This window comes from Chlorocebus sabaeus, chromosome 4 (genome assembly GCF_047675955.1).
Source record: "Chlorocebus sabaeus isolate Y175 chromosome 4, mChlSab1.0.hap1, whole genome shotgun sequence".
NCBI classification, from domain to species: Eukaryota; Metazoa; Chordata; class Mammalia; order Primates; family Cercopithecidae; genus Chlorocebus; species Chlorocebus sabaeus.
This window is the reverse complement of record NC_132907.1, coordinates 87,883,386-87,955,474: the sequence shown is the minus strand read 5'-3', so window position 1 is coordinate 87,955,474 and position 72,089 is coordinate 87,883,386. Positions and strand designations below refer to the sequence as shown.

Genomic DNA, 72,089 nt, shown 5'->3' with positions numbered 1-72,089 from the left:
GCTGTAGGGTGGCATCTGGAGAATCCCCCAAACTCACTATGAGTCTGAAGTTCATAACTAAAAACTCTATCCTTTTATGTTAAATCAGTGATTCTCAGCCAGGGGAGTTTTGCCCCCACAGGAATGCTAGGCAATGTCTGGAGACACCTGGCATAGGGGTTGCTCCTGGTATCCAGATGGAAGAAGCCAGGGATGCTGCTCAACATCCTAGGATGTGCTGGGCAACCCCCACCACCAAGACCCACTCGGCCCAAAATGTTGGTAGTGCCAAAGTCGAAAATCCCCTGATTGAATCATGATGCTGTAGACACTTGAGATGAAAATAAAGCTGAAGGGAACCGTTACTGATGTCTTTCAGATCACAGATATCTGAGTGACTCCTACGAGCTAGGAATTCTGGAAATGTTACATCTAATCTAGCAGTCAGTATGAGAAAGGACTATCCTCATTTTATCGAAGGGAACACAAATTTCACAGAAGTTAAATAACTTGCTCCCAATTAAGTAATTCTGTTGGTGGTGCCCAGAAAATGAACCCAACAGAGACCACTCACCAAAATCTCTACTGCAACAAAACAGCTTCGCCAGAGCATGAGAGATGCAAGCCTAAGGCCAAAGGAAGAGCAGCCCCACTGTTGTGAGCAAACCTGTGGAACTCCATACTCAACAAAAGTCAATGCAAGCTAAGAATACATTTCAGCCACAAGATGCTGCGTGAGTTCATGAACAATACTTCCATGCCATTCTCATGGGAAAGTAGGCTGTCTGGAGCACATTTATGCAACTGCCACCCGAAAGGACAATCGCATCTTTCTGGAAACCCTCTTGAGACTAGGCCTAATATTGTGTCTCATCTTCAATCATCCATCGACAATTGCTTGTCCACGTAGTCTGAAAGATCTTGGTGCGGTGGTCAAAGACAAAAGTTGGTTGAGCAGGTCATGAATTTTCCCAGGCTTGACCATTTCTGCATTCAGATGTTCTTGTCTGAGAAGAAAGAGAGAAAAACAGAGAAAGAAAGGGAGGAGGAGAGAGGGAGAGAGGGAGGAAGATTGAACTGATATCAGATGAGTTCAGTTTAGGAGACAGTAGGACGTTGGGGAGTTGCACTTCAGAATAAATCAACGAGTCTCACCCACCATTTCAGGGAGCTTTCCTTAAGACAGGGTAATACTTTCAGGCTTGTTTTCAAGACTTTCCTTATTTATGCATTTTTAACAATTGTACGTGTTTATGGGTCCTAGGGTTTGCTGAATTTCATAAAATTGTGTTTCAGTATATCTAATGTATAGTAATCACATCAGGGTGATCAGCGGACCCAGCCTCACAAACATTTAGCACGTTTTTGTGTTGGGAACATTCCATATTCTCCTTCTAGCTGTTTGAAACTATATATTATTGTTAACCACAGTCATCCCACAGTGGCATAGAACAGGGTGCCCAGTCCCCAGGCCATGGATCAGCACCCTGGCCTGTTAGGAACTGGTTGCACAGCAGGAGGTGAGTGGCAAGCCAGCGAGCATTGCTGCGTGGGCTCCACCTGCTATCAGATCTGCAGCAGCATTAGATTCTCAAAGGAGTGTGAACCCTATTGTGAACTGCACATGCCAGGGATCTAGGTTGAACACTCCTTATGAGAATCTAATGCCTGATGATCTGAGATGGAACAGTTTCATCCAGAAACTGTCCCCCACCCCCTACCTTGGCCTATGAAAAAAATTGTTTTACACAAAACCAGTTCCTGCTGCCAAAAAGTTTGGGGACTGCTGGTCTAGAACACTAGGACTTATTCCTCCTGTCTATCTAACCTGTAACTTTGTATCCTTTAACAAATCTCTCCCTAGCTGCCCTCCCCTCCCAACCTCTGGTATCCTCTGTTCTACTTTTCAATTCTATGAGATCAGCTTTTTTAAGTTTCCACATATGAGGGAGAACAGGCGATGTTTAACTTTGTGTTCCTGGTTTATTTCACTTAACATAACATTTTCCGGTCCCATCCATGTTGCCACAAATGACAGAATTTCGTTCTTTTTTATTTAGACAAAATCCTGCTCTGTCCCTCAGGCTGCAGTGCACTGGAGTGCTCTCGGCTCACTGCAAGCTCCACCTCCAAGGTTCAAGCAATTCTCCTGCCTCAGCCTCCCTAGTAGCTAGGATTACAGGCACCCGCCACCACGCCTGGCTAATTTTTTGTATTTTTAGTAGAAATGGGGTTTCATCATGTTTCCCAGGCTGGTCTCAAACTCCTGGCCTCAGGTGATCCGCCCGCCTCAACCTCCCAATTTCATTCTTTTTGAGAGCTGAATAGTAGTCCATGGTGTATATATACCACATTTTCTTTATCCATGCACTTCTTGTTGGACATCTAGGTAGATTCTATATCTTAGCAAGTGTGAAAAGTGCTGCAGTAAACATGAGGGTGTGATGTCTCTTGGATATACTAATGTCCTTTCCTTTGGGCAAATGCCCACTAGTGGGGTTGCTGGATCATGTAATATTCCTATTTGCAGTGTTTTCAGGAGCCTCCATACTGTTCCCCAAAGTGGCTGTGCTAGTTTACATTCCCATACCCCGTGTGGGAATTCCCTCTCCTTGGCAGCCTTGTCAGCGTTTGTTCACTTTTGCCTTTTTGATAATAACTGTTCTAACTGGCACGAGATGAGACCTCACTGTGGCTTTGATTTGCATTTCTCATCCTTAGTGATATTAGGCAATTTGTCATATACTTGTATTTCTAATTTGACACTATTTTCAAATGTGGATATTTTAATAAACTATTCTCAAATTTGAATATTTCCAAATTTTATTATGGCATAAAACTCAGCAGATCCTAGACCTTGAGGAAACATTCCTTTCATATGTCATCATGACCTCAGACTCTGTGACGTTTGAAAGTCGTCACAAGATGGGTCACATTTCCTGTTTGTACACAGACTCGTTCTATGTCACAGACTCGGCTTCTGTATATGACTTTTAAAAATAGCCCTTTCTGGTTCCCAGCCTGAGCTAGTTCATCACTGCTCTGTCTTCTTTTAGAGAAGTTCCCGGGCCTGGGGCCGGTGGGGACACATAGGAGCTGGAGAACCGCCCAAGCAGAAGGGCCCCAGGCTTCGGAGCCCGCCGGGACCCAGAAGTCTTTGGATCTGCTTTTGCTGCTGCCTGTGAAGTCTTTCTGTGACAGTGTTGCCACTTAGGAGCCTGTCCCTGAATCCAGGGATGGACTAGATGCGTTCTGAGGCTCTTCCAGCTAGGAGATTGGGGAGCAAAGCTGACTCTCCATGCTGGCAGGTGGCCGGCCACAGCCCAGGGCTGCTCCCTTCCTGAGTTTGTCCTCCTTTCTTGCTCTCCTCTCCCAGAGCCCTTGGGGCCTGACCCTTCCACCATCAATAAGACAGAGGGGAGGAAAGGGGAGAGAAGACCTTTCTATCTCCCCAAGTGCAATTCCCCAAGGCCCATCTGGGAGGGGAAGGACAGGGAAGGGAAGGGGAGGCCAGCCCCCTCCCATCGGGTCCCTGACATCCTCCTCCACTGAGACCACAGCCTTCTCCATCCGCACAATCTCAGAGGTCATTTTCAAGCACCTACAGGTGCCAGGCTTTGCTGGCCATTGAGGGGTGCAGAAGAGGAGAAGGTGACAACCCTATTTACAGGCTGTTCATAACCTACTTGGCAGGAAAGAGTAAGCAAAGCCAGCTATTACATGAAAGTCTTCAAATACAGGAATGGAGAAAGACTTTAAGGATCCCCCTCCCACACCATCCCAGATCCCAGCACCTTGTGCTGGATGAGCCCAGGAAAAGCTCCAGTGGTACCAGCAAAACAGAAAGTAATGTAGCCTTCTGTGGGTGGGGACTACGTCTGTCTGTCTGATGGCTTGTAAGAGAGGACATAGACCAGCCAGGAAATAATTCTATATATTAGGATTTTAAAAGCCACTGTGTAGTGGTTTGGGGACCTAATCGCTGTGTATAATAGTGTTTTTAGGACAAATACGGTTTGTTTTCTAACAGACTTAAAAGTGAGCCTTGGGGACACAGCCCTTCCCAAAGTCAGGGTCTGCCTGTGTCTTACACCATCAACTACAACTAGCTTACGGAGGGAGGTTGAAAATAGAAGCAACTGCCATCTAGACTTGGCAAGGAAGCTTTGCTCAAAGACATCTCCCCTCTGTGTTGTGTGAAATGCCACTTGGGTTAACAGATTCCTGGCGCGGGGGTGTGTTCGTCTGCTATGGTTGCCATAACAAAGTACCAAAGACTGGGGGCTTCAACTACAGAAATGGATTGTCTCACCATTCTGAAAGCTGAAAGTCCAAGATCAAGGTGTTGGCAGGGTTGGCTTTTCCTGAGGCCTCTCTCCTTAGCGTCCTGCTATGTCCTCCTAATTACCTCTTACGATAAGGACACCAGTCACACTGGGTTAGGGTCCACCCCAATGACCTTGTTTAACCTTAATCACTTCTTTAAAGGCCTTATTTCCAAGTGCAGTCATCTTCTGAAGCACTGGAGGTTCAGGCGTCAACATATGAATTTAGAGGAGACACAATTCAGTCCTGAACAGGGGACATTCTGTGTGTGTGTCTTGGGGGGACACAGCATTTTCCTCACCCCCAGCCCATGCTCATTTAAACCCAGTTGAATGATCCAAATAGTCCACACTCCTGGAAGACCACAGGTAACTGAGGAAGGGGAGGCAAGGGCATCTCAGGGATAAGAAAGGCTCTCGACTGGTAGCATGAGAGTGACCATGTCCCAGATCAGAGTATATAAGTGATCCGGGGACAGGCAGAACCGAATGTGGAGGAGCCCTGCAGGAGGGAGGGACACTGGGGACCACAGGGCAGCCTTGTCAGTGGGTCCCACCCACATCTCATGCAGCCAGGAGCTGGCCTCGGGGTTGAGAGTCAGCAGCTAGTTCGGCACGCACCCTTGACAAGAGTGACGTGAGTGATATCAATCACAAAGGACCTGGCTCTCAGCTTACTGAAGTAGCTCCTCCACCTCTTGAAACCCTTCAGAAAATATATATATCTTTGCAAATGCTCTGCCCTGCCAGACAACCTTCTACATTCTAAATTCCTCTTGCTGAAAACCAAAGGACTGTTTACATAATGAGTTTGAAAATAAAAGGAAAATATTAGAAGGCATTCCTCATGAATTCTGATAAGGATATTATTCTGTTCGGAGGCATCCTAATTATAAAACTACACAATAAACCTCAATTCCAACAGTTATTCTTCTCTATCGGGCAGATGGTAATTGCTTTTAAAATATATATATGTACAACTTGTGTCTTATCTGTTTTGAGAAAGTAATATCTATCCTTTTAAATTGCCTAATTTTTTATTCTGCAGAGGCTAACTCTGAATAAATATATCTTCAAAAAAATTGCCAGCCTAGGCAAAAAGGCAGCACTAAAAAAATAGAATATTTTCTCAGAAAAGATGAGATTGCGAAGTGATAAGACTCAGAGAGAAGTATTATAAGCTTTTCTGCAGCTACTTGTGAATGCAAAGCGCAAAATAAAGTTTTCAGGCTGTTCTGCCCACACAGGCACACAGGGTGGGTTAGGACTGGGTGAGCTCCAGGCTGACTCACACCCCAGTGGGCAAGGAGCGGCAGGCTTCAAACGGTTTAGGAATAACTGAGGGTGATGACTCCGAAGTCGTACTAGGTCCACTCCCTTTCTTTAAAAGATGGCTTCATCTTGAGTGTTCCTGTCATAGCCCAGAATACCGCTTTCCTACCTATCAAAGCTTTCGGTGAAACAAAAATTTTGTGGTGTGTGGAGGGAGAGAAGGTTCTATTTTATCAGTAGAAGATGATATAGAGTAGAATTTTAACACTACAAACCAAAGCCTATTAGAAAGAAGTGAAATCAGTTTAGCTTTTTTTTTTTTTTTTTTTTTTTTTTTTTTTTTGAGATGGAGTCTAGCTCTGTCGCCCAGGCTGGAGTGCAGTGGTACCATCTTGGCTCACTGCAACCTCTGCCTCCAGGGTTCCAGAGATTCTCCTGCCTCAGCCTCCCAAGTAGCTGGGATTACAGGCATGCATCACCACGCCTGGCTAATTTTTGTGTTTTTAGTAGAGACGAGGTTTCACCATGTTGGCCAGGCTGGTCACAAATTCCTGACCTCAAGTGATCCACCTGCCTTGGCCTCCCAAAATGCTGGGATTACAGGCATAAGCCACTGTGCCCGGCTGAATTTAGCATTTTCTAAAAAATGAAATACTAGAATACCCTAGACTGAATTAGATGGGAAAAATGAGAAAATATCCCAATGCTATGCACATAGGAAGGGTAAATATCGTGTAAACCTTGAACTCTTTCAAGGTCAAAGAGCAGTTACTCTGTCGTTCACTCACCCATCACCCACCCTCTTGACAGAAAGGGTTAATGCTGCCCTGGTGGCATTTTATGCTAAGAGAGAACACACAGGGAAGATCTGGAGAGTGACTCACATGAGCAAGTGTGACATCCCAGGGAGGACTGGGAAGCTCTATGGGATGGCAGGACCGTGATCAGGTGGTAAAACCACAGTATCTCTGCTTGGGTGCCCAGACAGCAACAAACAGACCAATCTAGTTGCTTGTTGTATCATGAGCTGATCTTAATAAAGATGCAACCGGTGACAAAGAGGAAAGGAACATCACAGTATAGATGTGCACTGAAGCACCACCTTTTCCAATGTGAAAATCGGACGTTTTAGACATTTTCAAATACAGTTGATTTACTTCTAGTAAAGTACTATGGATTTTTCTTGTGATCGTGTCTCTGTGTGTGAAAGCCCACCCACGTATCTCATGCCTCCAAAACACATCACTTTTTGCAAAAATAGTTATAATCAAAATGTACATTTTAAACAAAAGACAAAGTGAAACACAAATATGGGTATAGAGGTATAGAGACAACACAGACCAAAATATCACTGACCCTAAAATAAATATCTGGAGTCCCTAATCAGCGGTGTCTCCCATCCCCTATACCTAGCTTTCTTTCAGCTAAATTAATACTCTTGCACTTCAGAATGGTATCAGATCCTAAAGCCATGATGGCATGGGGAGAGCACACACCTTAGTTATTACTCTGCATTCCACTGAAATCACTATCATGTTTGACATATTAAGTTTTTCCTATCTTTTTTTTTCCCCCAGTAAACAACATAAATTAAGCTAAAATATCATATATTCTTTTCTAACCCCAGCCTGTTCCTTGCATTTGAAAGAAGTCTGTGCCGGGGCGCTTCTGTGGATGAATGTATCTCACATGCTAATGATAAAACCCTTCCCTGAGCCCCATGTCAGGGATTCTGAGCTCAGGGCAGATGCGTCGTCGTCATGGTCTTTGCTGCAGTCACGACTCATTTCACCGTGGGGACCAATCAGTGGTGGTTTCTTTTCCACGTATTGACTGACTGTCTGTGCAGTCATATCTCTCAAAGCAATGTGGGACTTTGCCAGAGCCAGCTGCCTGAAATGTTCTTCCTCCCTATCTGTAGCACCTGGATCCGCACGAGAAAAGCTGCACAAATATGTTTCTGGAAAGGCGGTATCACCAGTGGGGATTGCTTTGATTAGGGCACAAGCTTTTCCATCTAAATATCCATTCCTGGACTAATTTATTTATGCACATATTCTATCATTCAGTAAGAATGAATTCAGAAATCTATGCACTAAGAGAGACTACATTTATCTCATATCTCTCTTGAAGATAGTCATTGTATATATTTGTCTGTCTGTCTGTCTCTCTCTCTCTCTCTCTCTCTCATTCTTTTAACTTTGTTTCCTCAGGTGTTAATTCTTTGCTTAAGGTTGCTTTTCATCAGATGTTTGATTGAGAATGAGATGCACACTTCCAGAAGGAAGGAACTGGTATTTGTCATCAAGTAGACCAGCTCCCAGCTCATCCTGTGGGGTCCCTTGGATGCATGCAGCTTTTGCTTTGAGCCCGGATGCTACTCCCAGTGCCACCTCCTGCTGGCACAGCCAGATTCACTATGATGAGGATCTGTGGTCCGTGCCCTCCTCTTCATTCCTGCTTCCTCTGGAATAGCTCCAAGTTCTGTGGCAGGACACACCTGCTGTGGATATTCCGGGCTACCCTGTCTGCCCATCTGCTTCTATCTACCGTTGTCTTTCAGGGATTTCTCCCAATTCCAGGTCCACTGGTGGTTCTTTTTCTCATTTTCTAAATTTTACAGGTGGGAATGTAAAATGATGCAGCCAGCTTAGGAAAGAGTTGGGGAGTTTCTTATAGATTTAAACATATACCTAGCCTTTGATGCAGTAAGTCCACTCCTTGGCATTTACCCAAGACAGATGAAAATAAGTGTCTACAAAGACTTGCACACAAGTGTTCATTGTTCATCTATTTACACAATGGTCAGAAGCAAAGCAACCCAAATGCTTTCCAAAAGGAGGATGGATAAACAGATGGTGGAATATCCATACAATAAACACTACTAGCCAATAAAAACAAACTACTGACCTATGCAACAGCATGGGCCAATCTCCCCATGAGATTATATATGGATTAATGGAAGCCAGATATAAGAGTATGTACTGTATCATTCCATTCATGCAAAGTTCAGAAATAAGCAAAACTAGTTTTTGATGAGACAAATCAAAACAGAGGGTGTCTCTGGTGGAGGGGTGGGGTGAGCATGACCAGAAAGGAACATGGGGGAACTTTCTAGAGTGATGGAAATATCCCATGCCTTAATTGGGGTAAATTACACAGGTGAGAACCATTTTTCAAAACCCACTGAGTTGTACAACTAGATGTGTGCACTTCACTGTATGTAAATTAACTCTCTATTTAAAATAGTTTTAAAATCAGATACTATCTTGTTTTCTTTTTGAGATGGAGTCTCACTCTGTTGCCCATGCTGGAGTGCAGTGATGCAATCTCAATTTACTGCAACCTCCACCTACCATGTTCAAGCAATTCTCTTGCCTCAGCCTCCCAAGTAACTGCGACTATGGGTGTATGCCACCATGCCTGGCTAATTTTTTGTATTTTTAGTAGAGATGGGGTTTCATCATGTTGGCCAGGCTGGTCTTGAACTGGCCTCAAGTGATCTGCCTGCCTTGGCCTCCCAAAGTGCTGGGATTGCAGGCATGAGCCACTGCACCCAGCCTAATTGTATTTTTCTAGGTTGACATGGGTGCAAGAAGGCTTTTACTGTCATAAACTGCTGGCAAAAAGATTCAAAAGATTTCATTACATTCTAATGCTTTAAAAATGCTTACTATAAATATAATACATGTTCTCAATTTCGACTAATTATACTATTTCACTCACCACCCCACAGCCATGTCAGGAAGCAGAATTGACTTTTTCTTTCTCAGAATACTATATTTGGACCTATATTTAGATCTAATATTTAAGGTAGCATTGAATAGAGACGCTACCTTGACATGCAATATCAGCTGTCATTTTATACTTCCACACAACCGGAAAGTAACTGCCTTTGCCTCAAGCAAAGATGAAAGGGACAGGAAAAATTAGATTATTATCTCTGGAAATCTCTTTAGGACCAAGCAGTTTCTTCTTCAGAAAGGAATGCATGACTCATTTCACCACTCAAGAATTCCTTCAACTGCCAGAGAAAATCTATACTCCAGAATTACAAAAGCCATCTCAGGTTCCTTCTCTGCTGCAAAAGCTACGTACACTATAGGCCAAGAGGAACCGTTCAGAGATGTTCACGAAGACGGTTCCAGGCAGTCTACAAACCCAGTGTGTTGCATTTGAACAGTGGACATTTGGAGGTCATAAATGCACAAACGAGTTATGATGCTCCGCCAGCTCCTAGCAGCTGCTGCCATGACCGTGGAGGTGAAGCCACTGTGGATTTGAGCAGTCCATGTTGACAACACCTCTGCAGACACGCTAGCACCAAAGCAGCACAACTCCAGGGGTAGGCTCATGCTCCAAAGCCTTAGACTAATGCCTCATTTCTCCTTCTGTTCCTTGAACATTTCCACATCTTTATAACCAATTATCTGAATTAAATGTTTTCTATTAGCTGAGCATGGTCATGGCTTGAGGCTGTAGTTCCAGCTATTCAGGAGGCTGAGGCAGGAGGATTGCTTGAGCCCAGGCGGTAATGAGCTATGATGGCACTACTGCACTCCAGCCTGGGCAAGAAAGCAAGACCTTGTTTCTCATTTTTTCAAAAAAAAAATTTTTTTGAAATTAAAAAGTGTGAGAACAGGTGAAACTCACTGTCACCCAGGCTGGAGTGCAATGGTGCGATCTCGGCTCACTGCAACCTCCGCCTCCTGGGTTCAAGCAATTCTCCTACCTCAGCCTCCCTAGTAGCTGAGATTACAGGCTTGCGCCACCACGCCCGGCTAATTTTTTTACTTTTTCTTTTAGTAGAAATGGGGTTTCACCATGTTGGCCATGCTGGTCTCAAACTCCTGACCTCAAATGATCCACCCGCCTCGGCCTTCCAAAGTGATGGGATTACGGGCATGAGCCACTGCGCCCAGCCAACCCTGTCTCTTAAAAACAACAACAACAACAACCCTTCCATTGAAACACTTAGCATATTGACTTAGGGCTCTGTGCCAGAAGTGGGTTTAAAGATCGAGGTTATTAATCGACTTTGACCCTGAACTCAGTAATGGGATTGGGGTCAGTGGAAAATGGGAAAACCAGTAGTTAGTGTAAAGTCATAGCATGACACTTCCACAATCATCACTGGCTGTGGTTGCCTGAGGCAAAGGACACAGGGAAAGGAAAGCCCTGGGGAAGTAAGTCGCTACTGAACTTGACCATTATGGTAGCAAGGATGAGCCGGGACTGGGCTGCTTCTGACTGCCATGAAAAGGACGAGCTCCGAGGTTGAAAACCTCAACAAGAGTCAGAGGAATTATTTTTCTTTGCCAATTTTTAAAAAATTATTTATTTTTTAAAAGGTACACGGGAAGAACAGCTGTAATTGTTGATGTATGGAAGCCATCTTGCAACCATAAGAGAGCCAATAAATAATTAAAAAGAGTCAGAACAGGTGAAACACTCCATGAAAGCCCTAAACGATTACCAGAGCTCTTCTAGCTGAAGGACTGATACTGCTGAAAATCAGTCCAAAAATTTGGCTGACGAGGTTGCAGAATTACAAGATGTGTTGAATTCGCAGTTGTGCCAAACCTCCCATGTGAGAATCAGAGCACGGACTGGAAATAAATCTGACCCTGAAAACCGAAATGAGTCCATTTGAGTTGACTCAGAAACCTTTGAGAACCTACACCCCTCACACGCTTTGCCTCCCTCACCCATAGAAGTCATTTCTCTTGACCTGGCTGGGAGACTGGCCTCCCTTTGCCTGAAGCCCTCATGCTCCTCTTACCTGGAAGCTGCCTTGCAAGGGAACACTGTTTCTCCTCAGCACTCACCCAGTACCTCTCATGCCCACCAGACCAGAGCCCAGCACACCCTAAGGGGACAAACGCCATGTCTAACCCAAGAGAAAATAGCGTATACCCCCAAAGAATTGCAAGATGGTGTTAATTTATATGGGCGGGAACCTGTGTCCCAATCAGAAGGGCAGAGTGGAAGATTACCCAGGTTCAGGCTAGAGGAAAAGTCTAATAAAGATCACATGCATCCATGCAGTATCTGAAATCTTTGACTTTATAGTTTCACTCTCCAGAATTGAGCTGTTATGATCCACTTAGGAAAGTGTATGTAGTAAAGACTCCTAACTGGTCCCCAGTGTCCATATGTCCCTGTTTATTTCTAGTGGATCTAATCTGGACACACACTATCTAGCTGAAGACCACATTTCCCGGGCCCCTTGGAACTACTGTGGAATAGGATATGAGTAAAGGTGGTGTGTGTAACTTCCAGGCCATTCAGTTACAGTCACTTCCAGAATCTGGAAAAGGCAGCAGCTGGAGCCACCATGGAAGCCATGAGTTAATTGCATGGCATATTCCACAGAAGAGAAACTTCTGACTTGATCCTCCGGATGGCTTTCTGTTAAAGAACCAGTGTTCTAACTCATACAAGGTGTATTGTTTTAAAATATAAACACTCCTAGGGAACTACATGTTATTTAAATTTTTATGTGAATTAGTTTCATCAAATTATTTTGTCCCAGACTCCTTGAAGTTAAGTCAAAGACAGCAAGGTATTCCAAACGCCAAATCCCGCCCCTGCACTTAGAGCAGACATTCTTCATCGATGACCACACTCCCCTCTAAGCCAACACCAATTCTTAACACAGTGTTTCTCTACTGGCAGCTTCCACTAATTGACCCAATTTGGTGAAGAGATAAAATCTACTTGCCATCCTGAGTTAGGTCTGTGTGGAAAACAGCAAGCCGGGATGGTCACTGAAGTGCAGACTTTGAGACAGTAAGAGGAGCAGGAAGGTCCATGAGTTAGGGCACACTGAACAGTAAATAGCAACAACAACACAAAAAATGTCTGGAGTGTGAACTCTGTGTCAGGCACTATTTCCAGCAAGGGCAGTCTAAACTGGCTTGTAGGTGTGTAAGTCAGAGTCCTTGCTTACAAACAACAGAGTTCAACCCAGCGCGACCAAAAGGAATGTAGAGATGTCACTTGAAGAACCTCTAGGAGGGTCAAGAATTTAACTAGGAAGCTACACAGCCTAGAACGACACTCCTAAAATCTAAGTGGTATAATTAAGATTATAACACTGAACCACCCCAGGGAAGACACCAGCTTTAGCCACGTACAAGCACTCTAGACAGAAGCAGTGACGCAGGGCTCGAAAGTCCCATGGGAACCTTAGCTGCTGTTGTCTCCGGAAGCTGGCTGGCTCCCCACCTACTCACAAGAAGGATCTCTCCTTGGGCTTCCCTTTTCCAGCCTATAGTTCTGTTCAGGGGTGTCTGATGGACTGAGACCAGGTCACACGCCTGTGTCTGGCTGCAAGTGAGTCTGAGAAAGCAAGTTTCTGGCTTCAAGGAAGCAAGGATTATGATAAGCTGTGTTGGTTACCTATTGCTGTATTGCAGATTACCCCAAAATATAACGGCCTAAATCAGCAGTATATTTTTTAAATTTTTTTAACTTTTATTTCTGGTTCAGGGGAACATGTTCAGGTTTGTTATATAGGTAAACTTGTGTCACAGGGATTTGTTGTACAGATTATTTCATCATCCAGGTACTAAGCTGTATTAGTCCATTTACACGCTGCTGATAAAGACATACCCGAGATTGGGGAGAAAAACAGGTTTAATTGGACTTATAGTTCCACATGGCTGGGGAGGTCTCAGAATCACTGTGGGAGGTGAAAGGCACTTCTTACGTGGAAAGGCACTTCTTACGTGGTGCCAGCAAGAGAAAAATTAGGAAGAAGCAAAAGCAGAAAGCCCTGATAAACCCATCAGATCTGGTGAGACTTAATCACTATCACAAGAATAGCACAGAAAAGACTGACCCCCATGATTCAATTATCTCCCCTGGGTTCCTCCACAACACATGGGAATTCTGAGAGGTACAATTTAAGTTGAGATTTGAGTGGGGAAACAGCCAAACAGTAACATAAGCCTAGTACCCTATAGTTACCCTATAGTTATTTTTTATGATCCTCTCCCTCCTCCCACCCTCCACCCTCCAATAGGCCCCAGTGACTGTTGTTCCCTTCTTTGTGTCCATCTGTTCTCACCCTTTAGCTCCCACTTAAAAGTGAGAACATGTGGTATTTGGTTTTCTGTTCCTGTGTTAGTTTACTCAGGATAATGGCCTCCAGCTCCATCCATGTTCCTGCAAAAGACATGATCTCATTCTTTGTTACAGCTGCATAGTATTCCTTGGTGTATATGTACATTTTCTTCATCCAATCTGTCATAGATGGGCATCTTAGGTTGATTCTATGTCTTCGCTATTGTGAATAGTGCTGCAATGAACATTTGCATGCATGTCTTTATGGTAGAATTATTTATATTCCTCTGGATATATATCCAGTCATGGGATTGTTGGGTCGAATGGTAGTTCTGTTTTTTGCTCTTTGAGGAATCACCATACTGCTTTCCACAATGGTTGAACTAATTTACACTCCCACCAGTAGTGTATAAGTGTTCCTTTTTCTCCACAACCTAGCCAACATCTGTTATTTTTTGACTTTTTAATAATAGCCATTCTTACTGGTGTGAGATGGTATCTGATTGTGGTTGTGATTTGCAGTTCGGTAATGATCAGTGATGTTGAGCTTCTCATATGCCTGTTGGCTGCATCTATGTTTTCTTTTGAAAAGTGTTCATTCATATATTTTGCCCACTTTTTAATGAGGTTGTTTAGCTCTTGTGGATTTGTTTAAGTTCCTTATTGATGCTGAATATTAGACCTTTGTTAGAGAAACAGTTTGCATATATTTTCTCCCATTCTGTAGGTTGTCTATTTACTCTGTTGATAGTTTCTTTTGTTCTGCAGAAGTTCTTAATTTTCGTATGTCCAGAATGGCATTGCCTAGGTTAAGTTCCAAGGTTTTTATAGTTTTGGTTTTACATTTAAGTCTTTAAGCCATCTTGAGTTAACTTTTGTATATGCTGTAAGAAAAGGGTACAGTTGCAATCTTCTGAATGTGGCTAGCCTGTTATCCCAGCACCATTTATTAAATAGGGAGTCATTTCCCCATGGCTTGTTTTTGTCAGCTTTGTTGAAGATCCTATGGCCATAGGTGTACAGCCATATGTGTGGACTCTCAATTCTGTTCCATTGGTCTATGTGTCCGTTTTTTGTACCAGTACCATACTGTAGCCCTGTAGTATAGTTTGAAGTCAGGTAATGTGATACTTCCACTTTTGTTCGTTTTGCTTAGGATTGCCTTGGCTATTCAGGCTCTTTTTTGGTTCCATACGAATATTAAAATAGTTTTTTTCTAGTTCTGTAAAGAACGTCATTGGTAGTTTGATACGAATAGCATTGAATCTGTAAATTGCTTTGAGCAGTATGACCATTTTAATGATATTGGTTCTTCCTATCCATGAACATGGGATTTTCTTCATTTGTTTGTGTTATCTTTGATTTCTTTGAGCAGTGTTTTGTAATTCTCATTGTAGAGATCTTTCACTTCTTGGTTAGCTATATTCTTAGGCATTTCATTCTTTTTGTGGTAATTGTGAATGGGATTGCATTCCTGATTTGGCACTTGGCTTGATGGTGGTTGGTGTATAGGAATGCTAGTGATTTTTGTACATTGATTTTGTATCCTGAAACTTTGCTGAAGTTGTTTAATCAGCTGAAGGAGATTTTCGGCCAAGATTATGGGGTTTTCCAGATATAGAATCATGTCATCTGCAAACAGGGATAGTTTGACTTCCTCTCTTCCTATTTGTGTGCTCTTTATTTCTTTCTCTTGCCTAATCTAAATCTGCAATATTCTTTTGATCTCTCACAGTATCTGCAGGTGAGGAATTCAGTCAGGGCACAGTGAGAACAAATAGTTTAGGCTCTATAATGACTGGGATCTCAGATGTGAGACTCAAAGACTGGGGTCCAGAATCATCAGAAGACCCACTCACTCACATGTCTGGTGGGTGCTGCTGGCTGTCTGCAAAGACCTCAACTGGGCTGCTGACTGGAAAACCCACACATACAGCCACTCCATGTGGTTTGGGCTTCCTCTCAACATGGTGTCTGGGTCTCCCTGGAAACATCCTGAGAGAAAGCTGAGGAAAGCAGTATCCTATGATGACCTAGTCTTGGAAGTCACATGGCTTCTGTGTGTCCCCACACTGGTCAGAGCAGTCTGAGCCACTACTCAGATTCAATGCCACAGAACGTAGAGCCCAACCTTCCATGAGAAGAGTGCAATCAAAGTCAGCGTGGCCATCTTTGGAAAATACAATCTGTCTCAGGAGAGAAATTCTGCAAGCACAGGAAGGGTGTGCCAACGGTGCCAGAGGATGACAAGCATGACAGAAGTCCTCACCACCCATGTCAGGTTGCAGCACTTGCCTGACCTCCTGCCCTGCCACCCTTTCCCCTTTTCAGGCCCGCTTCACCTTCCTCTCTTCCTTCCCTTCTGCCCTTCCCCCCATAGAGGCCCAGCAGCCTGTGCACTGTGGCCATGAGAATAACCTTGGAGAAGGTATCAGGACCAGGGAGCCAGCTTCCTCTCTCACAACCTCCTGCGTGACTCTGCGCAAGACTCACTGCTGGGACCTCAGACGTCTGTGCTTTCAAATAAAGATTGGGTTGGGTTTTCAATTCAACAACAAAAATGTGTGTGTGCCCATCGTGTGTCTTGAGCAAATGCAGAGGTAAGCCTGAGGCATTCCTTGACATCTCCAAGCTCTTTCCTTCAGCATCTGGAGCCATTTGCTGCAGAGTGATTAGAGGATGAGAAAGGCATCCTCCCTAGCACCCCAGCTGCAGGAGGCTAGGATGTCTTCATTGCTGTCTCTACAGCGACTGCATGCAGTGAGTGCTCTTGGAGCAGTGGCTACAAGCTCTGTCTGGAGCCAAAGTTGGGTCTGAATCCGGGTTCCACTGACTGTTCACTGCATTATTTTGAGCAAGTTGCTTAATTTCTCCCTGCTTCAGTTTACTCATCTATAAAGTAAGGATAAGCACAGTACCTACTTAATAGGGCTGTCACAAAGATTTAATGGGTCCACATATGTAAAGTGCTCGGGATGGCGCTCAAGATTTGTAAGTGCCATTTAAGTGCCAGGCTTGGTGATGGGAAGTGAAGGGCATAAAAGGACACGTGAGCTGTAATATCACAGACTTACACTATGCTCCCTTGCAGTGAATTATTTTAGCAGAAAGTGTTGTTTTTTTTTTTTTTTTAATTTTGGCAGTGATCTTAACACCTTAGTTTAGGAGAGTAAATAACCTGTACACATTTAGGGAAGGTATTTTGAGGCAATGTCTTGGTGACTTTAGGAGATTGGGGCTCATGAGGAAATAGGACCAACTGAAAAATTGGAAGGCAGTTTTTGAGACAGGTAATAAATGGGCAAACCACAGCTCTTCATGTCTTCAGAAAAGCTGCAACTGGAGACAGCGGCACCTGGAACCACTGGGTGAATGCTCATGGAGGAGTCATTGGCAGATAGGACTCATTCCCTGATGATGGGCCTCTCGTGATGACCAGCATCCCTCTCTCCCTTCCTTTCTTCCCTTCATGCTAGACTGGTGTAGGCTGTCTGCAGATTCCCCAACCACTCCCCTTCCCCACCCCTCAATACTCGAGAACAGAGCAGGAGCTAGATACCTACAGTTGTCCTTAGAAATTATTTTATTTAACTATGATACATGCACTTAATTCAACTGTCTCAATATTAGAAGTCTAATCTTCAATAAAATGACAACATTCGGTAACAATTTTTTTTTCATTTTTACTGGTACACATTCCATTTTAGGATATGTGAAAATCAAAATGGAATAACTACAACACAATGTAAGCTCTACACACTGCTGGGCTAGGTAAATATCCGTTCATGCCAGGGTAAAGCAGAACTTTCTAGAATCTTCTGGGATGGGAGAAGGAGGGGGGTTTACAAACCACACAGGCCCTTCTGCCCACCCCTGACCTGACCATCCTGCCACTGAAGGAAATGTTTGGATCCATGGGCTGGAGAACTGAGGAAGGACTAAACTGAGATGTTCTACCTGTACTAATGAGACAATAGTGATAACACCATTCAAAATTTCTCCTTCTAGTCTTTTTTTCTGTGCATAGTTCTATGTAGTTGTAGCTGCCGTGTGGATATAATTTTACACTCTACTTTCTCACTTCAAATTATTATGTAGATCATGAATATTTCCATTTTGCGATATAATCTTGATAACTTTAACGTTCTTGCTGCAAAATATATTCTAAGTTGATTCAGTGTGATTTACTTAACACTTCCCCTCTTTTGTAAATTTAGGTTGTTTCCAATCTTTAACGTTTGGCTTCAGCCTTTTTTTTTTTTTGAGACGGAGTCTAGCTCTGTTGCCCAGGCTGGAGTGCAGTGGCCGGATCTCAGCTCACTGCAAGTTCTGCCTCCCGGGTTCACGCCATTCTCCTGCCTCAGCCTCCTGAGCAGCTGGGACTACAGGCGCCCGCCACCTCGCCCGGCTAGTTTTTTTGTATTTTTTTAGTAGAGACGGGGTTTCACCGGGTTAGCAAGGATGGTTTCGATCTCCTGACCTCGTGATCCGCCCGTCTCGGCCTCCCAAAGTGCTGGGATTACAGGCTTGAGCCACCGCGCCCGGCCCAGCCTCTTTTTTTTGAGACGGAGTCTCGCTCTGTCGCCCAGGCTGGGGTGCAATGGCCTGATCTCAGCTCACTGCAAGCTCCGCCTCCTGGGTTCACGCCATTCTCCTGCCTCAGCCTCCCGAGTAGCTGGGACTACAGGCGCCCGCCACCGCGCCCGGCTAGTTTTTTTGTATTTTTAGTAGAGACGGGGTTTCACCGTGTTAGCCAGGATGGTTTCGATCTCCTGACCTCGTGATCCACCCGTCTCGGCCTCCCAAAGTGCTGGGATTACAGGCTTGAGCCACCGCGCCTGGCCCGGCTTCAGCCTTTTTAAGAGTTGATCCAAGGTGCCCTAAGTGTGAGGGACAGGAACAAGGGAGGTGATGACCATCTCCATGCCACTCTGTTCTGGCTTGTCCTCTTGTCTCAGCAAAAGTTTCTCCTTTTTTTTGAGACAGGATCTTGCTCTGTCACCCAGGCTGGAGTGCAGTGGCCCAATCTCAGCTCACTGCAGCCTCCACCTCCTGGGTTCAAGTGATTCTCCTGCCTCAGCCCCCCACGTAGCTGGGATTACAGGTGTGTACCGCCACACTTGGGTAATTTTCGTAATTTTTGGTAGAGATGGGGTTTCACCATGTTGGCCAGGCTGGTCTCAAACTCCTGACTTCAAGCCATCTGTCCACCTTGGCCTCCCAAAGTGCTAGGATTACAGGCGCGATCCCAGACCCAGCATTAGTATTAATTTTGATCCTTCCACTTTCAAAAAATATCTACAACCAGACAGTAAGGTATTTGATCTCCCTAGCAGTAACTCCATCTAGAAACAGAGGCCTCACATAGAGCCACCCTCAATTTCAGCTAAACCATTCCCAAACCACATCTGATGACGTCTCTGCTTTAAGTGGGATCTGTTGCTGTCACTGCTACAAAGAGTTGCTGAAGCCTTGGCCCAGGTCAGCGGGTTTCCGTACAATCACGCCCAGGAGACGCTTTCTCACCTCCTGGGGCAGGGCGGAGACCGCACCTGCATCTGAGACCCAGCAATGCAGCCGGCGTGGGGCATCAGGTAGGGAAGCACGGAGCTGGCGCAGGGGGTCCCCGCTGGGTGTGGACCCCCGCTGGGCCTCCCAGCACGTGGCTGAGCTGGGGAAGTGGCTGGGCCTCCCTGAGACTCCGTTTCTACACCAATGAAAGGGGTCAGATGAAACCTGAGAGGGCCTCTGTGGAAGTTAAATAAAACATATAGCGCCTGGCGTCCTGCCCCGTCCCTCATGTCAGATGAGCTCACAAAACTTTACAGAGAGACACTGTCATCCTCCTTCTCGCCTTATCTCAAAAATAAATAAATAAAACAAACAAAAACACACACACACAAACAAACAAACAAAAACAGGGCTGGATAGAGCAGGGTCTCAAAACAAAACAAAAAAAAACCAACCATAAAACCAGGGCAAATAGGCCCTCCCGTCGCAGCTGCGATTCCCACAGCCACGGCACCCACCTGAGAGCACAGGCCTCCAGGCCTCCACAGACACACACGTCTGCCAGTCGCCTCTCAGGGACCCAGGCGTGCAGGCACCCCTGCTCTTTTAGCTCACGCTGTCAACTGCAGACAACCCCAAATCACCCCACCCCAGATCCTTCAGGCCTGAAACTGTCTCCACAGTGGCCAGAAGAATTATTTTTCAGTGAAAATTTCTAATAATTTAGAAAAGGTAAAAATGTTGAAAGAAGTTAAAAACAAGAAGTCACCATGACGGCGCCCAGAATGAAAGGCTTTCCTGGAGAACTCGGACGCTCCTCAAGTTCAAAGTCAAACCAGCAGCAGCAGCAGCGAGGTTTACAATCCTAAACCCTGTAAGCTTCCAGGGTCATCTCTTCTGTACTTCACCATCACTGCAGCCTCACCACTGGGCAGCTCAGCCGCACACACACACCACACACACTCACACACACCACACACTCACACACACTACACACACCACACACTCACACAACACACACACATCCCACACACACCACACACACCTCACACACACCACACAGTCACACACACCACACACACCACACACACACCACACACACATCCCACACACACCACACACACCTCACACACACCACACAGTCACACACACCACACACACCACACACACATCCCACACACACACCACATACCTCACACACACCAGTCACACACACCACACACACTACATATCCCCCACACACACACCACACACATCCCACACACACACCACATACACACACCACACGCATCACACACACACATCACACACACACCACACACACACCACACACACACACCACACACACCACACACACACTACACACAACACACACACACAACACACACACTGCACACACCACACACTCGCACTACACACACCACACACGCACACCACACACACATCACACACACACACCACACACATATTACACACTCACACACCACACACATCACAGTCACACGCACCACACACACATATCACACAGACACCACACACAAGCACACACATGCACACACACACACCACACACACACCACATACTCATATACCATGCTCACACACCCCACACACATCACACACATATGAAACATTCACAGACGATACACTCATACACCATGCTCACACACACCATGCAAATACCACACACCACACACCACACTCAGACACCACACACCATTCACACATACCACACACCATGCTCACACGACCACACACACCACACACACTATACACCACAATTACACACAATACACTCACACATACACCACACACTACTCTCACACACCACCCTCACACACACACACCACTCACACACATCACACCACACTCATACATACCACACATATACACACACCACACTTACACACCCCACACGACAAGCACACACACCACACTCGCACACACACACCACACAGTGCAGAGCAGGATCTTCCTGCAAACGTGGAAGCTTCGGGGTTCCCAGTCCTCCAGTTCCTGGGGATCTAAACTTGGTTTTTGCTTGAAATTTCGCCAGAGGGAGAGAGAGTTTAATGGGTTCAAGAAGGGAAGGGCGGCGGGGATGCCAGCATCCCAGTGGAAGGCGGACTGATCCCGTGCCGCCGGCACTCCGGGATCCGCAGAGGGGGTGCCCTGCCCCTGAGCCCCGACTGCCCGCTCTGGGCGCGCTTCTCCGCAGCCTTCAGAAACGAGTCACTAGGCAGCGCTCCGCGGGCCCTTCCTCCCGGGACCCCTCTTGGGAATGCGGAGGCCTTCGGCGCGGCGGGCTGAAGGGGAGCAGGGTCGGCGAGGAGGGGTGAACCGGCGAAACAAAGTCGTGACTCAGGGTGCTTCTCTTCGGGGATCGCGGCGGGCACGCTCCGGACATCACACTCCCCGGCCCCCCAACTCCCCGGCCCCGATTCTTGGATCGGTCCTTAAGAAAGTGGCCCCCGCCGGCCCCGAGCTGTGCCGAAACCCCAGGCTCCTTCCGACCCGAAGGCATCTATAGGCTGCCTCCCACCCTTCCCCAGATCGCGCTAACGGGGTTAAATGGGGTCTGAAGCTTGGGCTGGGGGCCGCGGCTACCCGAGATCCCGGCAGGAGGGTCCCGTGCCGGAGACCCCCGCGAGAGCGCCAGGCTCACACCCCGCGCCCAGCCCCCGCCCGGCTCCCCCGGCCCGGCCTGCGCCCCCCGCAGCCCCTAGCCCGGCCGGCCCGGCGCGCACCGCGGTCTCCCCCCAGCGGCCGCGCGCGTGTCGCCGCGGGAGCGGGCGGCGGGGGCGGCTCGGCACAGGCAAGCCGGCGGCTCCGCCCCGCTCCCCCCCTCCCGGCCAGCAGGGCCGCCCCCTCCGCGCCGCGCTCTGCTCAGACGGAGCAGCAGCCTCTGCAATGTCAGCAGCCGCAGCGGCGGCGGCGACGCGAGCGGCAGCAGCCCGGGCCCCGCGGTAGCCGCCAGCGCGGCACGGCCCGCAGGAGCGCCAGGCGCGAGCCCGCGGCCACTAGCTACCTCCCGGGCACTGCGGGCGGCTTTGCGCGCTCCGGCGCGGCGTTCGGACTCGGGGCCAGCGCGGCCACCGCCGCGCACAAAGGACAGCAGACGCCGGGACTCGGGGGGCTGTGCCCAGGGACCGGCCCGGGGACCCCCGCCCGCGCCGCGTCCCCTCCACGCCTCCCCTCCCCGGGTGGCCGGAGAGCGAGCCGGAGCGGGCCCCGTCATATGACAGCGGCGACGCCGCAACCGGCGAGCGCGCGTGCTGCCTGCTCCGCTGCGCCACGGCCGCCGGCGCTTGGGGTGGCCCTTGCCTCGCCCCGCTGAGCGGTCGCCCGCCGCGGCCGCCCCGCGCCCCCAGCGCCCGGGCTCGCCGGCTCCGGGGGAGGAGCCGACGAGAGCCCCCAGCCGGCGCCGAGCCTAAAATGGCCACGCTGCTGCGGAAGATCGGGCTTATCCGCCTGCATAACCGGGACACCGAGGACCCCAAGCACCACCACAACCACCGCGGCGGCGGCCAGCAGAGCGCGTCTCTGCGCGGCAAGGGCGGCGCCAAGAGCGGCGGGCACAAGCAACAGCAGCAGCAGCAGCCCCAGCAGCAGCAGCACCCCGGGGGCGCGGGCGACGCCAGCCCGGGGCCCGGCAAGGGCAAGGGCAAGCGCGCGGCGGAGCTGGCCCCGCGCGACAAGGCGCCAGCGGCTGCGGCAGCAGCGGCGGCGGCGGGGGCCGGGGGCCCCCGCGAGAGGGCGGCGGGCGCCAGGGCGGGGCCGGGCCCGGCGGTGGCGGCGGCGGCGGGCGGCAGCCTGGTCCCTGCGGCGCGCCAGCAGCACTGCACGCAGGTGCGCAGCCGGCGGCTCATGAAGGAGCTGCAGGACATCGCGCGCCTTAGCGACCGCTTCATCTCCGTGGAGCTGGTGGACGAGAGCCTGTTCGACTGGAACGTGAAGCTGCACCAGGTGGACAAGGACTCGGTGCTGTGGCAGGACATGAAGGAAACCAACACCGAGTTCATTCTGCTCAATCTCACCTTCCCCGACAACTTCCCCTTCTCGCCGCCCTTCATGCGGGTGCTCAGCCCGCGCCTGGAGAACGGCTACGTGTTGGACGGCGGCGCCATCTGCATGGAGCTGCTCACGCCGCGCGGCTGGTCCAGCGCCTACACCGTGGAGGCCGTCATGCGCCAGTTCGCAGCTAGCTTGGTCAAGGGCCAGGTAAGGCGCGCGCGCCAGAGCGGCGGGGCTGGGGGCGCGGGGCGGCAATCGGGTCTGCAGCGCCGCCGGGCGCCCGGGCCCCGAGATGAGGGCCTGCGTGGGCCTCTCCGGCCATCTAGCTCCCGGCTCTGTCTACACCAGCGCCCCACGGGGATGCTCCGAGCGCCTCCGCCTCTTTTCCCTGAGCGTTTTCTTCCTGCCCCTGCTTTCCGTCCCGTCTCTCCTGTCCCGGTCTGGTCTCGGTCTCTGCTGGTCTCTCCGGTCTCTCTAGCTTGCTCGTTCTCTCCTCATCCCTCCATAATTCTCTCCCACCCCTCTTCCTTAGCCTCCCTCTCCCATGCCGTCCTCTCCCTTTCCTCCTGGACTCTTTCTCCCCTCACCCCTTTCTCTGTCCCCCCATCTATTCCTACCCCCATTCCTTTTCCATTTTTTCCTTCTCCACCTTCCCTGGCTCCGCTACTCTTCTTTCTCCTCCATCTCCCCGTTTCTCGCCCCTCCCTTGTCTGCTCCTCAATCTCCTGTCCCTATAATCTCTATGAAGGTGAGAACTTTTCCTGGACCTCAGGATTTAAGTGTCCAACCCAGCTGATCTCCCACCCACCCCCAACACCCCCTACACACACACACACACACACACACACACACACACACACACACACAGAGTTCCGCAGAAGGCTCGGGTGGGAGGTCTGCAGGTGGGTGCCCTGGGGAGGGACAGCTGCCTGCTTGTAAATCCGCCCCCTGCCTTCTTCTGGGCTGCCTCTCCTGGAAAGGTGAAAATTTTGCTCTTGGGAGCTCACTCTAGAGAGGCGGAGGTGTGGTTTGGGCATTCCCTTAAGGGACAAGACCAGACCCCGTCACGGCAATGCCTGTTCTTCCCTCAGAGCACCCCGTTCCTTCCCCGAACCCCTTAGGACCACCACCTCTGGGGTAGACGATCCAGGTCTTGGTCTCTTTCAGACCTGCTTCTTTTTCCTTATCCCCTCACCCCACTGCCCCAAGCAGTTAAAACCCTTTATCAGAGCTAAAGATTTTAACGCAATACCAATATAAGGGCCAAACAGTTCTGAGCGTTCTCACCTATTGCATCAGATGGCAGCTTCACGCAAAGAAACCCCAAAGTACTTGAGAGCAGGGTGAGTGCGTGATGGTGTTATCTGCTCGAATTATATGCTGTCGGCTGCGGTTGAGTTCTCTGGTGTTTTCCTGAATCAATATTAAGCATTACTTAAGAACATTACATTGCTATGTGGACATCTTTTAGATTTATGAAAAATCATTGTTTTCTTTAAAAGACCCCGAATGACCTCGGCTTGATCTTTCTACAGGCGGCCGGCCTATCAGAAGCCACGCTTCTTCCCTGCCTGGCCTGTGTGTCTGTCCCTTTCACTGCACGCCGTTTCATACTAATCAAATAATGCTTGTTCTGCCAATTTCACTAAAGCTGGAACCCCTGGGATTCCAAACAAATAGCATCCTAACTCCAGCAGAGAAGGTCGGGTAATTCCTGACCCATCCTGCCAGGCTCTCTTTTCTAAGGTTTAGATTCCACATATTTCCCGAGTTAGAAATCGCGTGGATGTAACAACTCTAGAAAAACATCTTCAGCTGAGGGAGGCTTAGTGCTTTAATATCAGAGGTTTGTTTTCCATCCTGCAGTTAAATGTTGAGTCTGATGAGAGGTTCATGTGATAGAATGTAAGCATGGGGGGTAGGCGATCTCAGTTTTATTTTTCAAATAGGATTTATACAAATGATGTGGAAGAATTCTTTGCAGAAATGCCTTGGTTATTTGCTTCTTGAATCATGGCTAATCAGAATTCTTTGGAACAGTCTGTTATTGTTTTTCATTCTCCACAGTGAAGATGACATTGGGGATCAGGGGAAGAGGAATGTGTATTCCCTTCTGGGATCACAGAGTCCTAACGTTTAAGACTTGGAAGAGATCTTAGAGATGATCTGGACCACTGCCTATGTTTTGAAAGATGAAAGAAAATAAAGGTTTGAAATGAGAAATGGGGAATTTTTTTTAAGAGAGAGAGGAACCTTAGGAAATTAAATGCTTCCCATTTTTACATTAATGCTCTGAGTTGTAATAGTTCCTTTGGTGCCCATATGCCAATTGGCAGTATATCAATACACGGGTCCTTGTAAGTATATTTTCTTTTCTCTGTATTTAAAATTGAAATTCTCATGTACAATTTATAAGTGAGAGATTTATTTATTGAAAGTAATTATCAACTTTTTCATTTCTTAGTTTAATAAAATCCTAATCGAACCCATTGCCCTCCACCTAGCATATGGTATTATATTGTCTATTCCACATCTAAAATAGAGGCAAAAACTCAGCACTTTTTAAAGTGCCGGTTCAATTTCTTTGCATTTTTTCATGCTGCTTCCAACATACAGCTGTCTAAGAGAGAGTAATGTGTGGCATACATAAAATATTCAAAATGCAATGAAAGAAAGGAAGAAATGAATAGTCATTAATGTTTTAGGATTCCATCCACAAAAGGATTCTGACGGTGTTTCAGGTCACCTGAGGTTGATTGTCTCTTTCCGTGCTTTTGCAAATTCACTACCTACTGGTTGTTCAGAGCACATGCGGTAGTTACCAGATTATTTCCTCAGTTAGAGGTAATATGCTTTGGGAAAGCAATCAAAATACCTGATTAGGTATTCAAGGAGAACTGGGACAGCTACCAAACCGATAAGTACTTTAAAAGGGAGAGTCGTTATATTCCAGTTATGTTCTGATACTTGTCGGGATTTCTTTTTTAGGATTCATTTTCATAAGCTACAGAGTTAGAAAAGGCTGGTTTGCTTCTTTCATAGAGGAAAACATTCACTGCTCAGCTGAACTTTCTGAATTGAGGATATGCTGTTTCTGTACTTCTAGAGAAATCGTAAAACAATTTTAAGAGTTTTGTGTGTAACATAAAAATATCTGCTTAACAATTTTGTGTACAATTAAAAGCTTAGGTTTATCACATCATGTGATAAATTCAGTCATTTTGCGAGGCTCTTAACTGGCTCTCTGGCCTGTGTTACCAAAATCTCTTGCATGTTGCTATACGAATTGTGTTTGTCTTAAATTAATATATAAATTTCCCATATGATATATTCTATGTAGAAATAATGATATACATATCTTCCCCCTTTGTATATTACTAAACCCTCTTTTGACTAGAGGCATTTTTAGGTAACTCTTCATTTTTTATAATTGGATTTTAAAGCTCTGTACTTTTAGAATGAACTGGTGAAAATGTTAAAAGTATACTTTTAGATAATTATTTGCATCCTTTATTAATTTCTGAACCAAAAGAATACAATCCACAGCTCCATTGTAAGATTTTTGGCATTCAAAAACTGGAAGATGTTGGTTTTGAAATGAAAGTAGCCTGTAATCCCAGCACAGTGCTTGCATCTAGGACATAGCTTAACCTACAAAAACTGCATTTTCAGACTCTGTAAACCTAGACAAAGTAGCATCAGCGTTGGGGGATGCTGGCCGTGAAGAGTGCCAGAGTTTACTGGCTTCCATTCCAGGCTTGGAGCGTGGGACGACGGCGTGACTGGCCGGGGACCTTGTTCTTGCAGTTGTGTGAGCAGCGGGGTCCCCAAAAGCTGCTTGACGGTGCACTGACTCAGAGCCCTGCTTTCACTGCAGCTCACCTCCTGAGTGTCCCCTTTTTAGTTAATTAGGCATCGCCAGGGGCAGGGAACCAAATGGCAATTGAGTGACAATTCCTCACTCCTGTCCTGGCCCCTCAGAGCCAACCATACAATTGGGCATGACACGGTGTTGAGAATGATAACTGCAGCAGCAGCAGCAGGAAGCATTTCATACTTGCTTGTGCCATACTCTGGGCCAGCAGAGAATGGAGGATGTTTGAGGATGTTTGAACCTCCCTGGTTCTGCTCTTTTGGTGGTTGTTGTACAGGTGAGGAAACCTGTAGTTTCACAGAGTCAGGTGGCGTTTATACAGTTGCATGCTCTCACAACAGCTCATGAGTGGCAAGGCTCTGAAATCTCATCAGGATGAGTAAAAGCTGTTGGAAATGGCAGTCAGGCCAGGCGCCATCCAAGCACCTTGCTGTTTCCAGGCAGTCGTTTATTAACCGTGACCATCGTGATAATCCTTTCTGTCCACAGAGAAGAGCTGCTCAGCCAGCCATCCGCAGAAGATTCACAGAACATCAGGACTAAAATATCCTCCAGTCTTACTGTTTGAATTTAAAATTGGCAAGCAATTTCAGGGCAAGTTCTGTTTGCCTGATGATTTCTGCATGTATTTTAATAAAGAAAACTTGTCCCAGTGTAATGAAAGAGTAAAGGGCTCTGCAGCTCAGCTTTGTGAAATGATAGGTAGTGATGTCACTAAAATCCACCTTAGGTCTGAAAGGGGGCTACACTATGGTGTGACTGGGAAGCACAAGTACACATAGACGTGCACACACACACACAGACATACATAAAGCCCATCTTCCAAAATACTAGGCCTAGAAATAGCACTTTACTTATGACTATAAGACTAGCAGTCTCATCAGAAAGAGTGACAAAGATGAACAGCCCTTTGGGCTCCTAAAATCTGTGGGCGTCTAACCTGCTATAACAGAGATTTCTTTTTGAGACAGGGTCCCCTCTGTCACCCAGGCTGGAGTGCAGTGGCATGATCATAGCTCACTGTAATATTTAATTCCTGGGTTCAAGCAATCCTCCCATCTCAGCCTCCCAAGTAGCTGGGACTGCAGGTGCACGCCACCATGCCCAGTTAATTTTGTTTATTTTTTGTAGAGATGGGGATCTCACTATGTTGCCCAGGCTGGTCTCAAATTCCTGGGCTCAAGCAGTCCTCCCACCTCGGCCTCCCAGAGCATGGGTCTTACAGGCATGAGCCACCTAGCCCAGCCATACAACACACAAACTGTTTAAAGGCCCTGTATTAGGTTGCTGGGGCTGCCATAACAGAGGACCTGGAAGTCCAAGATCAATGTGTCAGCACAGCTCGTTTCTCCTGGGTCCTGCCTGCTTGGCTTGTAGATGCTGTGTCCTCCCTGTGTCCTCACACGACCTTCCTTCTGTGTGTGTCTGTGTCCTAATCTCCTCTTCGTGTAAGAACACAGTCAGATTGGATTAGGGCCCATCCTCCTGACCTGACTTTAACTTAATTACCTCTTAAAAACCCTGTTTCCAAATAAGGTCACACTCTGAGGTACTGTGGGTTAGGGGTTCGCCATGTACGTTGGAGATTGGAGGAGAAACAGTTCAGCCCATAACGAAACCAAACAGGAATTTCTTAACCAGTTGCTCATCTTGTTTCTGCAGCTGCTGTGCTAGTTTGAGAGCAATAGATGCAGCCACACGGAGGGAGGCACTGGATGGAGAATGTTGCCTGCAGCTTTGAGCAGAGAAATGGCTGCACACCCAGAGGGAAGCTAGAACAACCTAGAGCAAAAACAGTGACCGACAGGGGTGGGTAACGCCATCTGATTTGTCCAGGGAGACGTAGATTTTTGGTAGCGTGCTTATGAGTCACCGTGTTTTGCCCTGCGCTGTGTACAGGGGACGGAGATTATTGCCACCACCGATGACTCTGCAGCTTGAGGTATCGATATGCTGGACTGTTCAGAGGAAAAAATAGCTACTTGTTCTTCTATCAAGTAGGGCAGGCAGGAGGACACAGGCAGGACTGCATCCTAAAAATAGCCCCACACCCACTTGGAGAGCTCCAGCGGCTCAGCCCAGGGCGCGTGGGGCAGCTCCTGGTAGAAGCTACTTTTGCTTCACCAATGAGACTTTGAGAATCTGAACTTGCAGGAAGAGGGTGTAGTGTATTTTCGTGTACTTTTCTGATTTCCCTTAAGCGATGGGGGAGATTTGGTTTTCTCTGTAAGGACAGTGTAGGTTCGTGGCTGTTTCTTAGTGGAATGTGCCCACGTGGACACTGAGCTGAAGTCCAAATGAAAGCCTGACACCCACAACCTGCTCAGTGTCTCCCTTCTCATCGCCAGGAAGAGACTCTTCCACACCCAGGTTTAGAAGGAAGGCAGCCTCACTAGTACCGTGTCAGAGGCAGAGAAGGCACCAGCAGAAATGACTTTTATAGTTAAGGAAACAAAACAGACACTAGTGGCGGGATTTTTGAGCCACATTTTGGAGCTCCTGGAGTCAGAGGTTGTTGCTGCCCCAGATGTGTTGATGCGGAAGGCAGGAGGGGAGAGGATGACTGGCCACAAGTGTTAGTCCTTTCTTCTCCGCCAGTGGTTCCCAACCCTGGCAGCACATTAGATGCCCTGAGGAGGGTGCAAATTATTTCAGTACCAGGGCTGTCCCCTCAAAGACTCAGACTTTGTGGTCTAGGATCAGGCCCTGGCAGAGGCTGGTCCAAAGAGCTCCTCATGATTCTAATGGGCAGCCCGGATTGGAAAAGCTGCCTGATGCTGGCCATGGTCCACCTCCTCCCTCTCCACCCATCTGGCAGACACAACCTCACCCACCAGTAACCACAGCCCAGAGCTTCAGAAGTGATAATTAATCCCCCCAACACCCCACCCCACCTGGATCAGACTCCCTGTCCTAGGTCAACACTGACTCAGCGCCTTCAAAGCCTGACTTCTGTACAGATGCCATCCTAAAGCCAGCCTTCCTCCCTGGACTGCTTGTGTAGACTATGAGGGAGTGTAAACCCTGAAAAAGAAAATGTAGGGATGATTCACTCCACCCTCGATGAGACGCAGCTGTGGAGGGTGGTGTGCGCGGACCCTCCAGAGCCGTGGCTGACTAATGAATACAGCACAGGAATCGAGGGCCTCCCGTCATGCAGGAACTTCCTAGGCATCACTGGTGGATCAGATACACATCAAGTGCCTGCCTCTAATGGGGAGAAGACAAAACCCTTCACATTTGCTTTTGACATGCCAAGTGGCTTCACACATATCTTTTTGTTAATAGGAAATGTCCATGGATCTGATAATAGACAGTGGCCTGGGTGTGTAGTGAGGACATGGGCACAGTGGGGTCCTGGGTCAACAGGGTCTTCAGAAATTCTGACTGATATTCTTAGAGAAAACACTCTACTTAAGGGTGATCAAGACTTGACATTAACATGGGGCATTAGTTACTCAATGCTTTTTGGAATATGGTTTCATTGCTGATAAACGGAAAGGCCAGGCATGCCCCCACACTGACCAAGAAGTTGCAGTAATGGCAGAAACGTTTCCAGTAATGTCTACACTTTCCTACTCGGTAAGTCGGCAAGCTAAGCTAAGGTTTAATTGTTCAGTTATTTTTTCATGGTTACACACATCATTCATTCATTCACTGAGCACTGTAGTGACATTGCCATTGGCATTCCTGTGATGACCCTTCCCCATTCTGCGTAACGTCTGCGACACTCCCCTGGTCCTCTCCCTGGCCTGCTAATCCCACTCGGCTAAGCTAGGAGGAAACCAGCTCAGCGGGAGGACCAAGGACACAAGACTGGGAGAGCAGATTTGGGACCAATCAGGTGGCAAAGGATTGGGAGATGAGGGTAGGTCTGCAGAAGCTGGAAGAAGCTACCTGACCTTGCCCCTTACCTGGCCAGAAGGTCTGGGCGTGGTCAGGGAGCCGCACTCACCAAGCCTCTTCTGTTCTTGTTCTCCAGTGCTAGGCTCTCCTCTCCAGCTCTCCTCCTCTCCAGCCCTGTGCTCCTGCCTCATGGGTGCCTGTCACCTGCTTGGATTCCTGCAGTGCCCACATCCAGTCTCTCTGTCCCTGTCCATCCTCCCTGATGCCACCTGCATGGCTCCTCTAAAACGCAGACCTAGCTTTATTGCATCTTGTTATGAACCTTACGAAATAGAGCTTAAGTTTCCTAGCACTCTACAGCCATGATGGCATTCCTCCATCCACCGCACACCCCACTGAGGCTCCTCTTCCACCAGCCTCTCCTGCCTGGCAGCCCTCTTGCCCATGTTCACCAGGTGAGTCCCTGGCCATCCTTAAAAACCCTGCCCAGATGCCCCTAACTTATCTGCAAACAGCTCCTCAACCACTCCTTCAATAAAAGCGGACTTCCTCTGAACTGTGGAGGAGGAAGCTCTACATTGTCTAGAAAAAGTTCATTTCTGTGCTTATCCTGCCAGTTTACATAATTACAATTGTATTGCTCCTTCTCTTTGCTAAATGTCCAACACCTTGTATGTGCCAAATAAATGTTTGCCACAGGATCTGTTTCCCTGAGCAGACTCCCCATCCTCTTCGTTTTGCCCCTTCTTGCGATGCAACGTAAGAGCTTGCTGTGAGTCAGCTGCTGTGCAGAATGCTTTATGTGAACGACTTGATTAAATCTTTGTAGCAGCCTATGAGGTGGGTGCTGTTGTTATTCCCATTTTACAGAGGAAGAAACTGAGGCTTGCTGAGGTTGAATCATGCACAGAGCTGAGCTGCCACCAGGCAACCAGTCCAGTGCCAGAGTCACCTGGTTCTGAGGAGGTGTCTAGTTGGCAAGTAGAAGCCACCTCAACCAAGTACCACGTGTAGTATTATTGTTCCTCATTGTACATATGGATGTTAGGAGAGCCTGTGCAGTTCCGTGGTGTGTGGTTTTCCTACAATACTCAGAATCAATCCACGAGAGGACGGATGGTGCATCCATCAAGTCTGACACGTGGTGCGGAATTACCAGCAATGTTGGACAAATGTATCGGCCCAGATTCATCATAAGCTCCTTGTATTGATTGCGCAAAATGGATGAATGTGTTGATTGCTTCAAACCATAGGAGAAAGATAATTATTACAGCTTTATTTATTCTGTATACGAAAGGGAAAGGCATTTTAGAGATTCTGAAAATAGCTCAAGAAAGAAATGCTTTCTGAACGTGTTACGTCGGTAAAATCACTCAGATTGAAGAAATGGTTACCTTAAAATAATTTCTGTAAAATAAATCCTAATGCTTCATCACACTATTTGGCAGGCATTCTCGAGGTGTTTCACTGAGTTCTTTGATATAGGAGCTAAGGAAATACTGCCTGGTAAAGGATCAGTTACACGTAAAGTTGAATTGTCCTCAGCTCACTTGGGAATTGAAGGGAAAATTTCCAGAAAAATATTTTAAGCGTACTTTTCATTTTTTGATCTTGAAGATCAGACATTTCCAAATATCAGAATATGGAGTTACAGAACTTACTATGTTTTGGTTCTAATAAAAAGCTGTGATTAATATTTTATGAATTTGGACATTTTGTGCACAAAATTATTAAGCCAATTATTTTTGCTTTACAGATAGATACGTATGTATTAGCGTGATTGCCTAGTGTCAGACTGGGTGCCCATGTTGCTTTGCATAAGATGTCTGTCAGGAATATTAAGATCTAGAAGCAGCTCTAACAACTCTCCTAATCTGACAGTAATGAACATCAATGACATTTCAAAATATCTGCAACAATATCACAACTGTAATGCGATTTTTAAACATTCGTCTATTGGTGACAAAGCCAAGGCATTGCTAATACTGCTGTGGTTTCTTAACTTTCAATCCTAATTATAGGAAGTGCTGAATTGCAGTTCAAAGTTAGTGAAAATGGAGACACTTTTCCCGTCCAAATGTATGTGCGAAGTAAAGATCAATTGCTGCAAGGATTAATTTGTGCTGGAGTCCTACATGATTAGTGACATACACTACTCTGCTTCTCAGCCAAGGAAAAATAAAAATATTATAGTGGAAACTTCACCAGAATTGAGTAAGTTACAAGCTTAAATTAACTGTAAGTAGTTGAGTATTAGAAGCCTTTAAAAGGTGACTTTTTAAGAGTCATCAAAATGCTAAATGAATCATAATGTATTTAACCCGGCTTTGTGCAAGGAGGCTGTTCTTTATCCGAGCCCTCTCCTGCAGCGCACAGCTGCCTGTGTCTGGCAGCGCCCCTGGGGTGGGAGCCTTCCTCCTCCAGGTTGGGTGGGAAAGAAGAGCACAGCAAAGCCAGGAGCCTTGTCCACAGTAGCAGGTTAGGGTCCTCCAGGGGAAGTGCCTTCATCCAATGTGAACAATGCCTAAAACTAATGCAGGAGAGCTGCAGAGACTAGAGGCTGCGACCCCACCCCTCCAGAGCCCTGCTGACTTCCTCTGATCTCTTTTGTAATGTACACTGTGAAATATCATTATCTTAGAGAACTCATACAAGGCTGCTACTCTAACTGTAAAGAAAGAAGTTTCACAATGCTTAAAGGACATTATCATAATTCACAAATAAAACTGATCTAATAAAAAGTGAGTTTGAGTTGAATTGAATTAAAGTGCTTATTTTATTAGTAATTTCATTTCAAAGGATATCCTGGCATCTGCCTTTTCGTAAGAGAGATGGAGGGCTCTTGTTTATTCCTGATGATCAGTCAAAGAGAAACAGGCAGCCAACCACAGGAGTCCCTTCCTGCTGCCCCAGACCCCTCGAAGCCACCTGGAGGACTGCATGGCCTCGAGGTGTCTGGGGACACCTGCGGACTCCTCCCCAGAATTATGTCTTTAGTTGCACAAAACACAATGCATAGGATTTCAAAGGAAACCAATTATACTTAAATACAGTTATCAGAACATGTTTTTAAAACATAACATGAATTAAAAAGCACTTTATTACCACATTAAATATTAAGATCTAGAGGCAGGTCTAACAACTCTGCAAATCTGACAATAATGAACACCAATGACATTTCAAAAAATCTACAACAATATCACAACTGTCATGCGATTTTAAAATATTTGTCTATTGGTGACAAAGCCAAGGCATTGCTAATACTGCTGTGGTTTCTTAACTTTCAATCCTAATTATAGGAAGTGCTGAATTGAAGTTCAAAGTTAGTGAAAATGGAGACATTTTTCCTGTCCAAATGTATGTACCCCGAGGGGTGCGTGGGCCCTGGGTTAAGAATTCCAGGTAGTGTGTGGCTCTAGGTGGTGATGGCTGCCTTGGGAAAGATCTTAAACCTTATTCTGCAGCTCAGGGCCAGAACAATTGGAATCAAGATTTAGTAGCCCAACAGGTGTCTCAGTTCTCCCATGTTATTGTTGGGTGGTGCTGAGATAAAGCCGGGGATCTGCAGGCAGAGGCAAGGCTCCAGCCCCTTCTCCCTCCTGAGCATGGCTCACTCTGGGGCAGGCACCCACCTCCCTGAGCATCAGGGGCCTCCCCTAAAGGCAAGGAGCATACACCCAACTGCTCACATGAATCATGAGGTTCGAAGGAAATGATGACACGTGTTCCTTGCGTAGAGAAGGTGATCAATAGATGTTCCTGCTTCTAACGAAGAGGAAGATTTATTGAATTAAATGCACAGAAATGTGTGACCAAGACACAGCAGCATCCAATGCACACAGACATCTGCTTTCATAACGATGAGTGTTTCATGGCAATATTCACCTCCAGGTGCCTCAGGTGTTTCCATACATGACTGTATTGTTACAGATATTCACAGGAAACTCAGAAGAGCCTCCTTTTTGCCCTCTTAAATCTACTACTGTGGACACTTGTTGCCTTTTCTGACTTTTCATCATCAAATCACTTTGTACCATCAGGGACTGATTTATGGGATTATATTATTGTTCCAGTGTGGATTGATAGCTGGGTTTTTTCACCTCTTCAACCTTGGTATCATAAGAATTCCATTACATTGCTGACATCTTTAAACTGGCTTGACTTCTTTTGCTGGTGTTAAGTTAGAAAATTACATAGAAGAATATTCTTATTTAAAACATTTACCTCTGTACTCTCTAAATGCACACCAAATGTCCTTGTTAGCCATTAAGTGTTGTTGATATTCATTCTCTGTTACAGAATGCAATGCCCACTTGAAAACATCTTGGCTACCATTTTGCTTCAAGGTGAAAAGCCGGTTCATAAATCAAATGTTAAAATTTGTAAAAAGTTGTGGACTGTAGCAATTATCACAAGTCACACAGAATGAACATCGACTGTTTCAGTACAACTGAAAGAGAATTTCGCTGTAGTCAATTACATGGATCCTTTCTAATATTAATACTTTTAGGAAAGACCCTTTCTTTAGTAGAATTTAAGAGAAACCTAGCTGAAATATTCGGCCTGCAGGAATTGCCGAGTTTCTCAGAAACACCTGTGATGTGATATATGATCTTATGGCAATTGGAGGCTAATCAACAGTGGAGTACCAATGCCTGCTTCACATTCTCGTAACTGGTCAGTCAGCTGAGGCCTTGAGCATTGGCCCAAAATCTAGGGTGAGGCTTTCTGCATGTGGGGAGAGACTGACTAGCTATCTCGAGGGTTCTCCCCCAATCTGAAGACTTAAGTGGGTAGAATCTGCATTGTCATAGGACAGGGTGTGGGATACAGTTAATTGATCCTCCAGGATTTCTACGCTTTTTTTTTTTTTTCGTATTCCCAGTGATTTTCCCATAGTTTAGAAATATTGAAGTGTCCTCATCTGAGATCATTATAGGCAGAAAGCATCCTCCTGTCCCCAGTGTATTTCAGCCCCCAACCCGCCCCACCTGCATATCATTCTAGGAAGGAATATTATCCTTTACGTGGAAATGGAGCCTGCGACGATATCTAAATCAGTTCCTGGGCCTGGGTGGTGTTGCCATAACTACTGATCTAGGTTTGTAGTATCAGACCTGCCCTACAGTGCTCAGACCTTTTGTCCATATTTATTTATGTCTCCTTTTTGCTTCTGTTAAATACATTATTTAGCTGTCACATAATCTTTCAGTGAGATGATTCAAATCACCCTATCCCCAGAAAAATCTTAAAGGTCTTCCATCCCCACCTTGGCTCAAGTCACACACCGTTTAGAGGTCTCAGGGTCCCATTGGTTTCCCAGCTCCACCGAATGTCCCATTTGGATAAGCCGCAGGCTCTCCCAGCCCTCGGTGTCCCCAGCTTTGTTGGAAAGGTGAACACAGCAGGCTCTGCAGCAGCTGTTGGTCAGCACTTGACCTTATTGGCCCTGATGAAGGCCAGTAGGCTGGACAAGCCCAAGCGAGGGTGATGGTCATGTAACCTCTACAGGCCTTTCAGACCACCCCACGCTGTCTCTGTGACCAGCTCCAAGACTTCAGAACTGGGTCTTGGTCAGGACTCGACCAGGAAAGACAATCTCAACCTGGGACTCAAGACCCAGATGTGGGAGGAGGCGTATGAAGAAAGCAGCCAACGGGCTACCCTGAGAGTCAGGGACCTGGCATCAAGAAAGGAGGGGGATCTGCCGGTAGCTGCAGGGCCACCATTGAGGTTAAGGGCAAGGGCAAAGCAGGGCCCCCTCCCCATGATTTGCATTCAGCTCTCCTGTGGATGGGGCATGTGAGCTTTCCCAGAAGCTCAGGCAAGGGAGGGATCCTGGACTGAGGAGTGAGGCCAGTTCCTGTGTTCTCAAGCTCCTGAGGGCGGCGTGGCTGAAGCAGACCAGTGCTCCTCAAGGAGCTGGCAGGGCCCAGCTCCTCCTGCTCCTGCTTAATGAGAATTGCCGGGGGGGCATCTTCCCTGTGCTGCCTCATGGGGAAGCATCATCAAGGAGGAGTTGTCAAGTGCCAGGTATGACAGGCCACTAACCACAGGGCTGGACAGAATGACCTACTGAAGGGCTCGAGGAAGAAGAAGGCACCCTCACTCAGCATGCACTTAGGGCAGAATAAGCCTCACCTAAAATCCCTGTGGGACTTTCCCCATAGAGTTCTGTGGAAACTTCCATACATCACCATTAAATTAAGTTGCCCACCATTAAATTAAGTTGAGGGAAATGTAAGATGTCTGCTGCAGGAAAAGGAATCTGACATTTCCGGCTTCTGAACCTAGCATGAAAGGCTGATGTGTAATTTGTTTGGTTTTCACAAAAATAATGTTGTGCAATTAACCAGTCTTAGGCGTAAAGCACAGTTTGAGTGAATGATAAATGGAAGGCAGCATTTTCCATAAGTAAAAGCTTTCAGAAGTGTACATCTCTGAATCATCCATTTCTTTGCTACTGACTCTTTTCCTTCCTTTTGATGTTGTTATTTTCTTGACATAATTACAGTAAAGATTGGTACGTTGCCTCCAATCTTAATTGTATCTCCCTTCAGTCTCATTTATTTCATTATTACTTGCTATTCCTTTAAATCAGTAAGTCATGGTATTTACAGATTGATAGGTATTCTTAAAAATATTTCACATTGTTCTAGAAGGTTTCACCCTGAAATGGGGTGAGTAAATTCTTTTGTTTATCCCAGAGCTTGCAAACATGTTTTAATTGTATAATACAGTGACCCTAAAGAAAGGCTGGGGAAATAATTCGAATTTGGAGGATAGCAGTGAAAAGAGGGCCACGTGAACAGGTGAAGAGGAGCCTGGCATGTCCTTGGTGCAGGGCCTTGGGTGAGGAAGGTGCTGAGGAACAGGGTGGTGCCCTCACTTTTCTGCGTGGTGCAGACTGCAAACACCCTTGATTTTGTGACCACCACCCCCTCCCCACAGTCTGAGAGCAGCAGGACCAGGAGCCAGACCTTGGTCCAAAGGTCTTCCAAAACCCAGGTAGGCTTTGTATTCGTGCTGTTATTTTGCACCAAATTTTTGTTCCAGATTATTCTAAGGGCTTTTTTTTCCCTTTGAAATGGAGTTTCGCTCTTTTTGCCCAGGCTGGAGAGCAATGGCGCGATCTCGGCTCACTGCAACCTCCGCCTCCCGGGTTCAAGTGATTCTCCTGCCTTCTAAGGGCTTTTTAAAAAACACAAACACAAATGTTGAGAATTACATAATTAAGTAGAATTGGGAAACAGGCCTAGCAAACAAGGTCAGTTGTAAACCAAGACCTCGGTGATGCTTTTGAGCTGTTGAGTGATGTTTTGTGCTACAGTTGGCACCTGCTAACCACTCAGAGAAAATTATCTTCCTAGTACATGACTGTTGTAGGTCCTGCAGTAGAAACAATGAAACTGCAAAAGATTTACAATCCCATATCAAGAAACAATTCCAAATTCAAGATGACAGGATGTCTCGCAAGTCGAAAAGAAACGGGAAATTGCTCCCAGTGTGTTTCCATAGAATCAGAGCACATACGTTGCGGTTTTGTTTGTTCCTGTGTCTGATTCGGTTCTGAAGGTCTTTATCAGAAGTAGCTGATTTCACTGTATTGTAGTTGAGGGTTCTTGGCCACTACTGGCTGCACTTCTTCCTTAGAGGATCTTGAACAGTTTGTGGAGGTTGGAAAGAAAAAACAAGGAGATGACTTTCGGAGCTCAGAGCCAGTAACATGCTGGCAACAAGCAGGCCCAAAAGGGTCCACAGGGAGGACTGTGTCTGCCTTCTCTGGGCTTCAATGATGGGTGACACCAAGTGCCTCAGGTCACCCTCAGTAGAATTTTAAATGCTTTAATGATGTTTCAAACATAGAGATTCATTTGGACTTAGAGTGCAGCTAATTTCTGCTCCAGGTATTTTGACCTCTTGCAGTCAGCAGCATTCATAGCTCTGCAGGGCCATCTGTGCTGGTCCCTTGGTAAGAAGCTACAATTCGGCCGGGCGCGGTGGCTCAAGCCTGTAATCCCAGCACTTTGGGAGGCCGAGACGGGCGGATCACGAGGTCAGGAGATCGAGACCATCCTGGCTAACACGGTGAAACCCCGTCTCTACTAAAAATACAAAAAACTAGCCGGGCGAGGTGGCGGGCGCCTGTAGTCCCAGCTACTCCGGAGGCTGAGGCAGGAGAATGGCGTAAACCCGGGAGGCGGAGCTTGCAGTGAGCTGAGATCCGGCCACTGCAGTCCAGCCCGGGCTACAGAGCAAGACTCCGTCTCAAAAAAAAAAAAAAAAAAAAAAAAAGAAGCTACAATTCAATGGATTACCAATAGCACCCTCATGTATGACTGCAGAGGCACTGTCCCCAGGCTCAGGCACTTTTTAATTATAACTAGCATTTTAGTTTTCTTTTTCTTTTTCTTTTTTTTTTTGAGACAGAGTCTCACTCTGCCAACCAGACTGGAGTGCAGTGGCATGATCTCAGCTCACTGCAACCTCCGCCTCCTGGGTTCAAGCGATTTTCAAACCTCAGCCTCCCGAGTATCTGGGACCACAGGTGTGCGCCACCATGCCGATCTAATTTTTGTATTTTTAGCAGAGATGCGGTTTCACCACATTGGCCAGGTTGGTCTCAAACTTTTGACCTCAGGTGATCTACCGTTCTTGGCCTCCCAAAGTGCTGGGATAACGAGCATGAGCCACCACGTACCGTCAGCATTTTAGTTTTCTTAGACCTTTAAAAAAAACAACAAATATTTAGAATTACATAATTAAGCAGAGTTGGGAAATAGATCTGGAAAACATTTAGTTTTCTTAAATTTTTTCTTAATGGATTGCAGAGCCAAGTGAAGTGGCAGACAGTAATGAGGCTGAGTCTAAATAGGAGTGAATATTTTCATTTCATAACAGAAAACTGGGAGATGAGCAAAAAGTAATTTTCTCCAAGACCCAATCTCAGGATCCAGTGGTTCTCAACCTCAGTTTCCACTCCCCAGTGCCTGGGGGTGGAGGCTACTTTGCACCTCGTTTCAACAGGAACTCTGTAGGGGCTCTGGGATGCTTCAGGGTGCCCCTCTCCGCCCCCAGCAATTCAGACACAGCTGCTCCGTGTCCTGGAGAGGGAAGAGCCCCCCGGGATGACCCCTCGCTCACTTCCTGCATGGGAATCGCTGCTGGAAATGGACCCTGACAGTCTGCGCTTTCCGAGGCCAGCTCCAGGGCGCAGCGGAAGAGCTCTTGCCTCACCTTAAACCTGCCTCCGTGAGGATGGAACCTGGACTCCTCGCCATTTCCGCATTTCCACATTTGCTTTTTCCCCCGTGCAAAGCATTTCCACTTTCTCCTCTCAGTGTATTTGCTCGTTTCGTTCCCCCTCACTAACTGCAGTGTCAGGAAAGTGGACATGTTTAGCCACAAAGCCAGGGCCATCAAAGGGCTTTCTGGTGATGCTGACTGCCAACGGCATGTCACTCCAGCCCTACGTCGTGTGTGCCCTACGTCATGTGAATTATCTTTCTCTAAACACCGAATTGATTGGTCAGAGTGTTTTAGTACATGAGAATAAGCTTTATGGGGTTTTGTTTTTAATCGCGTGCCCTTGAAATGTCATCATACCATTCGCCGGAAAATACACCAGGCAGGACGTTTGAGAGAGGTTTGTATTTTGAGTCAAGAGGCAGTAAGTGGAGGAGTCTGCTCACTGTTCTGGGACTGGGACTGTCACCCGGCACATGAGGCTTTGCTGTTTATTTTGTTAAGTAACTTAATGTTAAGAGTGTGTCGTTTGAATAACTTCTCTGTAAATACCTTTTATTTCATTGTAGTCCTTCCCTGATTAGAGATTTCTATGCTACTGTGTAAATTCATTCTTTTCCCACAATCTCTCTCATTCTCTCTTCCTCCCCCCACCCCCACCCCGCCCCCTGCTCTCCCTTCCTGTTTCCCTCCCTCTCCTCCCCTTTCCTCCTTCCATTCAGTTGTGACTTTTATTCTTGGAGCCTGCATTAGCCTATATTATTATTTGAGAGCTGCTAAAACAAAGTCCCCACAGGCTGGGGGCTTAAACGACAGAAATGCATTCTCTCGGTCTGGAGATGGCAAGTCTGAGACTGAGGTGTGGCGGGGCTGGATCCCCAGGCCTCTGCTTGGCTTGTAGATGTCATCTTCTCCCTGTGTCCTCACAGGGTCTGTCTACTCTGCCTGTGTCTGAATTTCCTCTTCCTAGAGGGACAACAGTCCTGTTGGATTAGGCCCCACCCTGATGACCTCATTTTAAGGTAATTATCTCTATAAAGACTCCATTTCCAAATACAGTCTGGTTCTGAGGTGTTGAGGGTTGGGACTTCAGCATAGGAACTTGGGAGGACACAGCTCAGCCCACAGGAGAGCCTTGCTTTCCAAGCACGTAGAAGTTTGTGTCATTTGTCTTCTTTCCCGCAGCTTTTGCCTCGCAGATGTCCTCCCGTTTGTCTTTGCCTAGGTTCTCTGCCCTGCAGGCCCCACCGCCCCAACCTCTCCACCTGTGCTGCCTGTAGGCCCCCGCGCCCCCCAGACTGTGTTCCTTCCCAGCCCCCTTTGTTCCTGCAGCATCAACACATCCCTCCTCACAAACTTTAGATTTTGCAGGTTTATCTGTTTTTCTTAGCTGTCCCAGAATTTTTTCTTTCTTCCTTTCTCAGATCACTGTATCGCCTTTATCTCTTATGCCTGACTTTTCCCTCCACCTTCAGGATTCTTCCTGCCTTGTCTGTTGGGCATCTCTCCTTGTTCTCGTGCAGATCAATGAACAGGGACTCGATCCATCTTCCTTGGCACTTTTCCCATTTCCCTGTGATCCCTGGATAACACTATTTTTTGTCTCACTTTCCCTTGTCACTGTCTCTATAAATCTCCCCCATCCCTGTTCTCATGCTGCTCTTCTGCACATGTCCAAGGTTAACAGTGCTCCTTTCTCTCCTTCCTTTCCAGCCACTGCCGTCTTGAAAATGCCCTGCCCTGGCTGAGCGAACCCCCTGCCCTGTTCCCTCGTTCTGGTTCAGAACATCACCTCAACACTGCTAACCACTCAGGGAAGCTGGTCATCCTCCCTGGAGCTGGAGCGGGGGGCGGGGTGGGTGAAGGGATACTCCTGCTGTGTGCACTGGCCTGAGGTCAGAGAAAGAGGGCACCTGGCAAAGTAAGAGTGTGGAGGGGAGGAGTCAGGCAGGCAGTGTAGACACTCAGGTGGGACAACGGACAGGGGCTGACTGGTGAATCCTTATTTCAAACAACTGCCTGGAGTATCAGTGAGACTTGAAGGTGGCTCTCCAGTGAGGAGCTGAGGCTGAAATGATCCTGGGGAATCTTTTCATTCCGTTGGTTTTGATGCTCATGTACCAAGTTGATGCTTTTTCTTCATCACCATTTTCATCATTTTAAACGTTTTACCAAATTTAGATGGAAGATGCTTTCTGAAAGCCTTCAGTTCTACTTCTTATAAGAATTTCACTCATTTGACTTATAGTTACTTACAGAAATGATCATTAGTTGTTAATTTTATTGATCAAACTGTGTGAAACAAGCACCTACCAAGAGTTTGAGGGATACACCAGACCAGTCACAAGGCATATAAGAAAGAATAGTTATGTTCTGTCATTTGCACTTTACATGCATTCTTATTTGACTCAGAAATAGACAAATTCATTAAAATATCCTCAGTTATCACCACCAGTCTGCCACAAGACTTGAGGAGATGGTAGGATGGCCTTCGTCGTGATTCCCACAGAGGCCGACAGACTGGTGCGTGCAGCCAGCCCACCGCCTCTGCATCTCTTCCCGTTCTTCTTCTTTGCCCAGCCTCCTGTCTCTTGCCTTCTTGGAATCTCGAACTCTGCAAGAGCAGGGCCGACTTGGTTTCCTCTACCAGCACTGATGGAGGGCAGCAAGTCTGTCTGAGCTCTGGCTGCGTCTTCTCCATACCATTGTTATCTTCCTGTGTATCTTCCTGCTGGGCAGGTAACACTTAGCATCATTTCCACGCTCAGCGACCCAGGCCGATCCATTCCAGATGCTTCACTAGTTGAGGGATTTTCCATAAACTTCAGAGATGTCAGAATCCATCAAAATATTATATGGTTGGGTTCTTTATATATATGTATATAAACATAATCTGTATTTTATACATTTATATCTAAATATTTTAATCCATATATCTATATATTGTATAATCTAAGGCTTATATATGTAAGCTATGGTGTTAAGCTATAGTGTTCATATAATTATGTATGTATATATCCTAGATTATATATATATATATATGTATATACACACTAAGGCTCTTTGTAAAATGAAAATCTATGTTTAAACTAGTTATATAAATTTTTTTATTCAAACAGTATACACTTATATGTTTACATTTCAATTTCAGGATGACACCCTGACTTTCACAATGTCATAATTTAAATGATCTGTAGGGATTTTTTTTCTTCCTCTAAGTGCACTTAACCCAAAAAAAGCCAATTAAATGGAGAACAATATAAATAGATTTTCTCTGTTGCTGCCAACTTTGATCTGCCCTCATGATGATAACAATTTATTAGAGAAGGAGATCGCTCTAATTTGGTTTGCTTTAACAAATGTTACTCCATTGGAATCAGGCGCCCCTCCGCGATGAGAGTGAATGCAGAGGACATTCTGTGATAGTGCCGGGCAGGACCCTGCAGTGGTCTGTGGCGATTGTAGAGCGAGACGACAGTGGTACTGGAGCCGCGGTGTTCACAGCCCTGCGGCTGCTCTGTTGTGTGGACCAGCACTGAACACAGAGCTCCTCTAAAGGATCATGTTTATTTAGAGAGCAGAACATGGTGTGATGACTTTGACCTCTACATGAAGGATGGTCCCCTGGAAGCCTGGTGCTCCCCAGAGGGCCTGTGCCTTTGTGCACCTCCAGCTGATCCAAGTGTGTCCAGGCCTGCAACTCGCCAATTATATAACGCTGTGATTGCTCTGTTACTATTATGATCTTACAGTGCTTTGGTATTTCATGAAGAGGCCGGGAAAAGCGTGGATTATGTGGTAGTGCACAGAATTGTAATGGCATATGTTATGTTGTCGAACCTGTAAAACTCTTAAGAATTTTTTTCTGATTATAGAAAATAGTACATGTTAAGGTAGAGAATGAAAAGTTTCATGATTCCACCTGTTAGAAATACTGGCTGTATTTCTGCACCCCTGAACACACACACATGCACACACACATGTGCACACGCACACACACTTCCACAGGCATATGTGATTTTTTCAGCAGTGGGCCCATGCTCTTCAGGATAGTCTGAAGTGTGCACATCTTTTCTCATAAGGTCCCTGGACATCTTCCTGGTCAACTAAATCATAAAAGGCTGCTGAGCCCCCAAGGGTGCAGGGTGCTATGGACGACTGAGCCAGCCCTATCGGGTGACAGTTAGGAGGCCTCTAGTTCTTCCCTCCCTAAACAACCCATGGGGACCGTCCTGTATGTCATGTTTGCTCCTTGTACCCTAATTACCATAGGGAAACTCCCAGAAGTGGGGTACTGGATCAAAGGGCGGGAACACCCTCTATATTGATTGGATACAGTGCTGCCAAATTGCCCTTCAAAAAGGTTACCCCAGGTTATGGTTCTGTCAGCAGCAGGAGGCTGGAAATCTCCCAGGCCTCTCCAACCCTGATGATTTCACTACTTCCTAATCTCACTGGCAAAGCATATCTCATCTTTTTTTGCTTACATATTTTGTATCTTATTCAGGTGTAGCATCTTTCATACAGTTGGGTTTTTGTATTTTTTTGTGAGGGGATTTAGGGGATGGGTTTTGGCCACTTGAATTTCTCATTTTGCCCTTGGTCCATTTTTCATTTGATTGTTATTTATCTTATTATCTTTAGGAATTTTTTTGTCAAGTTGATTCCCAGGCCTCAGCATTTGTTATCTCTTGCAGCATAGCCCATTATCCTAAAACTCAGTGTCTTGAAGAAACCAACATCTCTTCTCTCCTAGTTTCTGGAGTTGAGGAATCTGAGTGCTGCCTGCCTGGGTGCCTCTGGCTCTGGGTCTGTCATAGAGCTGCAGGGGAACTGAAGGCCAGGGCTGCTGTCTCATCTGGAGATCTGACTGGGGAGGATTGGCTCCCATGAGTACATATGTGCTGCAGCAGGATGCACTTGCTGGGTGGTGTTGGCTGAAGGCCTCAGTTCCTTGCCTGTGGGCCTCTCCATAGGGCCACGCACAGTATGGCAGCTGGCCTCCCTCATAGGGAGCTAGGGAGAGAGAGAGAGGGCACCCAGGACCAAAGCTGCAGTCTTTTGTGGCTTACTCTCAGAAGTGACTTTCCATCACTCCGCCATCCTCTGTGCAATAGAAGGAAGCTCAGGTCCCTCACACTCAGCGGGAGGAGGTCAAACAGGGAGTGAACACCAGGAATCGGAGATCCTTTTGGGACAGCTTAGGGGCTGCCCGATACAGGAGCATAATATTTGCTGATTCCATCGGTAAGATGTTGTTTTCATTGTATGTTCAAATCAGTTATTGATGTGTATAGAAGCTATCACATTTTTACACATATATAATAAATTCTGGCATACACGTTCATGTAAACCACATTTTTATTGTGACTTTCACTTTGTGTGTCAGGTGTAGGGAAAGGTTAATGATAGCCCACCAGTCCATCCATGCAAGACCCATGGGATCCCATTCTGTTTCTAGCGGATATTATTAAATACACTTCATCCTGTCAGGTGTGTCGTGTCATTCCATGCATATGTGTGTTTCACTGGCCCAGCCAGTGCTGTCCTCTGTGCCTTGCTCCGAATCTTAGTTATTCCACCCAGAACTTGGGCTGGTGGGCCGGCTGTGTCACTGTTTGTATGTCTGGCCCATTGCTTTTCACACCTGCGTATTTTTCCAAGATGTGAATTGATCACATTTTGCTCATCCACTCCCCTGGGGATGCCAGCAATCTCCCACCTCCCTGTGGTCACAGGAACATGGCTACTCACCTGCAAGCAGATCTTCTGGGCTTGATGCCTAGCTGTGAGCTCACAAGTGCACGAGCCTCGGTATGTGGATTGTCTCGAGGTATTGCCAGAAACTTCCAGAATGCCTTTGACATTCTGGAAGTGGCTGATCGACACACTTCTCTGCAGATACCTGGCGTCATCCTCCTCTCTCAGTTTTGCCCCTTGACAGGACCCTAGAGGCATCTAACTGCTGCTTTCCTTGAGCTTCCCTGATGACTGGGATCTGAACATCACACTGCACACTGGTCAGCCATCCAGGTCTCTTCTTTAGACATCTGTTGATCTTCTTTCCCTTCCCTACATTGTGTCCTGGCGATCTAGTTTTTTTCTTCTCAATTTTCAGGAAATTTTTCTTTTTTCCAGGTATTAATTTTTTGTGCAAGTGTTAGACATCACAAATATTGTCTTCCCAAATTTTCTTTATCTTCTTCACTTTCTCGTCTTTTATTGGGGAAAAAAAACCCTCCCTAATTTTGAAGAAGTTACATTACGATCAAGGCTGTTTGGGAAGACCATTTCCTCACCGTCCCATCACAAGGCATCCTCCTGAGCCTCCTCCCACTTTCTTTAGAGCTTTTCCTTTCACGTTTTGGATTTCATCTATCTAGAGCCCTTCTCCATGTGAGCTGCCAGGCAGACACCCAGCTTCCTTTCTCTGCAGTAAACACTTTCCTTGACCCCATTGTCTGAGCCACCTGGTCTTTTCCCACGGCTTTCTGCTGCCATTGTTATCCCATGACAGTCCCATGTAAATACGATTCTCTCTTCTGCTTGGTTCCCCAATTTTCCTACTCCTATACAAATACGACACTGCCTTTAGGAATGCAGCCTCCTAGTCCAACAGCCAACAGAGTATGACCCCCTCTGCTCTTCTTTTTCAAAATCATCTTAGCTTTTTATGGACCTTGTAATTTTTCAATTATTTGTCAAGAATTTTACTCTGAGCAGTGAACTCTCATTTCCACACAAGAGCATAGCCTGAAATCTCAGCAGTTTAACACAGGAAAACTATGTTCTGGCACAGAGTCTAATACGGGCCGGTGTCTGCTCTCTATCAGGAGCACATGGCCTCCAAATTCACAGCAGCAGTGGGTGAGAGCAGGGTGAGGGCATCAGCGCCCGACTGTCTCCACCCAAAACACACACACCTCCTTCTGGGCACCACCCACTGGCCAGAACTGGCCACATGGCCCCCATCTGACTACAAGGGAGGCAGAAATGTAAGGACCCACATGGCTATTTTTGGAGCATTAACGCTGTCTACCAAATCCAGTTCCTCAAAAATAGCTGAGCCTTTAGGATTTTCTATGTAGGCAATTCTAGCATCTACAAATAATGAGGTCAACAGAAAGTCACATCCCAGTGACGCAGAAAAACTCAGTACCATGAGAGCCAGGCAAACAAAGCCAGCACAAAACTTATTTTTGCTGCTTCAAATATGGAGATTGAAGAAGCTTGATTTTTTGTTACCTTTGAATCTTACCACAAGCCAATGTAAATATCACAATAACAAAGCCAGGAAAATTAATCTGTAAAATTGTTCTTATGCCATTTAAAATATCACAAAATACACCTGGGATTAACTTTTCCATTACTAGGAAAAGGGCAGTTTTGATGACTTACTTCTTAGCTCCCTTTGACTTCTGATTTAGTGCCTTCCACAATAGGCCCTCAAAAAATTATTGGCTGCAGACATAACATATTCCATATGGTCTTTTCAGTAAAATTGAAAGACTTTACTTTGAAAGTCCAGTTTTCTGAAAAAGTTTACCTTCTGAAAAATATTTATTGGGAAGCTGAGATCAGAATTTGAATGCTGGCAGATGCTTTAAGCCTATAGGGCTAAAATGATGTTGCCTGTGCACGTGGCGTGTAGTGGTACAGCCTGAGGGCTGGCACACCACAGTCTGTGCCTGCATGTGGATCTTCCATCCAGCATGGAGCACCCGTGTTTAGGAGGTTAACAACAAGGAGTACATGCGTGGCATGGGAGGGGGGCATGCTATAGCCGAAGAAGGTTGGGAAGTCCTGTCTTAGGAGGTGCTATTGAAAAATTCCCAGAGCCAGCAAGGTGCTGATATTTCCTGCCAATACTCAGACATCACAGGGCTCCAGCTCCAGTTCCAGGATGAGGCTTGGGTTGGTGAGGCACTGCCTCTTCCTGCCTCTACTTCCACAGAGAAGTTACTTGCTCGTTCATTCTTCACTCCATCATTTGAAAAATCACAAGTGCATCTCCCTCCTGGGTGAGAATTGGATGACATAACGTGAAATACTGCGTGGGACACATTTTGGAAAATGACAACACGCATACCATCCTTTCTTTAGAATTCTAACTGTGGCACGCAGGGGCCTTCAGACTGGTCGTGAGAACCCCACAGGCTTCGTCGTTCATTCCTAATGTAAATAAGCTGGAGCGCCAGACAGGGGCAATGAGCACTTGAGTACTGGGATAATGCGTGGTGGGGCATCACCTGGAGGTTCCATTGTCACACGTGGTGAGAAGGGGCTGTGAGCGTGGTCTCCAGAACCCAACTAGAGTCCCACCAGGTCACATCCCACCTCCAGCGCCTACCAGCTGCATGGCACTGTGCAATTTACATCTGTACCTCCGTGCCTCTGTCATGAGGAGAGGCTGGAGCAGTCTTTCCCCGATGAGGACTGAGCGTGTGTGCATGTGAAGTGCTTGAGGCAGTGACTGGCGCAGCTTTCCCCACATTCTATCATAAAGTAAACAGTGTTTGAAGATTTCAAGTGACGCTTGTAAAAATCACTGATTGAATTATTTTATTTAGCTATTATGATTCTTAATCAGAAAGCCAAGATTGTATTGCAATGCCCTTATACAAATAAAAGAATTAAAATCAGAACATCTCCCAAAGTCATGACCTAAAAGTAATAATAGCCATCCTAGTTGCTTATAGGAAATCTCTTGTTAATTTTATTAGGTCAATCAAAAGCAGTCCCTTAGTTTTCTAAGCTTTTCAACCAGAGACTAGGAATCTGAATTTAGAATCAACTTCCTTTCTTGATTACATTCTTAGGACTCTCTTATGATAATGGAATACAGCATTTTCTGCAGAGATCCCCAACTTGCTTTGTCTACACTGACTAGGCTATTTTATGTCATATCTTTGTCCCCTGTTTCCTTGCAAACATAAAGTGTGTTCTGGGTTTCATTTATACTGGAACCATCACCTGTATAACACCAGCTAATCTGGAAAGGTGGAATGATATTGTGTAGCCCTGAAATGGCTTCAGTCCATTCCTTTTATCCAGTATTTGTAGGACACTGCTGGGTGGAGTCTCACTGAGAGCTCTTAGTTTAACAAGAAACCAGTGTGAGCCGAGGGCAGGGGTAGGAAGGCAGGGCCAATGGCGGGAAAGTGTGAGCGTGAGGGGTAGGGGGCGATGCTGGAGGAGGCAGGGCATTGTAAAGGGAGCTTTAGACTTTGGCCTTGAAGTCAAAGCTCTGTCAGGTGCTGGAAGGGAACTGGCCCTCCAGCCTGCAGTGGAGAGGACCCTGCCCACAAGACAAGCCCCGCCCCTGTGGAGCAAGCTGGAGAACCAACTCTGGCACAGAAATGCACAGGCTTTCCAGGGACTGGACCCTGCTAATAGGTGCTGGATTTCACCCCAAGAGCTGTCAGAAAGAATGCTTTATGAAATACACTTATTTTTTAAAGTACATCAGGATAACTTGTGTTAAGTTCATCGCACCCATTGAAATGGCTCAAAACAGTTTTGGGACTTCAAAATCAGGGTGGGGTATGCCTGCATAGTCATGGATGAGTATCTGGAAAGCTCAGGGGGCCAGTGGCACTGGGGCTTCCTTCTTCCCAGCAGGCAGAGCCTGAGCAGGGAGGTGGGGGGTCCCGATGTTTGTGCAGAGGAGACGCCTCCGCTGCCTCCGTTGCCTCTGCAGCCTGCACCTCAGTAGCACCTCAGGAGCAGCCAAGGCACAAAGCAGTCAAAGCGGTGCCCTCGGGGCAAAGGCACCAAGCATGGTTCCAGCTTATTATGAGGTGTTTGGTTATGAAAAGTTTTTCAACACTTAAAGGTCTAATTTTCCCACGGGGGAAAATATCCCATTTTAAGAATGTATTTGGGGTTTGCCCTCTGGGTCACGGAGCTACTGGGTCAGTGTTGGAAGAAGTCAGCGAGGCTTTGTTCAAAATAAAGAGGTTAAAAGAGACCATTTAGGCAGAAAGTTGATGAGCTAGATTACAACGTCCACATGGAGACAGCAGCTGCTGGCCTGGTGGCAGTGTCCAGCAGGACGTGGGTGTGTGGAACTGGCATTTGGGTGGCACGGAGAGGCTGCAGGTGGGGATTTCAAGAGTTCCCCCATGTGGCACATGTAAGCCAAAGACCAAGTGGACTGTTGACCAAATCTGGGTGGTTCTTTGGTAACAAATTATATATGCAAGGCTGTTCCAGGAGGTTTCATCCATATCCCATATCACACGAGTTGCAGCTTCACTCAGTGCCTCAAGAAGGCAAGCCAGACAAAAGACAGACCTGGTGTCTCCCCGGAACCCATCCTCCTGGAACAAAGTCAAATACCTGCTTGGCAGGTATTGGGGATCTCTAGGGGCATAAATTAATCTCATTATCTTTATAAGCACAATTCCTTCTTTTAAAAATCAGAAAAGTATCACAGTAGGTGAAGTAAATAATCCATGTAGAGTCTTGTTATTGCTGTGTTTTATTGCAAAAACAGACTATTTGAAAAAGTAACCTATCTTTTATAGAATTTGTGCCCAAATCATAATATTTTCACACTGAAATTTTCCCTGAAAATATATCTGAAGACTTCCAATGGTTCCAAAATCTCATTTACTTTATTTATTCGGCATTGCTGAATTTTCTTCTGCATTGTGAAACTCCAGTGCTGAGCATGCTGTGTGACGTGAGCTTTCTCTGTCATTGTAAGTAACATGGCTTGGAAAGAGAGTGCAGCTGTGAACTGCCTCCGTCAGGCGCAAAGCCTCCCTGAAGGCATCTCAGTAGCGAAAGCACCAGGTGCCGTTTACCTGGGTTGCCTGTGAAAATCATGCGTTCCTTCTTGATGCAATTTTTCTAGAACAACTAAGTTTGGACTCTTTGGTCCAAGTTGTGAAGCTCCTGCTAGCAGGGACAGACAGCGAATGGTGGCTGCCTCTGTTTTGACAAATTCACCCCCAGGCTCTGATTCCTGTCACATTTCCTAGTGACATTCTTGGTCTCCTTCATTTTTTGGACTTTTCCCTTCAACAGCATTGCCGTACCTACTATCTGTGCTGAGAGGACTGTTCCGCAGCAAGCGTGGGCCAGAGCAGTTGTGAAATGAAGTGTCCCGATCACCCAATGGCAGGGGTGATCAAAGCCACAGCAGACCACAGGCAAGGGCTTAGGGTGGCAGGTGGATGATCTCCTGCGCACGTGGGAGAGTGGTCCTAGGAAGTGCAGATGCATTCTGTGGGGAAACAGGCAAAAGGCAGGAGACGTGATGAGTGGGTGCCCATCGGTGCATCTGATCTCCCTGGCACCCCTCCACTCCACTCTGCTTCCCTCCTGCTCAAGGGCTTCATCATGACAGAGCTGCCTGCCCTGGGGGCGTCCCTCCTGTTGTGTGCAGCATCAGGAATGTGCTGGATCCCCAGTGCCCCATCCTAAATTCAGGGAGGAGTGGCAGGATGGAGGCAGCCGTGGGCATCTAGGGACACACAGGACGGGAGGCCACAGAGCTGAGTGAGCAGACTCCCAACCGCAGGAACAGGAGGGCAAAAGTGAGAATTAAGCCACAGAGAATGGGTGGGCTGAGACAGCGATGGGGCCCTGGATTCTCTGGCTGTTCAATATGTGTTCCAGGAAGAAGGAAAAACATGGAACGCTGAGGAAGACCAACTGTGCAGAGAAAAGAGCTGGCCAGATTCTGATCTAAGAGGTCAAGTTGGGTAGGAGAACACCATTGTTTCTTGCAAGTCACACACTGAGCATAGGAGCAGACAGAGCTGACTTCAACTAGGAGCAACTTCAGTAAGAAAGCGGGGGTCTCTGGGGCTAGTCAGGGAAACGTATGCCTTAATGGAGCCAAGTCCGAGGAGTAAACTGTTGAAGTAAATGAAGAGGTGCTGATGTCTGTATCCTCCGGTGAGTCTGTCCATCGTAACAAGGGCAGGGGCTATGCTTATTAAGACTTTTCCAGAATCCTCCGTGAAGACAGCTGGAATGATCTCACAAGGAGAAAACAGAGACCGGGGTCTGCTTTGTGCTGAGTAAGTGTTTCAGCCGGGAGTGTGCAGTGCAGCCTCCTGGGTGCAGCCCATGAAAAGCAGCTTCCTTTTGGATTCTGGACCTGGCCAAAATGACAAACACAGACTGCCCCCATCATCTCGGAACAGAGACTCACCGGGGAGGTCACCTGCCCTGTTCACCACATCAGGCAGGGAGTGTGTGCCGAGGCCCTCACATGTGCTGCACAGACCAGAATCTACGTAGTGAAGGTAGACTCAGGGCCCTGATCATCTCGGGGCTTACATAAACCATGTGGCAAACGACAGGATGGCTGGCCAGGAGCTCCCTGTTGAGATGATGGTGAGAGAGACACAGGGAAGCGGTGACCAAGGAGCGTCCCATGCCAGGGGGCATAGCCAGGCAGGTCACTTTTTTTTTTTTTTTTTGAGTGAATGATCAGTACTTATTTGCCTTCTCTTAAATCTGTGACCCTTCCCCAGGTTTCCAAGAGCTGGCCTGGCCTTGGGGTTCAGAGTATGGCCTCCAAAGCCAGGAATTCCTGCACTGGGATCCTGGCCCTTGGCCACTTCCTAGCTGAGTGACTACAAGCGCCTTATTGATCTGTGTGTCTCCGTTTTCTCTTCTGTAAAATAGGGCTGATAACAGCAGAGCCCACTGGTGGAGTATCTTGGCATGGTTTAGTGAGAGTGTTTGCCCCGTCCTGAGAACAGGGCCTGGCTCAGAAAGCCTTTGATACAGCTACTGCGATGCCATTAATGAGCGTATCTGTCACTTACCTGTCTTAAAGTGCACATTAATGAAACCCACTGGGATCCAGCTGCCTATGCAAAAGTATAAGTATTAGTGGGATCTCCAAAAAATAACCTTGAGAGAATGATCTCGTATCATGACATTTTTAGCAAAAAGTTCCTTTTTCTGCGCTTGCTTCCACCAAGAAAGTACCATCTGTTTCAAAACAGATTCAGTAATTGCTAGAACTTTCTTTAAAATGTAGAGGCAAGCGCTGCCTCTGTTTTGTAAGCACCCATGAACTGTGCCTTTGGTGCTGCTGGAGCTGGAGGATTTTGTATGATATTAAGTAGAGTGGCTTCGCTTTAATTCCTGATGCATATCACCAAAGTGTACACAAAACTGCTGCTGGCTTTGTCATCCTGAGAGGTTTCACCGTTTGAAGAAACAGTTTCTGAGTGCCAGCATTACCTAATACCCCGTTTGAGGTCTGTGGGGTGGCAAGTATTTCATAAACCTCTGGGGTTACAGGTTGCTCTCTTTGAACTTGTTCATTGCTAAGCTACACTTTTTTAAAGAACCGGATTTTTCTTAATGTGCAAAGAGTGCTAAAAAATAAGGTCAAAAAGAGTTTTTAAAGTTTTGATATTATTCTAAACAAAATAACTATCACACATCTCAGATGACTGTTTTCCAAGAGTTGGCCCGGAGCATGCTTCTCGGGCCATTTCACCTGTGCACGCTTCGTTGCAGCTGCACCCGCCCTAATCCCCCTTTCCTAGATTTCTTGCTTCTCTTCTTGACTGTCCCCAGGATGTGTCCCCAACACACCCATCCTCCCAGGACCCCACAGCCTGCTCCTAAGACAGCGTCTTTCTGCAGGCCTGGCCCCGGGTCACTTGGCATAGTGGCTCACCACCTCCATCCCATCTCGCCTTGCATGCCAATGCTCATTATCCCCATGCAGGAGGTGTGGGCAGGTAGTGACACAGGTGCAGCGATCAGGTGCAGGGAGGGCGACCTGCTCACGGGCCTGTAGCTGGAGAGCAGAGAGGAGGCACGCTCCCCTCCCCACACACCTCTCCCTGTGGACCCTCATCATTTAGGTTCCCTGGTGGGAGCTCCCACCATTATACCCAGCAGCCTCCTGCCTGGATTTCTGTGCACACCTCAAAGCCAGCCAACCCAAACAGAACTCAGTATCTTGTCCTGAAAACCTGTTCCTCCTGAGTCAGAAGCCTGGAGTGGCTCAGGCCTCCTGCTGATCCTTCCCCCAGCCCTGCCCACGTGGCCTTAGTTAGACTCACTGAGTGGCCTCTGCCAGGCCCTTGCCATCTTCTCTGGACCATGACAATAATCTAACTGGACAACACCCCAAAACTGACTGCCACACCACCTCCCAAATGACCCACCCACAAGGAAAACCTGGCCCAATGTGCTCCCACCTGCAGAATGGGCGCAAGTGCTGAGGCACGGGTGAAAGGCCGCCCTGTCAGCTTTACGCCTGCCATGGGCAGAGTTGTGTCCTCCCCAAAATAGGTGAAGTCCTACCCCCTGTGGCTGTAAGTATGACCTTATTTGAAAGTAAGGCCTTTGCAGAAGTCATCGAGTTGAGACACGGTCCTGCTGGGTTAAGGTGGTCCCTAATCCAATGACTGGTGTCCTTGTAGGAAGAGGGAGATTTGGATACAGAGACAGATTCACAAAGAACGCCGTATGGCAACGGAGGCAGAGATTAGAGCGCTGTGCCCGCAAGCTGAGGCACATGAGGGTGCTGGCAGCCCCGGAGTGCTGGAACAGTGTCCTGGAGCAGACCCTTCCCCAGGCCCACATCTCCATGTCAGACTTCTGGCCATCTGAACTGTGAAAGCACATTTCTGTGGTTTCAAGCCCCCCGTTGGGGTGCTCTGTTCCAGCAGGCCCAGGAAACTAGGGCACCTCCCATCCCTGCCTTCCCCACCTCCACCCCACAGCAAGCCCCGACTCCCAGAAGCCTCAGCATGCTCACTGACCACCCTCACCCGGCGTCTGCTCCTGCTGCCCCCTCTCCTGCTTTCTGGTTGGATCACTGCCACTTGTCTTTTGCGTTCAGCTCCTGAACCACCTTCCCCTGGAAGTCTCCTCCACCCGTCCGGGCCCCCAGCCCCATTTGGTGCCCCCTCCTGCACCCCCACAGTCCACTCTAGACCACGGCTTCTCCACAGGGCTATTCAGTCCCCTAGGGAGTGCTTGGCAATAGGCAGATACGTTTTTGGTTGCCACCACTCGGAATAGGGGTACTAATGGCATCCAGAGAATGGAGGCCAGCCTGAACAGCCTCAGTGCACATGGCTGAGAACAACCCAGGGAGGCTGCTGAACACCCTCGGTGCACATGGCCAGGAAAGACCCAGGGAGGCTGCGGAACACCCTTAGTCCACAGGGGCCCCCAAGCCGGGAATGATCCAGCTCCAGAGTCAGCAAGGCCCAAGCAGAGGCACTCATCATCTAGAGGACACCTGCTCCTGCAGAGATTCCAGATGTTTTCATCTTGTCTCCCAGCTCCAGGTGGGAAACGTGCACATCCATGGTTGCACACCACCCACCATGCCAGCAGGGCCTCCCTGCTGCGAGTCCAACACTCTCTGATCAGACCAATGCTCTTGTCAGCACCCAAAGAAGAAAAGACATGCTTACCGTGTTCTGTACACGCTCTTCCACATCTCGATAGGCTCAAACTCGCCTTTAAAAATGAGAGCCCTGGCCGGGCGCGGTGGCTCATGCCTGTAATCCCAGCATTTTGGGAGGCCATGGTGGGTGGATCACTCAAGGTCAGGAGTTCAAGACCCACCTGGCCAACATGGTGAAACCCCGTCTCTACTAAAAATACAAAAACAATTAGCTGGGCATGGTGGTGCAGGCCTGTAATCCCAGCTACTTGGGAGGCTGAGGCAGGAGAATCACTTGAATCTGGGAGGCAGAGGTTGCAGTGAGCCGAGATCATGCCACTGCACTCCAGCCTGGGTAACAGAGTGAGACTCCATCTAAAAAAAAAAAAAAAAAAAAGAATGAGAAGCCCACAGATGTGATGCTCAGAAGGTGCGTTTGGAGTGAAGGATTGTGTTCCCTGCATGTCAGCAGGGCGCAGCCAGCCTTCTTCCTGAGAACACCGCATCACCTGCTGGGACTCTGCTCGCCTTTCCTGGACATGCCCAGCCCTTCCATCCCTAGTCCCAGGCCTGGAAACATTCTCGCTAGAGAGAGAATTTTACTATAATGGGAATGGGTTTCACAGTGCATTTTTTTCTGCAGAAAGTACTTATCTCTATCAAGGTGGGAGCAGGGCCATGGAGGAGAGTGGTCTCTTCCACCTAAAGCCGCGCCAAGGACTGGTCCCCTTGTGGCTGGTCCCCATGTGGCTGGTCCACATAGCCATGTGGCCCCTTGTGCCCCACCACCCAATGCACTGTCCTCTATGGCCTCAGATCTGGCGGGATGTTCTAGTCATCTACTTTGTGAAGCCACTTCTCTGGTCGCCTGTATGTGTTTGGCTTGGGCATGAGTCAGCAGGTCTCTGAGGCAAACAGTGCGTTCTCAAAGTGTAACCGAAAGATCACGTTTATGGCTTCTGAGGTGACTATTTGGAGTTGACACTTTCCAGAAACCACCCAACAAATTTTTTAGCTACCAGATCTAGGAACTAAATCACAACTAGTCATGAGGAGTGTGTATGAATGAGTCTGCTGTTGGTGTCTGAATGATGAAAGGAACCCCAAGCCATATTGGGCACAAACTTTGAGTGAAACCCAACGGGGATCGCAGAAGCCTGAGCACCCCATGTTGGCGTCAGAGGGGCGGTGAGCAGGGAGGGCTGGTCTGCATACTCCAAGTTCTGGTTTCCTGGAGGGAGTCGCCAGCCCATGTGGCTGCCTCCAGCCCTTTCCCTGATGATTCTGGGGCCCTCCACAGGCCCTGGCCCTGAGGCTACCTGTCTTTGGTCTCGCCCCTCGTGGTGCCCTCAGGCCACTCTTCTGTGGTGCCTCTGCCTTCACTCTCAGGAGTCCTTGATTTGAACCCAGCTCTTCTATAGCCCTTAGCAAGTTGGTTAATGGAAGCCCAGTTTCCTAGTCATTGCAAAGGTTGCCCGGGTCAACATTTAATGAGATGGGATGTGAAAACAGCCACGCAGCAGCCCCACATCAGAGTCGGGCTGAGCATGGAGCAGTCGCTGCAGCATTTGTGGGCGGTGTGGGGACTCAGTAGTCTCTGAGGTTGCACTTCAGACAGAACCTCGACATGACCTCATTGGCGGCTCATCATTTCTGACAGCACGTTCCCACCCTGTCATTTTCCCCTCCCCTGCCTCTGCTCTCCCAGCCCTCTCTGCTTGTCCCCTCTGGTTGGTGCTGGGTGGGGTTCTAGCAGATTCAGAGCCCACCAGGCTGAAGCTTTCCCTGTGCAAAGGAACTGCCCATCAAACTGGCTCATGTGGCCTGGGGCTCCCTCCACTCAGCTGAGAGCCTTCCCTCAGGTTACTGTGGACTCTAGTCAGCAGCCATTCCACAGCAGGGAGGCTCACGTCGGTCCCTGCCGGGAGGCTCACATATGGTCCCCACCATAGCCACCTGCATGTGCACACATGAACACACGTGCTCACATGTGACATAATACATGTGTATAAGTACCCACAAACACACAAATGAGCACACGTGCACACATACGCAAATGCACATGTATGTACATGCACTACTCATGTGCACATGCTCACATATGCACACATGTGCGTACATCCACGCACATACGCCCAGACTCACAATAAGGGCTATAGTCACCTTCTCCGGATCCTTCTGTTTCCTGTCTCATCGGACTAGATCCAGCTGAAGTCCCCTGCTTGTCAGTGGCTTAAGTGTCATGGATCTGATTTGGGAATGTGTTTCTTAGAAGAGTCTAATCTGTTGTAGAGTCTCATTTGTCCTTTAGAAACTTACAAGTTGAATTTTTTCTAGGATTTGCTTTGAACGTTAAACCTTAAAAGAAAGGTGAAATCCCCAATGTCTTTCCAAAGTAGACTTCCTTTTAAAGATGCTTGTAAGCATTGGTTTTCCTCAAGCCCAGAGTCTAGTGAGCTTTAATTTTTGCGCCCAGATAAAAGTTTTAGGGGAAGCCTAAAATGAGTCCTGCACACGTTTACAACCCATGTCAGGGAGCTCAAGGTTATGAGTGCTTTTAGACTGACAATTACTCCTTCAAAGACTTTAAAAACAAGTAGCAGCTCTGTAATTTTGGCTCAGGAAATGAGTTCAGGAAACTCAAAATTTTACGTAAGGAGTCTGAACATTTTAACTATTTTTAGAGGGCAAACATCTGTAATTCATAGGCAAGCGAAACACAAAAATACCAAGAAAGTAAGTTTGCAATGAAAAGGAATGAAAAGAAAACTCTAATCGTAAGAAGTATAGAATTAATGTATTAATGTCAACTTGTTAAGACAGACATAATTCAAAAATCTAAGAAATTAGCCATGTAAATGCAATATACTTTATTTGCCTGTGGACATTTTTGTGTCTGAATAAGTCATAAAATCTACATGAAAAGACAGAAATGTTGTGTGTTCTTTCAAGAGGACAGAATGAAACTATCTTTACCAAAGGAGACCTTCTGAGATAGTTGAAAAAATAAGAAGCTCCATTTGTTGTGTTCACCTGTGCCTGGCATTGAGCAAAGCATCTTTTATGTTTTAACATATTAAATTCTTATAGAATCTAGTGTCACATAATACTATTATAATGCTTATTTTACATATGAGAAGATCGAAATTCAGAGAGGTTAAGTGATTCACCCAAGGTCACACAGCCAGGAAGTATTGGAGCAGGGATTTCATGCCAGGTCTATTGAATTATGTAACTCCTTCCCCACCAAATACACACACAAGCACACACACACAGACACACACACACTCTTAAATTCCATGCCCAAGCCTCCCCCTCCCCCAAGCATCTGTCCATCGTTCTCTGAGTATAGTGAGCCATTTCACACCTTCAATTTGGGACCCCTTGTCCTCTCCCACCATAGCCTGGTAAACACCTGCCCACCTGTGTCTCAAGGCTCAGCTTACGTTATTGTCAATAGAAATATTTCTGAACACACAAATCACTACCACCACCCCTCTTCTCTCTCCTTTCTTTCTCTCTTCCCAGTGTAGAATCCATCATACCCTCTGGGCTATAAGTTCCATAAGGACCAGAATTATTCTTTTTAGAAAGCTCTGCAGTCCCGGTCACCAGCACAGTTCCTGACTGAGGGAAGACCTGCAGCAATTGACTGCTGAATGAATAAAGAATGAATTGACTCTTCCTGCCTCTGGCTCTTTTAGTTCTACACACCAGTGGTTCTCAATCAGGAGTGATTTTGCTCCTGTGGGGACATTTAACAATGTCTGGAAACAATTTCTTGTCATTACTCATGGGGTGCTACTAGCATCTAGTTGGTAGAGGTCAGGGGTGCTGCTAACTTTCTTCCATGCAGGTATAGCCCCTACAGCAAAGAATTACCTGGCCCAAGATGCCAACAATACCAAGAGTGAGAGACCCTGCCTGCTCCACACCCTCTGTCCCAGCAGCTGCAATATGCCTGGTTATCTGCCCATAATGGACTCTAAGCCCTAAAGGCAGGGACATGGTATCACTTTGTCTTGTTAGACCCGGCACCCAACACATTGAATGAATGCATAAATGAATGAATGAGAAACGTTAGACAACTGAGGGAGATGCAGACGTGCCAGGCTAAAATTCAAGTACATGGGGACTGAACTGGGGACCTAAGTTTGGGGGCACTTGTCATCTTATTAGCTGTGTTGAAATGTTTTCATGCTGAATCGTTGCTATTGGCCCTTAAAAGGCCATAAGGGAAAAAAAGAATCAAATCAAAGTACCACCTACTGGTTTTGTTTGACAGATGCAGCCCTGGAGAATTGTGTTCTCATTAACACTGTTCGACTTCGATATTACAGTGAGACTTTTAAGGTGGTGATGGCAAAATCCTATAGTTGTTCATAAATACACACTTACCATGTGTGGCTCAGGAAAGAGAGAAATTGTTACTTATCAAAAGTGTTGCTGTAAACACTGAGTGATAACACAAAGCTGTTGTAGTGGATGAGTGAAAAGTCACATCCACGCCTTTTAACATTAAGCACAAGTAGAGATATTTTAGAAGAAATGAGAGTCATTCAAAGGAAATATCTCAGACTAGATTCTTTAATTATTAAATAGAACTGGACAAGGGAGAAAGGTAAGTGTTATGAGAATAAGAAAAACGCTATTAATTGTATGAAGTTCAAAGTCCTCAGTGTTTTCAAATGCATTATCTTATTGGATGTTCGTCATGATGTGTGACATTGTCTGCACTTGATTCCCAAAATTTCACTTTTCAAGAGTCTGTATCCTGGAAGGATGAATGGGAGTGCCCAAACATCTGCAGCAAGCAGGGAACACGGGATGGGGGGGTTCCCCTCTTCTTGGTGCAGTGGGCACAGCAGGGCATGTCAAAAACAGCTCTGTGACACTGGGAGAGCCAGAAAATAAAGGAGGAATGCAGGGAGTGACTTCCAAGTCCAGCATTTCACTGTGTCACATTTAAACAGCCAATCAGAATCAGATGAACCTATGAAAAAAAAAATTGTTAATTGTAAACGTGGGTGTAAGAGACAGGAGATGAGATGAGAGCTCCTTATCAACAGTGTAGTGCAATAAATGCGCTGAACCTCTGACTGACTCATAACGGGCTCTGTCTCCCGGTTGTGGAATTGACTAAGCACTGGGACTTTCTGTTCATAATTCTAACAGGGAAGAAAAGGCAACAAAGAGTGGTCTGTTCCTTTGGGGTTTTGTTTGTTGTTTCTTGTAACAATTGAGACTTTCACAAAGAGTAGGCAAAGTGTGGATTCATGCCAAAAGCCACAGAATATTCCAATATGATTGTGAGCCTCTATTTGTCTAGCTACCTTTAGCTCAGGATTTTCATATGATACCATAGATTTTCAGTATTATAGAGAAAAAGGATAGAGATGGTTAAAAAAATCATTTTAGCCAAAAAAAATCAACCCTTGATATTTGCTGTCACTTGATGTAGAAATTGATGCTGGCCGGGCACACTGGCTAATGCCTATAATCCTAACACTTTGAGAGATGAAGGTGGGAGGATTGCTTGAGCCCAGGAGTTCGAGACCAGCCTGGGCAACAAAGCGAGACCCTGTCTCTATAAAAAATAAATTTTAACTGGCTGTATGTGGTGGTGCATGCCTATAGTACCAACTATTTGGGAGGCTGATGCAGGAGGATCTCTTGAGTCCAGGAGATCAAGGTTGCACTGAGCTATGATTGTACCACTGCGCTCCAGCCTGGATGGATGACAGAGCGAGACTGTGTCTCGAGAGAAAAAAAAAGAAGGAAGAAATTGATGCTAACATCCTCGCAAAGATGTGAAAGATGTATTTTCATATGTTTAATAAGATAACTTTGGACTTTGATCTCAGCCCACAATGATGATGATTATGAATACATTAGCTCTGAGTGGTCTCTTTTTATCAAGTATAATCACATCACATAAGCAAATATGCTTGAAGTTATAAAACTCAAAATAGGAGTCAATCCTAGTGAGGCGTGGGGATGTTGCTAGCAGTAAGTAAATGGCCATTTCCTGTCGTCTTCTCCTCCGATCTTCCTTCATCCTTTTAGCAGCTCTTCTGATGTGAGCTATACAGCATTTTTGAAAAGGTGTGCTTGGTGGCACGCCTGTAATCCCAGCACTTTAGGAGGCTGAGGTGGGAAGATCACTTGAGGTCAGGAGTCCAAGACCAGCCTGGGCAATGAGACCTCATCTCTATAAAAAATAAAAAATTAGACAAGTGCGGTGGCTCACACCTGTAGTCCTAGGTACTCAGGAGGCTGAGGCAGGAGGATTGTTTGAGCCCAGGAGTTTGAGGTTGCCGTGAGCTACTTCGTGCCACTGCACTCCAGCCTGGATGACAGAGCAAGATCCTGTCTCGAAAAAAAAAGAAAAGAAAAGAAAGAAAAATAAAAAGAAAAAATTTTTTAAAAAGGAAAAGTCCTGCTGCCCCCAATGACAGATGCACAAGTGAAACCAGAGGGATATCCAGAGCAGGCAGAGTTTGGTAACCCTGGGCTCCTGACTTCTCAACTAGGGATGGCCTGTGTGTCCACTGTTGAAAAGACAGTTATTGAAAAGGAAGCCTAGGTAGGCTCCGAATACAGGCATGTGAAATGGCCTCTTCCCCTCCACGTTTCAGGTGACTGGGCACCATCTGCCCAGTAGATTTAGAGGTCATTGCAGCTGCTTTCCCACTGGAGTTGTCAGTGGGTTATTAGAGAGCCAGGATCGGGTGGATCGTGCTTGCTGGTGGCCACACAGACCCATGTGGCTTCTGCCCTCTATGGCTGTCCAAGGCGCCTGACTGCTGTGTGTTGGAGCTGCCGGTGGGGAGGCCTGGACCCTGTTCACATCCCAGTATGTGCGCACGGTTGTGCTGTAGCACCAGTGCCCTGTATTGGGAGTGCAGAGGGTCTGTTCAGAGAGAAATTCTGTTCGCCGAGGTTCCTGAACAGCAGGTGATGGTTGGTAATCATGCACCTGCCAGTAGACAAAGCTCAGCCAGGTCTTTCCAGGCATTTCTGCCCCATCTGCAAAACATGTACATGGGATGCCCGAGGAGAGGAGCAGATCTTCCAGGAGAGCCTGGGGGAGGCTCAGTGGAAGTAAATGTGCCTCAGAGGCTAAGGGAACGTCTCAGTTGATGCACCATTAAGAGGCTTAATGAAGAGTAATTGAGACTGGAAGAGTGAGAGCTGCCACAGGTCCAACTGAGGCCAGCATCACCCCAACTCCTGGTTGTCTTCCATCTGCTTCTCCCCTCTGGTGCCAGATATGCCACATTTTCCAGGGCTCCCCAAGATTCTGTCACATGGGCAGTGTTGCCTGATTTCTTCTTTCTCGTAGTCCAGAGCCCTCTTGTGCCATCTGAAGATGGGTCAGTCCCTTTTGACCACTGCAGAGACAAGTGCTCTGTCCTTGGGAGCAGAACACGCCTGGTCACTGTGAGGGGACGTGGCTCTCTCCACCAGCCCCACCCCCTCCTGGGATTGTGCGACAAAGCACCTGCCCTGACCTCTACCCCCTCTTGGACCTCAAGGACAGGTCTCTTCTTCCATGAAAATGTCCACCGTCACCTCACAAAATGGTGCTGAAGTGACACAAATTCCAATAAATTCACGAATGGCTCTGGAACTTGAATTTTAAAAAATAGAGTTTTTAAATATCTGTAGAAATATACAAATATACACATCTCTCTATAAATACATTTATCTTCACTGTTATCACAGATGGAATCTGAAGTGGTAATTAAAGGCATTCTTTGGAGGGAGGGAAAGAAAGTTCGAACAGTCTATTGCCTCAGGGAGAGCATGCTTGGCTGTGAAGTGATGCCCTTTCGATAAGGCCGGCCCCTCCTGCGTATCTCAGGAACTGGGCCAGAGATTGCTCTCCGGCACCGTGGAGTGAGCAAGTTCGGATTCAGCCAATGCTGTGTGTGGGTTTGTAAAGACAGCACCCCCCTCCCCTAGAAGGCTGCCAGCCCCAGGCTGCCCCATCTGTTTGGTGCCAGAGCTGAATTGTTCTGCATCTGGGCAGTGAGGCTTGCCCCACCCTGCCGGTGGACAGTGCATTGCATTGATTCAGACATCAGAAATCCCCATGACTCCGTGTGTTTTTAATAAAGATGGTAGGAAACAGAATTCCCAGTGACCTTCTAACCTGGTTTTTCTTTTCATCTCACGCAGGGACGGATCTGTAGGAAAGCTGGCAAATCAAAAAAGTCCTTCAGTCGCAAGGAAGCTGAAGCTACCTTTAAGAGTTTGGTGAAGACACATGAAAAATATGGCTGGGTCACCCCGCCCGTGTCCGATGGCTGATGTCTGCCACGTGCAGTAGACGCTCGAGCGCCTGTCCACACACACACCAGTACCCTGACATCTCCTCAACGCTGTGCATCCTCCACCCTTTTTTACTCCAGCCAGAACTGCATCCTGAATGCCAAGGAGACATTTAAGTTATTTATGAACAGATGTGTTTACAGAGAGGAAGAGGGAGCAAACGCCGTTCGGATTCTGTTTCGATTATAAATGAATGATCACCTTGAAGTCACTTTAGAACACATGTTGAGATGGTGACATTTCCCAGCCTGCCTGCCCCTCTGCCCACCCCGGTCACATTGCCCTGAGCTTCTTTCCATGACAGCAGCTCTGACGAGCCGGCAGGAAACTCAGTGCCCCTGCTGGCTCCATTTCCATGTAAATGGCGCCGTTCATATTTCATAGGGACGCCGTGCATCGCCGCCGTGCGTCCCCAGCACGTGTTTGCTGTGCTCTGTATCTCTGTTTTTCTTCCTGGAAAGTCAACATAACTTGAAGATGTGTCTTTCTGTGGCCCATGGTCCGCTGTGATGACATTTAGACCTCATTTGTGCTATGACCTTTGGCTCATGAAAACACAAATTTAACATTGCCAGGTTCTAGTGATTTAAAACCACAACTGCCCACTTGGTGGAAATGTGCCCTCAATGCTGATTTGTGGTGTGCTGCTGTCCACAGATAAACCAGTGCCATTGGATGGAAGGCAGAGGACGCTGCGACCACCCCTGGCAGATGGTGGCGTGGACACCAGATGCGCCCTCTGGGGCTCAGAGCAACGGGTGGTCAGCTGCGAACAGTCTCGTCCGATGTTAGGAAATGGTCCTACGGCCACGCCTTTGTGTTCCTGTCTTTCCACCACCAAAAGCAAAAGACGATTTCCCATTCACTGCAGTCATCTGACTCATTTTATTATCTGTGCTAGTGACAAGGAATGTCAGAACTGCCAAAGGATACCAAGTGATCATATGATGATTTGCATGACCGGGTCTCTTTCACCCAATAGTCACTTGTGTGTCCCCCGAAATTGGGATGGGTGAGCACCCTTGCTGTGGTGTAAACTTCCTGTTATTTAATCTCCCCACAATTTCATTTTTCTCTTCTGTTAAGTTACTTAGAACTTTCTAAGAAACTCCATGAAATGAGGAAATACTGTTTCTAATAATATGAGGAAAGAGGTAAAAATGTTCATTCCAAGTGGAAAGTCTTATTGGACACATTTTAAATAAAATCATGCATACCTGATACACTGCCTCAAGGATCCAGTCATTGTGGGCTATCCTTCCATTTAAAATATGTCAGATATTCTTAAATTTTTTAAATACTGCAAATACTACAACATGTAATTCTAGAGCAGCATTCTAAGTCAGGTACCGGAAATGAGTCTTAGGAACCCATAGTCTTTGCAAAAATTAGGTAGATTGAAATGGTCCCCAGAAACAGCCAAGGAGCTGAAGGGATGATTGGATCAAGTTCAGATGTCGCCAATTGTATCTTACCACTGTGAGGGAGGAGAAGTCTTCTGGGATAATATATTCAATTCTTCAGGCAGTTTTGCCTACTTGGGAACCTGCCCATTGCTTCAAGGTTTTCAGAGGTCCAAGAGGCCTCGCCTTAAAGAACAAGGATTGATGTCTTTCGGCAGGGCTGGCCATTCACCAAATTTATTGTTACTTTTGTTTTTCTTTACCACTTTCTTATTTGCCCCCAAGTGCACACAGCAGCTCTGCTAGACCAGAATGACAGTGTATTAAGAATGCAGGGCCTGCTCAGGTTCCCTGTGGTCATAATAGTCGTGAAACTTGATGACAGTGAACTTACAATGTTCATCCATGCAACCCTCTATGGTGGCATTCGCCATCCTGGAAACCTGACATTTGGCTGACGGTCTTTGGACCCTGGAGCTATTGACCATCCTGGAATTACACTGTGGAGATTAAAGACCTAGGACAGAAACATCTCGCTAGGGAAAGCACCTGAGTTTATTCCTTTCTAAATAATTTCCCCTTCTAATGAAAACTAAAAGCAGTTTTACTTTAGGGGGAAAAAATACATCCACAGGCAGGTCATTTCAGTAGTGTTTATTACCTGATTGAAAAACAGGTTCACGTTGGTCTCTGAGAACTGCACCAAGGGGTGCAGCCAGGAGACTGGTCTGACCCCGGATTGGGCTGGGTGACAGCCAGTGACAGAGCAGAGAGACACTCAGCTCAGTGTCGCCCCTTCCATACACTCAGAGTTTGATTTTTTTGCATGGCATTTCCATTAGGTTTATTAGAAACATAGAAGAAATCAATTCTTTAGTGAACGAAATACCGTTTTTCACTTCAATTGGTAAGAATTTCTCACTTTAAAAGCAGTAGGAAGTAATGTAAAACTCAATCATTGCTTGGACTGTTAGGCGTGCAGACTCCCTTTTTGGTGGACTCCCTTCATAGGCAAGCATGGCTGTGCCCAGCCATGGAGGCACCCTTAGGACAGTGAGCACAGGCCTGGCTGCCCGTGCCTTGGCCATAGCCTCCTTCCACCCTGCTGAAGTGGACACCTGCCTCTGGAGCCCAGGGTGAGAAGGAGAGCCCTAGAGCCTGGGGCCACAGTCCCACATAAGCCAAGGAACCTATTCCTCTTTGGACAGACAGCGAGGGAATAATCGGACAGTGGCTGCAAATGTTCATGTCCCGATAGCTCCACACACCCATGCATTTGTGGGAACTCAAACCAAGCCAGAGCTCACAGAGCCAAACAAACAGAAAATCACAAACTCATCTGTCCTCTTCTCAATGCAAAACTCCTTCCCGTCCAATAGTTTTCCTGAACCAATCACCCTTGTTATTGGGTATCTTCTCCACTGCTGGGTAAGACCTGTGCATGGTCTGGGTCTGTAACTGTCTAGAAGACTGAGAACTGCTTATGCCTTAGGGAGGTCTATGTAAGCAGCAAGGTTATTCCCCCAAGTTACACACACACACACACACACACACACACACACACACACAGGCGCCAATACTCCTGCAAAGACTTGCTGTCTCTAAAATCCACTATTCAGAAAAACCAGGATGTAGGCTTAAAGTTTTCAGCTCCATCTGTCAAAATTTGACCTTTTTTTAAGAGAAAAATATGTAGACGAGTGAAAAAGACCTGGGATTGAAAGACAAAAAGCCATGTATCCGTGTAACCCTGGCCAGTCACTCCACCTGCCTGAGCCTCGGTTTCCTCAGCTGTGTACTCCTAGCAGGTCAGTGTGAGAACTGGCCAAAATGATGCAGCAGAAGTGCTTTGGAGACTAAAGATTGTCAACAAAATGTAAGTGTCGTTTTCATAGTATCAGGAAATTTACATTACAGCAGGCTTTAATTAGAACCCACGTAGATATCAACTCAGAATGATCAATTACAGTGGTTAAAATACACGTACCTGGTAATCATATACTTGCTTTCCGTCCCCAGTTCTTACATTAAGTCAACCAACTGACCCAAAAATCAACCAATAACAACTGACCATCTCTCCACTCACTCAGCATTCTCCTCTTACATGCAGGGCGTGCAGAAGATTAAGGTACAGCCCCTTCCCTGGATAGCAACTCAAAAGATAGGAATAGCACACAGGCACCAGCACCAAGCAAGGCAAGTGCCAAATTGCACTGCAGAAATTAAAGACATTGTGCAAGTCCAGAGATCTTCTGACTGAAAACCAGAAAGATTTCATGGAGTCAATCAGGTTTGAGCCATGGTTGGGCAAAGGGAAGAAGAAGGGCAGGTGTAGAAATAGGAGGGGCTGAGGGCACCTTGAAAGGGAGTGTGGACTCTGTCCTCACTGGCCTTGAATGGAAGAACTGTAGTCTCCTTGCCACCTGTCACCCGCAGAGACCCTATTCTCAGTCCCACCTGACAACCTAGCCTGGTGTGCGGAGCTTGCCCTGTGCGTAGGAATTCTATTTCCGTGTCCCCATCCAATAGCAGGAGAAATTTTAATGGAATTTGCTTTCTAAAGGGGCAGAGTTTACTTCCTGACTGTAGTGAGGGTAGAGCCACTGAATCTGGAAGACCACTTAGTCTAATTTTACACCCTCTGCAGTGAAGGAGGCGAGCCCAGAGACTTTGAGGGGCTTGTCCGCAGTAGGACAGTAGCAACAAGGCCACTGCCTTACTGTGGCTTTCCGATCCTTTATGTTGCTTCATGAGACCATTAGGCAATTCATGTTGCCCTCATCAAACACACACTCTTCACCCAACCATTGAATCAGTACAGTCACGAGTCTTCCAAGCCAGCTGGGAAACACCCACACGATCCATTCTGTGCCCAAAGCAAATTGGAGCAGAGGGCAGAAATTCCCTCCAACTGCTTTGGGAAGCTTCTGTAAGGGGCTTGGAGCTCAGCCCATGGGACTGTAGTGAGAACTTTGTAAGACACTGAAGTCATGTACAGCTCTGTTCTTAGTTTTCTACTAGGTTCTACTTCTCTTTCTAATTTTTGCAGCCTCTAATTCACATAGTATTGAGTATCATTTTTAAGCCCAGGGCCTGTCTGATCCACAGAATGTGGTCAATAAACTGGAAAGGCAAACAAACTCTGTTGACGTTCGGGAAAGCAATAAGTGATGTTAGTTTGGTTCCAGAAGAAACACGGGAGCAAAGTGTGCTGGCCAAACAGAAACAATCAAAACAGAGGGAAGTAAGATTTTCTTTCAAGGTCATGATAAGGCCAGACAAATAGAGTGCAATGAGGGCGTCAGGTGCGAGGCCGTCCTCCCAGGTCAGTAAGGCCGCATGGAAGGAAAAAAAGATCCCTGCACTGCCCCCCACTGCCAATTCACCCTGTGTCTCTTGCACAGTTAAAACCAGGAGGTGGCTTTCTCTTTTCTTCTACTGGTGGTAAATTAAGTGACTGTCCTACTTTGTAGACATGCAACCATTTTGTGTCTCTAGATCTTGGGCAATCACTGGTGATGACACTAATTGAGCTAACACAGAAACTGCTGTCACCTGATGTGCTTGGTTTCAATCCTGCCTGCCTTCTCTACAATGTGACTTCATTTCATGAATGTGGTTACCATCATGACAATGCTAGGATGCTGATCTGTATACCGTGAGTGACTGCGAACTTTCAGACTCTCACTGCAATTCATGGGGAGACTTTGGTGTATCCTATTTCCAGAGTTATCCTCTTCTGTGATCCTCAGAAGCAGAGAAAAAAATGCATGTGGCATAAATCAATAGGAAAGAAATGTTTACCACTGGAAGATGGTGAGTGCATGCGTCAAATAATCTAGAGGCACTGCCCTAATGAGAAAGAAACAATGATTCTGGAAAACAACTCTTTAAAACCAATAAACGTCTTTACACAGAATGCTTGCTGTGTCCTTGCATGGTCTGTGTTCAGTAACTCTCAGGATTTATCTGGGTCTCCACGTGTGTTCTCCCCACGAGCCATGGTGAGTGAGATCCACTTGGCACCCTCTGATCTTTTGTCCTTTGACTCCTTCGTGGTTTGCCAAATGAAAACCTTAAAGTATATCATGGGTATTCTCCATAAAAATCAATGAAATGTAGCTGAACCAAATCTAATTAATGTAATCAGTGTGACTTAGATTTCTCCTTCAGCTGCCATTTGCATTATAAAGATTCGTAAACGTTGTTGATAAAGATTTCCATTAAAGTGTCTCGATGTAAGTGAAATAGTGTGCTGAGCACAAAACTGTAGCCTAAACTACTACTGAACTATAGAGATAGTTCTTTGGAGAACTTATAGAGTAACAATTCTAGAAAATGACAATTTACAAGTGCCCTAAGCACAATTTATTGAAGAGGCACTTCAGCTCACTTTTCACACTAACATGTATGTTGGTATTCAGTTTTTGTTTTAAGCCATTTACCCGAGGAATTTCTCAGCCCTAGTCAATATTCAAGATCATTTTCTAATCAAGAGCATATTTTTAAAAATCTCAAAATGTGGCTATTTTAGTACTGAACAGGCCTGGGCTGTTGATCAGAAAACCATGCCTCTTATCATATGTAGATAAGTCACTCAGCCTTACACCCAGACACTTGGCTTCCACTTTCCAAACTGAAATTCTGAAGTGCATATCTACTGTTGAGGGCTGTGGTGACAAAACAGGCAATGTGTGGGAAGCAGGCACAGGGCCTGATGTGTAACTGGAACTCAGTACATTATTTTACAAATAACAGTGAGATTGGTTTGGCACAGTCAAGCTGACCACTTGAGTTGGCTGTTAGGATCCACTTCCAGGCTGTTCATTTCATCCAGGTGAATTTGCATCCTTTCCTTTGGGTGAAAGCATGAAAGATACACCATCAATAGGGCATTGACTCTGAACTTGTGGGGTGATGGAGATGGAAGTGTGCCAAATCACAAACTCTCCCCAGTGTGCATCCAACCTCAGCTGTGTCAGAGAGTAACAGGCAGTGGTCTGGGTGATCTGTGTCCAGGGACGTATTTTTGTTAAGGCAAAAGTAAAAGACCCAGCAGGATTGAACAGAGCCCTGGCCTTTCACATGGACAATCCAAGGTGTGTTCTGTGTCAGTAGGCTAGGTGCAGGGCAGAGCTGTATAAAATTCACACTCTCCAGCTCTTCTTTGCCACTTAGGTGTTTGTCTTAAGAGAGGTCTTGATATGGTTTGGCTCTGTGTCCCCACCCAAATCTCACCTTGAATTATAATAATCCCCACATGTCAAGGGCAGGACCTGGTGGAGCTAATTGAATCATGGGGGCAATTTCCCCCATGCTGTTCTCGTGATAATGAGTGAGTTCTCATGAGATCTGGTGGTTTCAAAAGGGGCTTGTCCCTTCATTTGGCTCTCATTCTCTCTCCTGCCACCCTATGAAGAGATACCTTCCACCTTGATTGTAAGTTTCCTGAGGCCTCCCCAGACATGTGGAACTGTGAGTCAATTAATCCTCTTTTCTTTAGAAATTACCCAACCTTGGGTATTTCTTCATAGCAGCGTGAGAATGGACTATTGCAGGTCTATTTCCATGCCGGAATAAATGTTATTGGAAACAAGTTATTTTTACTTAAACAAGGGGAAATGATAGAGATATTAAAGTAGACATACACACAAACTGCTTGACAAAATGGAGTTGAAATAGATCATGTTTCCTTTGTTCAACCTTCGAGTGTCGAAATTATGCATAACTGTACACCAGGATACCAGCAACAAGGTCAGGATACGGTGAGTTTTGAAAGTATAATGTTTTTTAAACCCATCACAGAGTATTTTTTGAGTCATTAAAGGTTTCTGAATAAATAATTTTGAAGGTAACATCCAATGGAATAATTCTAAGCAGCATGAATAAACTTTCACATAGGAAAACATCCTTTTTTTTTCTTTTCCTACATTTGCAAAGTTTTTAATTTCTCAAATACCTTTTAGAACTGTCTTCTCATTTCATCTCTAGGCAACATGAGATGCAGATTTAGTAGGCAATAGTGTGCAGCTTATAGATCAGAAGCAGGCATTAAGTATAATTGATTTTTCTAATCTGATTTTACTTAAACATGGTCAATTAATTTCCTGTGTCACTACAACATTGCATTAAGTCAATACTAAACTTTTAAGTCTCTAACTTCAAGGATGTTTCTAGCTACAACTTTGCAGTTTACCTCTTTTAAATGATTCCCATAATTTTGCATTAGATAATGTTCCTCGCCTTTACCAAATGCTGTGTATACTCCCACACATACATACTTGATTTATGTAATCTTATTCTCATTGTTTCAAGGGTTTTCTTCTCACTTTACTCTAGTTTCTACATGTTATGGTGTTGCTTTTCCATTAAACATGCCAATTTCCAAAACAGCATACAGTTCCTTGTAACACTGCTTCCTTTGTTCTCCTCCTTTTACGTGCTCCTGATTCTTGTGTGGGGTGGGGGGCCTCCTTTCTTGCCTGCCGGGGATCTTGTGTCCCTGTCTGATATCCTCAGAGCCATGGACTTCCTGGCATCCAAGCTTCAGGCCTTCTCATATTCAAATGGGAATAGAAGCTGCTTTTGGTAAATGGTATTTTGGAGCTTGTTAAAATTTACTCTAGAAAGATAGCATCAAAAATTAAAGCAAAGCCTATGACTTCTAATTTTCATGCCAATTATTTACTTAATAAATAAATGGAAAGGACCTCAGAGATTCTTAGGATCAGCTCCCTGATTTAATTGGGTTCTGTCTGCCCCAGGCTCAGTCCTCAGCTCAGAGCCTGTTCAAACACACTTCCATGCCTTCACGTAGAGGGG

General features: G+C 46.6%; 1 protein-coding gene across 1 annotated transcript; it reads left to right on the top strand.

The window, feature by feature from the left end:
- The first annotated feature begins 22,127 nt into the window (after positions 1–22,127).
- Positions 22,128–65,085, top strand: UBE2QL1 (ubiquitin conjugating enzyme E2 QL1). The gene is made up of 2 exons (XM_007961167.3): positions 22,128–23,377; positions 63,712–65,085. Exons 1-2 carry the CDS (start codon positions 22,592–22,594, stop codon positions 63,841–63,843), a joined length of 918 nt encoding a protein of 305 aa, XP_007959358.3. The 5' UTR covers positions 22,128–22,591; the 3' UTR covers positions 63,844–65,085.
- Positions 65,086–72,089: the final 7,004 nt, after the last annotated feature.

Bases quoted from the DNA above. Each gene is read 5' to 3' on its own strand.
- UBE2QL1 (XM_007961167.3), top strand. From the start codon at position 22,592: ATGGCCACGCTGCTGCGGAAGATCGGGCTTATCCGCCTGCATAACCGG. The intron at 23,378-63,711 runs GTAAGGCGCGCG...CATCTCACGCAG, and splicing joins CTAGCTTGGTCAAGGGCCAG to GGACGGATCTGTAGGAAAGC.